The sequence below is a fragment of the Mauremys mutica genome, unplaced genomic scaffold (assembly GCF_020497125.1).
Source record: "Mauremys mutica isolate MM-2020 ecotype Southern unplaced genomic scaffold, ASM2049712v1 Super-Scaffold_100095, whole genome shotgun sequence".
Lineage (NCBI taxonomy): Eukaryota > Metazoa > Chordata > Testudines > Geoemydidae > Mauremys > Mauremys mutica.
Window position 1 is genome coordinate 759,787 of NW_025423264.1, and position 69,633 is coordinate 829,419.

Genomic DNA, 69,633 nt, shown 5'->3' on the forward strand with positions numbered 1-69,633 from the left:
TCCACAAGGCCAAATAACAGGGTGAAGCCATTTGGCTAATGAAAACCAGTGCTTCAGGTGAGGCTTGAACTCACAACCTCAGCATAGCTCCTCTCAGCACTGCCCTATAAGTACTGTGCGCTAACCAATTGCGCCACTGGAGCACCTGTTAATTGTAAGTCTCTGAGACCCCCTAGGCTGATAAAGCCAAGGAGTGACCCCAAAACATTCTCAGTGGAGCTGAGAGCAGGTGGTGACAAGTGTTGATACTTGGTGGGGTGGATTCTTCTTAAGGGTTCCAGGCACCATTTGACCCTTTTGTTCTTCCCTGTGTAATAACAGAGCTGGTTAAGACTCAATGAAGAGTCTTGCTGCAGACCAACAGATCTGAAATCACTGAGAACCAGCTCTAAGCATTAGTCCTTCTTTGGGACACCGTCTCTCATGCAACAAACTGCCCAGTCTGCGCTAGCAGTGAGGCTCCCTCACTCACAGCTGAAATCATGGAGAGCTGTGTGAAGTGCAGGGCCCCAGGGGTGCCTGAACAGGGGGGAACAACACCCCAGGACTTTAAAAAATGGGAGGGCTCTGCCTTGCCACTTTGTAATGACCGTAAGGGCGAGTGAGGGTGGGGAGGGGGTGGGGAGCAGTGAGTGGGAGGAGGGGTCTTGGGGGAAGAGGCAGCGTAGGAGTGGGGTCTTGGGGAGAAGGGGTGGTACAGGGGCGTGGCCTCGAGTGGAAGGGATGGGGCTACTGTTTGGGCTCTGGTGGCCGCCACTTTAGGCAGGGCCACCGGGGGGGGGGCAAGTGGGGCAATTTGCCCTGGGCCCCAGGCCCCGTAGAGACCCCGCGAGCCCTGGGCTAAGAATCCCTTCCCTTGCTAGAGCCGCCGTTTTAATTTTTACTCACCTGGCAGCGGGCCCTTCCCTCACTTCGGGTCTTCGGCGGCACTTCAGTGGTGAGTCCTTCAGTGCTGCTGAAGACGCAGTGTGAGTGAAGGACCTGCCGCCGCTGAAGACTCAGACGCCGCCCAGTGAGTACAAGCGCCGCAGCGGGTGGCATCTTTTTTATGTCCGCCCTCCTGCTTTGCCCCAGGCCCCCAAATCCTCTGGGCGGCCCTGCTTTTAAGGAGCCTGCCCCGCTCCTGGTGGGACCACAAGACGTCCCAGAGCAGAGAGGGTGGCCAGCAGAGCGGTGACAGGGTAGCCTGGGACTCTTCCCCCTCCTGCCTTTCCCTATGAAGCCTGGCCCTGGCCCTCCTTTCTTCAAGTGCCATGTGGACAAGAGGAAGAGTGTGGCAGCTGCAGCAACCAAAGTTGTGGACATCAGGTGAAGCAGCGAGGAATAACCATATGGTCACTCTCTTCCTGCCATATTGGGTCCACCAATAACTCATGTAGGAGAGACAGCTCCCGTCCCTCATTGTTAAAGGTCAGGCCAGCAAACCAGGGCCAGAAGCCCACAGTATCTTTTCCTACTGCAGAGCCCAAGCTCAGGGACTCACCTTGAGTGCAGGTACTGCTGTGCTCCCAGAAAATGAGCCATCACTGCACAAACAGGGATGAATGATCCACCAAAGCCTGAGGTTAAACTAGGGACCTTTGGATCTTCAGTCTAACGCTCTCCCAACTGAGCTACTTTGGCTGCTGCTTGGAAGTGTTTTGGCCTGTTGCTTCTCTGTCTGGGAGGTTTTTGCAGCATTTGCACCCAAGAAGGACGTCATTGGGAGCGGCCCATGAAGACAAGACTCGCTTTTGCCTGCCTTGCTCAGCTTGACTTGCTGCCTCACCCTGTTCCTGCCCTAGTGCCCGGGTTGACCTGGTGGTGGAAGGGGACTGGGGGCCAGTGGCGCGGGGAGGAGGTTGAGCTGGACCCTGAGCTAGACTAGACCCTGCCGGTGAGAGTCTGGCCACCACTTGCCGCCCCACCCTGTTGTCCTGGCTTCCCCCACTGGGCGTCATGTCGGGAGGGAAGTGGGCTTCTGCCTCCCCTCCCCGATTTTCACACCGCAGGGGAGTGCGAACAGGAAAACGAACGGCTGCTCCACACCCCCACCGGAGGAACCCGGGGCCCTTAGCTGTGGGGAGTAAGAAGTGGCTGTTGGCTGACAGGGCCTGTCCCCGAGGAGCTGGAACAGCAGCTGCCGCCTCCCCCTGGGCTCCAGGCTGTGGGAAATGCTCATTGCCTGGCTGCATGGGCGGATGCTGCTCCGTGCTCTGGAGAGCGTCTGTATTGCTCTGTCAACCCCCCGTCTTCACTGAGCCAGTCTGGTAAGGTCCCAAGCGCCCCCTCCGGCCTGGCAGCTGAGAGTCTGTGCAGACATCGGCCCCCCTGCCAGCCCCACAGGCAGCAGCAGCGATCAGCCCCCCAGCACCACAGGGGCACTCAATGCACTTCCTGTGGGGAAATGGCTCCTTGGCGTCCAGCTGCTAGAGTGAGAGCCAGGAGAGAGCAGTGTCTGGCTCACCGTGGGGGAGAGAAGAGACCTGGTGAGTGCGGATCTCCCTCAGCCTCCCCCGCAAGGCTGGTCACTTCTATTGTCACTGTGATAGTCGGTGCTTCCCTTCAGGGCCAGCCCAGAACAACTCCCCGTTTCCTCCCCAGGCCCTGCCCCCACTCCACCCCTTCCCCCAAGCCCCCACCCCTGTCCCATCTCTTCCTGCCCTGCACCTTCCTGCCCCATTCCTCTCCCTCCCCCACCTCTTCCTGCTCCTCCCCCTCACCCCTCCAGCCCCTCCTGCACCCCACTGAACAGCTGAAAACTTTTTTTTTCTGTTGGTTCTGCAGCCCCATAGCTCCCATGGAGTCGCTGACTTGGCTCCTTTCACACGCTAGAGAGGAGCAGAACCAGGGCTTTGGCTGATCTATGGGGCACCAGGTGAGTGGCAGAGGCTTCAGGTGCTGAGAGTTTGCCTGACCCCTCAGGGACACAGTGTGAGGGGGTGTCCCAGGGATCTCTATGAAAGGAGCAGAACAGGATTTACTTGGGGTGGGGAGAGAATTGAGAGTGTCTCAGGGGGTTGTACAGAGGTATTGCCCCGGTGAGAGACTGGCTAAAGCACAGGCCTCGCTGTGAACAGGATTCGAACCTGCGCAGGGGAACCCTATTGGATTTCGACTCCAACGCCTTAACCACTCGGCCATCACAGCTGTGAGCACAAAACTGCCCCAATGCCAGAGAAACTGGTAAAGAATCCCAATGCCCAGGCGTGAAGTCATCTGAGCTACAGGATTCCCACCGCAAACCTGACTCCCAAAGCACAGGGGGGATTGGAGGTTTGTTCTCTCTGCTTAGCCATGTGCAGTTGCACAGTAGGATGCGGCTGGTGGGACAGGGATACTGAATGCTCAAGGGTCAGACCCAGGAAGGTTGAAGCTTCATAAGCTTCTTGCCCTGCAGCCAGCCTGCTCAGAGAAAGGAAACTCCCGCAGAATCCGGACTGGCTGTGTATAGCGCACTTCCACAGCATTGCCCAGCGCCCCAGCGACAAGCCAGAGCTGTGGTCTGGGAGTGAGAGGCACAGGCAGAGCGCTGACTGGGAGCTCAGGGCTGGGACAGCAGGGGCTGCGGGCTGGGAGTCAGGGGCACCGGCAGAGCATTTAATTGAACCGATTTAAATCTCAGGTTTGATCATTCCTGGGACTGGACCTGGCTACGACTCTCGGGCATCACTGAAGTGTTCTTGAAATCAGGTTCCAGCTTTGTCCGGTCCCCTCCTTTTCTGAGCTGGGCTGCAGCCCCTGACGCAGCCACCGGCCCGCTGGGGAGAGCTGGGCCCAGCAGAGGCCCCGGCGGGGACTGGGCGGCACTTGGTCAAGGGCCCCTGGTGGGGCTGGCGGCTGGGCTCTTAGCGCCGAAGAGCCCGGGCTGGCCAAGGGAGTGCGCCAGGCCGGGCAGGCAAGCAGGGGGAGGGGCCCGACTGGAGGACCGGAACCGCGTGAGCAAGTGTGCGAGCAGAGCATTGTGGGAGAGGAAGCAGGAGTAATCCAGTGTATTTTCCTGTTGATTTTGGATCAAGGACAGAGTACCTCGGCTCTTTCAAGCACCCCGAGAGCCTCCCTCGTGTTCTCCCGCAGCAGCCGCCTGTGGGAGAAGGTGGGTGGGAAAAGGGGACCAGGAAGCACTGCAGCCTCATTCTGGGACAGGAGGCCCTCGCCACGCCCAGGCCTGCCTCTTGCCTTCAGCCCAGGCAGCCAGAGGTGCCAGGGAGCTCCCTGGCAGGCCGCCGCTTCGCCTCAGCCACCTCTTGCCTCATGGCCTAGGCTCTCGGTGCTTTGCTGGTCACCGGCTTGCTTGAAGGCCCAGAGGGAAAAGAAACAAGTGCATGCATAGCAGAGGATGGTTTTGATGCATCGACCTCTGGGTTATGGGCCCAGCACGCTCCCGCTGCACCACTCTGCTGGTTCTTCACACCCTCCCCCTGCCACCCAGCTGCTGCTATCCGGATTAGTGCCTTACGCGCTCTCGTGCTGGCAGGCAGATGCGCAGGCTGCTAGTCAGCTGCCCTGGTCACAGGATTTTACAGCTTATACAGGGTAAAAGGGATCTGTTTGGGGTTTGGACCCCATTGGGAGCTGGGTAGCTGAGTGCCGGAGATGGGAGCACTTCTTAAGCTGTTTTCAGTTAAGCCTTCAGCTTGTGGGGGATGAGGTTCAGCCTTGGATCCGTGTCTGCAGCAGGCAAGTGCCTCTGGCTCAATCGCTCCCCCCCGCTGTATTAGCAGACTGAAACCCGGAGCAAATGCACACACTTTGCAAAGGAACAGGAGCCAGGAGTCAACATTTTATTAAGATGATGTTCAAAGAAAAAAAAAGTGTACAGTACAGCATTTAGGCATAGAAGTTTCTGATGCTCAGGGAACAACGTACAGCTTACCCAAGGGGTGTGAAGTTTGGTTTAAGATCGGGTGGCATAAGGAATACATAATCTGCAATAGCCCTGACTGGGGGTAAAAGGTTAACGTACAGACACTGAGTTAGGAGGGTATGTTGTCCATGTGAGGGCTACGTTCAGGAGTGGAGTATAACGAGCGGATACGACGATGATGATGGATTGACCCGCGTTTCGTGAGTTTTAACGTTCGGTGTTTTGGAATCTTTGCCACTATCTAGTTTAAGCAGGGTCAGTATGAACTCTCCCCTCCCATCTGTTGGTGATCTGTTGTCAAGGCCTTTTGGGGCTGATGTCATTTGCATGGTTACACCCACCCCGGATTACATGATGGGAGTGCTCGTCCAAATGGTCATTTCGGCTGCTGTGGGATCCCCAGTCTCTTTGTTATTGGGGCAGAAGGACTCCAGGGTATTTTGCTGTTTATTTTGGATCAAGGACAGAGTAACTGTACCTGGCATTTGAGGGCTGAGAGTGTCACCCTCGCCTGAAAAGTACTCATCATTAAGGGGTACGGGTTCCAAAGGGCAAAACCTGGTGGAGGTAGGAATGGATGTTGGCAGGTGCTTTTTTTTTTTTTTGCTGCTGTCCTTGGTGTGTAACAACAGAGGCATTTTTGAATGTTTTAATATTGCTGTTAGTGTTGCAGTTGCTTGGCCTAAGCTTATGCAGTTAGATCTCTTTCATGTTATCTTTTGGGCCTGAGAGGTAAAAGGCTGCTCTATGTGTGGTGTGATGGAGTGAAGTAGCAAAGGTTGGTTGAAGAGGTGGTGCATGTTCTGCAAAAGTTGTGCCCCCTTCTGTTTCAGTCAGTGAGTCCAATCTGCAAAATTTCCTTGCAGTCTGAGTGGAAAAGAGCATTTTACCCACCTAAGAAATAGCTGCAGCTTACTTTGCTGCCAGGGTGTCATTCAACACTACATCTCTACAACTTTCAGTGTTTAAGTGAGATCAGAGACCCCCAGCCCAAGTATTTCTAAAACTTATATTTAAACACCAAGGGTATTATGTGTGACATAGAACAGTATTTGTAAGGAAGTCATAGATATTTCTATATTTAAACTAAAGAGAGACATAGACTTTAAAAATCTACATTTAAAGACTTCAAAAGAATCCCATAGTGCTAAATACAAATATTCATTTTCAATCTCTTTTAACTCACTCTGCTTTGGAACCCATGTCTCTTGTCTAATGAGATTTATGTAGGTTCGGGTGAGTCCTGAAATCATGAACTGATAAGTACCGTTCTACTGTCCTTGATTCATATCACCAGGATAACTACACTTTATTACTCCTGCCCTAATAAGAAAGAGATTGGGGATCCCACAGCAGCTGAAATTACCATTTGGACAAGCACCCCCATCATGCAATGTGGGGTGGGTGTGACCATGCACATCAGCAACAAAAGGCCTTTACAACACATCACCAACAGATGGCAGGGTAGAGTTCATTCTGACCCTGCTTACATCCTCCCCACAGCCAAGAATTGGTGGTCCTGATAAATCACACTCCCTATTATACCAACTCATTGGGTATTGAATGCGTGTTTTTTTCTCCTGCAACTCAAACCATTCACCCCCCCACCCCACCACTTTCTGCTCTAACCTGATTTCTCTCTTATGCCTCAATTTTTTTTTTCTTGGCCTTGTTCCAGAGCCCTCACAGCCCAATTCTTTGCCCTAACCTTGTGCTTTCTACTGCACCTTGAACCTCTCATTCTAACCCCACCCCACAGCCTGCACCCCCAAAACCAGTGCCCTTATCCTTCTGCACTCCAACTCTCTGTCCCATGTAGCCTGATTTAGGGTGTACTAATAATATTAATTTGGATAATATAATGAAAATTTAATTTATTAGATGACATTTTATTTAATTTAATTGACGTATAAAATTACAGTTGCATTACTGCTATTCAAAAGATACATATGGAATTATATGCAACAAAGTTTTGGTTAATATGCTCACACCCTTCCTTGATAACCTGGTGGTAAGAGACACAGGACCAGCCTTACAGTTCAGGTTTCTCAATTCTTGAGTGAAAGATGCAGTGCTTAGAAAAAGCTAGTGTTACTTAGGGTTTACTTGACTAAGTTAAACTTAAAATCAAAACCTAATAAACAAAAAATAAAAACTTAGGTAAACCAAGCTTGGCCTAGTTCCCTTGAAACTTAAAGTTTAAGAACAAGTACAGCCAACTGATAGTAGAGAGAGAGAGAGTGGAGGAAGTAAGTCAGAATGATAGAGCGAAGAGCTCTAGCGAGGTGGGTTACTTCTTTTATAGGGCACAAGTGCCAGAAAGCCTTCCTCCTATGCCCAAATTTCATTCCTTACCCACAAAACATTAGGGTACGCTTACTTCATAGGCTAGTATATTTGTGCGTGTTGATGACATGTACATATGCACATAAGTTCCCCTGTGGTGTACCTGGTAAGTCTGTGGGTACAACAGTGAAAAAAACCCCTATGCCATTCTCCATTGTTGATTGGTCTAGGTAAAGGTCTTAGACAAGCATGGGTACTTATCTATTTAAGTAACAAGATAAAGGTCAAGTTTCCTTTCTGAGTAAAAGGTCACACTATAGATATGCTCACTTTGCCTTAGCTTAACATACAGGATATGGCCTGTAGGTCCTCGTAAGCCATGTGCCCCAGCCCCCTAATCATTTTTATTGCCCGCCGCTGGACTGTCGCCAATTTGTCCACATCCCTTCTCATGTGGGTCCCAACCCCAAAAGTACTCACATTTCACCCCAATGGCCCCCAAATGCCAATTTTAATATGTAAATAGGGTGTTGCTATGGTCAAGTCACTCCCGAGCTCTCCAGTGCAGCCTGCTGGCAGAGAACAAGGTGAAAATTAGCTAGGACGTTGCTCAGTCCATTCCCTCTGCTCCCAGCAGGTGGTATCAGAAAGCTCCAAGATCGCTCACTTCCCTTTCTCTCATCAGCTTCAGGCCCCAGGGTTAAAAATGCACAAACCAGTTGAGATTCTCCCCTGGGCTCAGGGTGTGGGGCTGCTCTGAGGGGATGGACTTGCACACTTGGGATATTAGTGCAAAGATACAATTTCAATTTCTCATAGAGAAATCTGGGGGCAATTTATATTTGGTAAAAATCTTATTTAGTGGAAGGAAAGCTGCAGTGACAGCCTGGTTACTGGGATGCAAAACACTTTCCTCCTGGGAGAAACAAGAAGTTAGGATTAGAAATTTACATCGTTTGTTCCAATGTTGGCACAGGTTTAATTTTGCTTCTGTGTAGGTTTGTTTCAGCTGTGACTGTTTTGGTTTATTGGGTAGTTTTGTTTTTTTTAGTTGGAATGGAGCTTTTAAATGACATTTGCTGGATTCGAATGGCTGACATGCAACACCAGTTTTAACATAGTTCTGCATATTTTATACAGATTTGGCCAGTATTCAAGGATTTGATTACTTTATAGGAGGTTTTAGTGGTCAGGCTTATTTATTTTATGTTATTTTATCATCCTGCTGTAGCACACCTTTTCGATAAAATGTTGAAATTATTAATTTATGGCATCTGTTAGTTTTTATTTTTAAAAACAAAGTTTTTCTTAATGTTTGGGTTTTAAATTAAGCATTGTTGTTGGTTTCAATTTTTCATTTAGGTTTTGGTTATTCATGGGATCTTTAAGAACTTTGGATTTAATACTAAAATTTGGACAGATTTAAACTATTTAAAGTAAACCCTGTTTACTATTTTATTTTAATAAAGGTTGTATTGCTCTAAACCCTGGCCGGGGGGAGAGGAGATGAGACTGGCCTTTAACTGGGAAGGAGCAGAGGCATGGGAGGAATGGCCTCATGAAGGGTGGGGCCAGGTGTGCCCCCCAATTTATTTTGTCTAGCCCACTTCAGTCCCCAACCAAACGAGAAGAGTCTGATACCACCTGCTGGTCACTGGGTGTCACTGCTGCTCCACGGAAAACATGCGCTGTGTGTTACCCTGATTGGCCACTGGGTGTCACTGCTGTGCCAAGGAAAACACCTTCTGTGCATTACTCTGACTGCCCACTGGGTGTCACTGCTGCGCCAAGGGAGACACAAGTCAGAGTGCGGTGCCTGTGTCTTCCCAGGGCCGGCTCCCGTGAGGCGTGCATAACTTGGGAGGAAAGGGGTAGAAGAGAAAGCAAGTGAAGCTGACTTGGAGTGGTGGTGCCCCTGGGCGGAGTGGTCCTCCTGCTCCTTCCTGTCGGAGGGGTGGGCTTGGGGGGGTCTGGCTGTGGGCGGTGGGAGGATGGTGTCCAGAGAAGTCCCAAAGGTCACCCTGCGCCGGTGGAGTGTGAAGCCTCTCCCCTAGGTTGGGGTGCCGAGGATTAAGCCTTCCTCTGTGGCTTGGGCTGGGGAGCGTGATCCGGCGTCGGGTACATTTGGGTGGAGCTGGCGGTCGGCAAGAATTCGGGCCATCAGGTCAACCCTCTGTGGACAATGGGGGCGAGCCGGCAGGCCTGCGATTTTGGCTTCGCGGGCGGGCAGCTCAAGCCTGGCCTCCTATGAGCCTGGAAGGCAGCCGGCCGGGCTCACCCGTCTCCAAGTTCCTTTCAGGCAGCAGGTGGAGCGAGGAGCCCAGGGAGGGGAGCCCAAGGAGGTGTCAGGAGCTTGGTCCTGCCCCGGCGCCCGGTCCACCTGGTTTTGGCCTCTGCCACCCCTAGCAGTCAGCCAAAAGAGCAGAAGCCACCCTCTCCCTCCCAGGGTGGCCAGCATGGGGCTTGAACCCATGACCTTGGCCTTATTAGCACCACGCTCTAACCAACTGAGCTAGCCGGCCGACAGCAACCCCTCCCTTGCCTGACCCTTTTGGAAGGAGTCACTGGCTGGCGCGGGGAACGATGTGGCCTCCGTTATCGAATGGATGGATCGAGACACCACTTGTCAAGATAGGGGAATTAGCTCAAGTGGTAGAGTGCTCGCTTTGCATGCGAGAGGCAGCGGGATCGATGCCCGCATTCTCCAGCGGCAAGGCAGCCGCGGGGCCGTCTCTTGCCCTTCTTTTAGAAGCCATGGACAGTCAGCCGGCTCAGCTCCTCCAGTGGCCTCCATCCCTCTCCCCGCTTGGCCTCCCAAAAAGCCAGCCCTTGCAGAGCACAAAGCTCTTCCTCCCCGGCCCTTCTCCCCCTTGCGCTGACTGGGAGGCTGGAGACAGCTGGGGGAAGTTAGCTCAAATGGAAGAGCATGGGAGAAGTAGTCAGACCCAGACACACATTCTCCAGCCTGCTCTGCTCTGCTCTGCTCTGCTGGGCTGGGCTCTAGTGGGGGACCTGCACCTTTCTTTCTGAGCTCTCACTGGAGCACAATCCCTTTCCTCCTCCCTCCCTGCTAGTCTACGCCAAGCTCATTGGCCGGGAGGGAGAGCCAATGAGAATTATTCACATCCCAGGGGTCCATGAAGAGAATGAGGAGATGGGCGGGGTGGCACGCGATACCAGCTCAGCTGAGACCGTGAGACCTCGCAGCCTCCTGATCTCAGGCAGCATGGCAGCCGTGGAGCAGAGCAGAGCACACAGACAGCTTGGACACAGCCAAAGCGGGGAAGGGCTGCGTTGGTCTGGAAGAGGGAGTCGGTGGCTGTCTATCCTGGCGGAGGCAGGGTCGTTTTGCTGTATGCTGGGCCAGGGGCCAGGGAGCCTGCTAGAGTTGCTGAGCTGGACCTGCTTCTGGCTTTACTTGGGTTAGAGGAAAGTGGTGAAGATAAGAACGGCCCTCCTGGGTGAGACCGATGGTCCAGCTAGGCCACTATCCCGTCTTCTGACAGTAACCGATGCCAGGCGCTTCAGAGGCAATGGCCAGAGCAGGCAATCGTCAAGTGATCTATCCCTGCGTTGTCTTCTGAAGTTTGGTGCTTGTTTCAGGGGCTAACTCTCAGCCCAGACACACTCCAGGGAGGGAGCGTTGGTGTTTGTGCCGAGGAGCGTGGCTGGGACTCGGACCCCCTTCCCCAGCTCTGGGTAGTGCCCCGCCCCCATTTCAGGCTGTGTTCTGCTTAAGGCCACAGAGCCCTTGCCTTTTTTTGCCCGGTGCCTGAGAGTCAGGCCAGCTGCGGGGAATTAGATCAAGCGGCAGAGCGCTCGCTTTGCATGCGAGAGGTAGTGGGGGGCGATGCCCGCATTCTCCGAGCCTGTCGACTAAGGGCTCCTGATTAGCGTGGTGGACGGGAGAGCCGGCCATCTGTCTTTTGGCCTTGCTGCCCGTAGCGGTCAGGCCAAAAAATCAAAAGCCATCCTCCCCAGGCCCACAGCCACCCAGGGGCTCCTCTGCACCATCTTGCCTGAGCGGGTGGAGGTGGAGCCTGGAACTGAGCTGATGCGCTGAGGGTTATTTGCACTGTGCGCTTCACATGGAGGTGAAAACATGGGGCACAGATCTTTGAGCATAACCCTTGTCCTGAGGAATGGGGGAGGGGGGCTGCATAAAGAGAGACCAACTCTCCCTGGCAGGGCTGCAGCGGCTCTTCACAGGGTCAGTCCCACTGCCAATTGGTACCAGAGTTTTGAAAGCCTCCTTTTCTGGGCTGGCTCCCCTCGATTTAGGGGGAACTGGCGACCCCAAACTTCCGAGAAACCAGCATAGCGAGGCCAACCTGAGCACAGACACCTGCTCAGCACCCGGGGTGCAGCCCTGAACTCCAGCAATCAGTTACGCTCAGCTGCCCACCCAACAAGCGTTACACGCAGGAGCTTTCGTGCCCCGCGTGTTCAGGTCCCTCCCAGCACCAGCTTCAAACTCCGCTGCTCAGTTCTAAGCTTTGGCCACACGGGGGCAGCCTGGAGCTCAGACAACGCCTCCCGTTGCTGGTTGCGTTTCCCGCTCCTCGTGGCAGGTTCACACCCCGCAGGCAGATCTCTGAATCGGAGCCGAACCGTTCCCCAAATCCAGCGCTTTAGCAGCAGCTTTGCTAGGAAAGTGCTGACGTCCCCAAGTAACGTAAGAGCCAGAGCGCTGTGTCCAGGATCTTCTCTTGGGTCCCTCACCGCGGTGTCTGTCAGGCGCAAGGAGAAACCAGGGAAATGTTTTCATGGCATTTAAGGGCAGAAGGGGCCATTAGCTCAGCTAGTCTGACCCCCGAATAACACAGAATTACACCATGACACACATTGATCCCACAGACCTTAGATAGATCAAAGGGTTTCAGCCCTCAGGACGGAGGCTAAACTGGGTGCCAGAGGCAGCGAACAAGGGGCCCCCAAGACAATGGCAGGGAATTGACAAGGTGAAATATGCCCCGATGATCCCAGCAGGCGACCCACCCCCATGCTGCAGAGGTGGGAGTCCCTGTTCCTCCTGCCCTTAAGAATCTCTGGTGGTAAGTGGGTCCCCCCAATTCCCCAGATAAGAATCCTCCATGTGATTTGCCTGGCTTCACCTCCAAATAAGAACATTGTGTGGAGGGAGTGGGAGGAAGGTTGTCTGGCATATCTGTAAAGGGGGACTGTGTCTCCCTGTCTGGCCCAGGCTCCTTGGAGGAAGTGATCTCAGTGTGTCTGGCTGTCTCCATTCCTCCCACCCATAAGAACCCCTGGTGTGTGGGTGCACCCTAGACCATTAAGGATCTCTGGTGGGTGGGTGTCTCTCTCCCCCTAGTCAGGATCTCTGGGGCGTGCCTGTATAAAAAGAGACTTTGACTCACCCAGGCTGGGCTGCCATCATGGAACAGACCAGATCCTTCTGTGGAGGGTTTACGTTCCTCCAAGGCCGTGATCTCAGTGTGTGTGGGTGTCCCTGTCCCTTCAACCCTTAACAATCCCTGGTGCATGGGTGCGCTGGGCCCCATTACAATCCCCTCTGTCTTACCCATGAGGGATCCGGTGGATGTGGGTGTTCTCCACGCTACTGGGGGTGTCTGGTACCCCTGTCCCTCCTGGTTAATAGTGGAGTGTGTGGGTGTCCCCCCGCCCGTTAAGGATCCGTGTTGTGCTGATGCCCCCGTTCTTCTCATTAAGAATGGTGCAATGGAGCATATCGGTGTGTCCCCCACCCCATGACCTAGCTCCCCTGTGTGGTTCCCCTGCCCCCATCCAGGCTCTGTGGTGTGTGGGTGTCGCTGTTCCCCTTTTCAAGATCCATGTGGCAGGGGGGCGTCCCTCCCCCCAAGTCAGAATCCCCAGCCTGTGGGTGCTCCCATCCCCCCATCCAGGCTCTGCGGGGTGGCGAAAAAGAGACCGTGTCTCACTGTCTTGCCCAGGCTATGCTGCGGGGGCTATTCACAAGTGAGATCCCACTACTGATCAGCATAGGAGCTTTGACCTGCTCCATTTCTGACCTGGGCTGGTTCACCCCTCCTTAGGCAACCTGGGGACCCCAAGCTTCCCCAGGATCACCATATTGATGCTGAACTTAGCGCAAACACCCGATCGGCACAGCCCCCTGCAGCCCAGAACTCCTGAGCTCAAGCGACCTGCCGGCCTCAGCCTCCCCAGGCGCTGGGACCACAGGCACCAGCCACAGGGCCCGGCTTGTTTTGTTGCCTGGCAGCTGGAGCTTTAAACTCTGCTTGTGAGCTCTGTGCCTTGGCCAGACGGGGACAGCCTGGAAATGCTCCTGCTTCCCCCGCCCCCCTCTCATGTCGAGCTGCAGGTGCCGCTGTCCTCCCAGGTAAGATCCCGGATGTTTCGGTGCCCCCTTCCCCCGCCCAGGTGTCCGGGTACCTCTGCCCCCCATACAGAATCCTGGGTGTGTGGGTGTCCGTCCCTCTGCAGAGGATCCCAGAGTGTGGATACCCTTGTCCCCCCCTACAAGATCCTGGGTGTGTGGGTGCCACTGTCCCCCCAGGAGATCTCTGGTGGGTGGGTCCCCAGGGTGTGAGTGCTCCCATCCCCCGATACAGGCTGGGGGGGCGGGTATAACTGGCTCTCCCTGCCCTATCCAGGCGGTGCTACAGCAGCTGTTCACAGGGGCAGCAACCCCACTGTCACCCTGCAGCTTTAACCTGCTCCAGGGGTGACCTGCTTCACCCTCTTGTGGGAGCCTGGGACCCCGAACTGCCCAGAATCACCTGATTGATGCCGAGCTTAGCACAGACACCGGCTCAGCCTGGCAGGGAGCTGCCCTGAGCCCTGACAATCAGCTTCCCTCCGCCTCCTGCTGCACAGCGAGGATCCCACGCGAGAGGCTTTGGGCCCAGTTTGTTCAGGAGCGTCCCAGGCTCCAGCTGTAAACTCTGCTGGTCAGTTCTAATCTTTGGCCACACGGGGGCAGCACTAACGGTCCCATCTAAACGCTGTTTGCGTTCGACCCTTCGGATCGCAGATTGTAACCCGCGGGCAGATCTCTGAGTGCAGCCAAATCCCTCCCCAAATTGAACATTGAAGCAGCAACTCCCATTGGAAAGATCAGGATTTTTGCCTTTAAAAACAAGGGAAATGTCTACAGCGAGAGACTGAAGAAGCTCAATTGATTTCATTGACTCCATGAATGTTCCTCTGTGTCCCCCTAGGAGTCATGCCCCACATTTTGGGGACCACTGAACCCTACTCGCTAAGCAGGGGCTAGTGATGCCAAAGCCCAGGGAAAGGGAGAACAAGTGCGGGGCTCCCAGCACCGGAGCCATGTGAAGGGGCTGCAGGAGAGGGGCAATGGCTGGTGGCCCAGGGAGTTAAGGGCAAAGGGGGCACAGGAGGGGGCAGGAGCATAGGCGGCAGGTTCGTATAATTTTTGGTGGGGCCCAAAATGGTGGTGTTCCCCCCCCCCCGCTCTCACCCTGTAAGCTGATATAAAATGAAGCTACAATGCGTCAGCACTACAAGATTACAAGGGTCAATTAAAAGTGGAAAGTCAGAAGCAGCACTTGCCTGCTTTAATATACAGTATTCAATTTTGTTGCACCTGTTGTGACAAAGTGGGAATGTTCTTAATGTTTTCTCTGAATACTGTGTGGGTGCCTCAGTTTCCCCTGCAAAGTGCCAACTGACGGTGTTGGGGACAAAGAGATCAGGTGGCCTCCTTGTCCGGAAGAGACACAAAGGCCAGATGAGGGAGTGTCAGTTTGGAGCTGGCTGGGGAAATCGGGAGAGGCCCAGAACTTGGGTCTGGGCTCCCCACCCCCCAAGATGGACCTGACTGAGGGGTCCTGTTTTCTGTACCTACAAGCTCTGTTTTAGACTGTATCCCTGTCATCTAATAAACCTTCTGTTTTACTCTCTGGCTAAGAGTCACATCTGACTGCGGAGTTGGGGTGCAGGGACCTCTGGCTGCCCCAGGACCCCGCCTGGGCACACTCGCTGCGGAAAGTGCATGGTGTGGAAGGGCATGCTGAATGCTCCGAGGTCAGACCCAGGAAGGTGTAAGCTTCTTGCCCTGGAGACAGTATGCTCAGAGAGGAGGCTCCCCCAGAGTCCTGACTGGCTTTGTATGGAGTTGTTCCAAAGCATCCCAGCATCCCCTTCCACACCATGCCCTTCCCGGAAGTCCGCACAGGCACTGACACTCCCTCCTCCGGCCTTTGTCTCTCTTCCAGGCATTAGGAGGCCACCTGATCTCTTTGTTCTCCAACACCTTCAGTTGGCACCTTGCAGGGGGGTGGCCCAGGCCATCAGTTGCCTGGAGACAGGGTGTCGGCCATTCTCTGTGCAGGATGGGTTTGGGGGGGTGCCCACCTCAGAGTGGCTGGGCTTGGAGCTGGGGTACAGGGCTGGGTGGGGAGGATGGGTTTGGGGGGGTGCCCATCTCAGTGGGGCTGGGCTTGGAGCTGGGGTACAGGGCTGGGTGGGGAGGATGGGTTTGGGGGGGTGCCCATCTCAGAGTGGCTGGGCTTGGAGCTGGGGGACAGGGCTGGGTGGGGAGGACGGGTTTGGGGGGGTGCCCATCTCAGTGGGGCTGGGCTTGGAGCTGGGGGACAGGGCTGGGTGGGGAGGATGGGTTTGGGGGGGTGCCCATCTCAGTGGGGCTGGGCTTGGAGCTGGGGGACAGGGCTGGGTGGGGAGGATGGGTTTGGGGGGGTGCCCATCTCAGTGGGGCTTGGCTTGGAGCTGGGGGACAGGGCTGGGTGGGGAGGATGGGTTTGGGGGGTGCCCATCTCAGTGGGGCTTGGCTTGGAGCTGGGGGTCAGGGCTGGGCCTGGGGGGTAATGGGGTCGGGGGGTGCCTGACAACCACCTCCCTGAGACCCCCCCAATCCAACCCCCCTTCCCTGGCCCCTGACTGCCCCTCCCCCCACAGAACCTGTGCCCCCTCCCTGCCCCCTGAGTGTCCCCGGGACTCCCTGCCCCTTAGCCAACCCCCCGGCCCCGGCTGCTTACCCCCCGCTCACTGCGCGCGCCTGGAGAAGCGGCCCTGAGCTGCGCTGCAGCCGCATGGCTCCCGGAGGGGGCTGAGCTCTTCCCCGCTCAGAGCCGCGTGGTCAGGGGAGGAGCCGCTCGGCCCGGAGCTCCCAGCCCCGCCCCCTGACCACGCGGCTCTGAGCGGGGCAGAGCTTAGCCCCGCCCCCCCCAGCCAAGCTGCTGCTGCTGCGCTGTGTAGGACCTGGCGCGAACAAGCGGAGGAGGAGCGGCCCGTCCTCTGCAGCCAGGCGGGGCTGCGCTACCGGTAAGGGGCCATCCCTCTCCCCCAAGAGGAGCCGGTAGCGCGGCCCTGCCCCGGCTGCAGGGGACGGGCCGCTCCTCGGCTCGCAGCGGCAGGATGAGCTGGGGCCCCAGCTCTAGGCACCAGCTTGTTTTGCTGGTGCCTAGAGCCGCCCCTGCCGGGCGGGGAGGGGGGAAGCTCCAGCCGTGGCGGCGGCGGCGGCGGGTGCGCTCCAAGCAGGGGAGAAAACATTGGTGGGGCAGAGCCCCTGCTTGGGATTTATTCCTGGGGCTAAAGCCCCAGAGCCCCATATAAGTCGGCGCCTATGGGCAGGAGTTAGGGGTGAAGGAGGCGCAAGGGCTGGGAGTGCAGGAGCTACCGGTAAAGGGGGAGTGGGGATCGTCCAGGGGCAATGGGGAAGTGCCAAAGTACAAGCTTTGCCCAGGGCACCATTTCCCCTAATGCTGGTCTGAGCGAACCATTGGAAATGACCCTTCAGTGAGACCAGAACCAGAGTGTAGAAAAGCCCCTTTGTTAAGTGGTGGTGGCTGAGGGCTTAGGGAGATGGGTTAGAAAGCAACAGGCATCTTTCTGTGGAGGTTTGATTCTTGCTTGCTAGGCAAGGCTGGTGTGTGGTGTCTCCATGGCTGAACTTTCAGTGTCTGATCTGCCACAGGGAGCCAAGTCTAGACATATTCAGAGGCTCTATGCCAGGGTTTCTCAAACTTCCTTTCACTACAACCCCTTTTTGCAAAAAAAACAAAAAACTCACTACATGGCCCTGGAAAGAGGGACCAAGCCCCTCTACACTGAGCACAGGCAGAGCAGACAAAGCCTGAGCCCTGCCCCAGTTAGGGGAGGGCAAAACCAGAGCCTGAGGGATTCAGCCCTGGGTGGTGGGGCTCAGACTTTTGGTTTCAGCCCCAGGCACCAACAAGTCTAATGCCAGCCCTGGCGACCCCATTAAAACAGGGTCACATCCCACTTTGGGGTCCTGACTCACAGTTTGAGAACCACTGCTCTATGCTGATGGGAGAGAGTTTTCCTGTGGGTGCAGTTAATCCACTTCCCCAAGAGGTGGCAGCTATGTCAGTGGGAGAAGCTATATCGGTGGGTGTGCAAGCTGTGGTGTTTGCCACATTTAAGAAGTTTAATCAAACCCCATTTTTAAAACCACCTGTGGTCTGGGAATGGCAAAGGACCTCGATGAAGCAGGGTCTGTCCTTCAAAGTGCTGGAGATCATGATTCCATAGTCCTGTTATCATGGGGATATTGCTCAGTGTTTAAGTGCTTGACTGCAGTTTAAGTAGTCCTCAGTTCAAACCCGCGTGTTCTCTTATAACCCTCTTTCTTTTTTTTAAAAAAAAAAGGAAAACATTTTCATTTCCATTCTCCATTATGTTCAGGGGCTCCTCTATACAGGAGTGCTTGATATCAATGTAAACACTCAACATTTCGCTGTCCAAATGCATAAAAACCTAGCAAAGCTGTCCATCAGCTGAAATCAGTTCCAATCCTCTAAGTGTCTAGTTTATGTTTTCATCAATAATACAAAGGTATCATACGAGTGTACATTTGCAGATCCCTCTTCTCCAGGGCTATGTTGTGCAGAAGAACAAGAGCCACATCCAGTTGCAGTTCAGGAGTCTGATGACAAATGTTCTGAGGGCTGGAGAAAAATGCCTTCTAGTGAGCTATTGAATGAGCTCAACCTGTTTAGCTTATCAAAAGAAGATTGAAAGGTGACTTCATTGAAGCGTTGAAGGGCCTTAATGGAGACAAAAGACTGGGTATGAAAGGGCTTTTTAATCGAGCAGAGAAAGGCATAACAAGACCCAGTGGCTGGAAGGTGAAAAGAGACAAATTCATATTAGAAATAAGACACAAATATTCAACAGTGAGGATGATTCACCACAGGAACAAGCTACCAAGGAAAGTGGTGGATTTGCCATCTCCTGATGTCATCTAATGGAATGTGTTTGCCCCCAAAGTAGCTATTGTGTCAGACAGGAGGCCTGTGATATGCAGGGGGTCAGATTAGATGCTCTAATTGTCTCTTCTGGCCATAAAGTCGACTAATTTCTGAAAAACTGAGTGTAGCATTGGGAACTGTGTCTGATGTTTTCCTGTCTAGCCGGCTTGCTGTCTAGAACAAACGCTCCTTGAGTGGGGTGATCCACAGGGAGTAGCTCAAACCTCCAAAGTGCCTGGCCAGGGGCAGGACATTATCACAGCAAGGGAGGGGTGTGTCAGTGACATCACAAAGGCCTTTTGCAGGACCTCAGACTATTGGTCGAAGGTGGTGGGGAGGTGGTGACCTCACAGAGAGATGCTGACATCAGCCAGGCAGGACAGGGGCGAGGGGCCAGGGAAACCTCAGAGACCCCTGTGGCTTTGCTTCAGCAAGTCTCCTTCTCCAGGTCTCTCTTTGAGGACTGAGAGAGTATTCGGGTTCACGTATACTCGTATGAGTGCCAGGAGGAACCTCTTCCGAGTTTTCTCCTTCCCTTTTCCTGATTTTACTAGAAAACAGCCGTCCCTGTTTAGAAGGTAAGAGCCTCCTTGAGGTTTGAAACCTGTTCAGTCTGATCCATCTGGTGACAGTTGAATTCTAGGCATGGAAAACACGAGCTTAAGGAGGCTGAATTTTATTCTGCACCTGGGATTTTGTCCCTTAGAATCACTGGGGATATTAGGGTTTCTCCTTTTTGTTTCACCTTTTCCTCCATCCCTCCCTCCCTCCTTTCTCTTTGTCTCTTGCTTCTTTTGTCCTTTCTCCTGTTCCCCTCCCAGCACCAGGAGGGGTGTGTGTATGTGTCTCAGGGGAGTGCTCGGCAGCTCCCACTGTGGGAGGTCCACCCGAAAATGTGGGGCTGAAATAGTGCTCAGGCAGTGATCCCCACCGGTGACCTGGGCCATCCTTTGGGCGAGAACCCTCAGCCTCCCGTCCTCAGTCTCTACCCTGATTGGCTGAGCAGGGGGTTATTAACAGGGAGGAGACTCAGGTCCTTGTTGTTCTCTTTTAAGCCCAAGGAAATAAGTCATAACCAGTCATATGTTTGATGAATTTTGCTGCTCCTCTGCATTAATTGTCTCTGAGCAGTTCATGATTTTCTCTAACATTGCAGTTCTCCTCAAATACTTGCTGAATATTTATTGTGCACTGTTGTTGGTCTAGAGCTCATCTGAGAGCACTTTATTCAGGTCATTCAGTGTCTGAAATTCAAGATCCGATGGTTAGTTTGAAAATCAGGGCTCTTGGGTCCTATTCCCAACTCTGCCACTGGCTGGCTGTGTGACCTAAGACAAGTCAATTCTCCTTTCTCAGCCTTAGCTTCTTCCTCTTTCAAGTAGGGATAATAATGATCCGCTCCTACCTACCTCACGGTTGGTGGGGATCCATTGGAGAGTGTCACTAGGAGTAGTGCATAATATGCGGTGTCCTATCACATTTACTCAGAGCAGATTATGACATAATAGAGTAGCTGAAATAGTCTATTTTCTTTGTACTTTTTATTTTGAAATTGTTAAGAGCAGCAACGACTTAGCTCAGACTGAAGCATCTTATCTAATGTTTGAGATCTAAGTGTCTCCTCTTTGTGTGCGACGAGACAATTTAACACACTCTGACAAACAGGAGATGCTTTTGTTTTGCAACAAAATATTTTTGCATAGAACTTTCATCCCACTTGTTTTGATTTTGAGAAACAAACTGGTTTAGTCTGAAGGGGATTTTCTGACAGAAATGGTTTCAATGAAATTTCCCCACCATCTCGATTCCTGGGCTCTATCCGTTTCTCTGGGGTTTTTTTGTCCATTAGAACAGGAGTCAGGACTGTTGGCTTCTCTTTCTGGCTCTGCCACCAACTTGCTGTGTAGGCCCTTGGGAAGGTCGCTTCCCTTCTTTGTACTTCAGGCTTCTCCCCATCTGTCCAATGAGAACAGGGACAGTTCTCGAACTCTGGGCAGTCATTTTCAGCTGGGCCCCAGCAGGGATAACTAAAAATTTATATAGATATATATATATGTATATATAAAAAATACTTTCATTCCTTAGGAACCGGTTCCCTATAAAAAGTTCTGATTTAAGGGATGTGCCACAGTATGTATTTTTGTACCAATAGCGTTACCATGCGTCCGTATTTTCCCAGGAGGAATTTTTAAATTTTAAAAATTCCTCCCAGACAGTGATTTAAGAATCAAAAAGCCTGACATGTCCAGGAAAATACGGGTGTATGTTAACCCTACCTAAAGTTCTTTTTTAAAAAGATGAGCCTGAACTAGAAACGAATTCCGTTTTACATGTGTGGGTCCCTGCCACTCCCTGGGGGTGTGCTAGGGTGACCAGATGTCCTGATTTTATAGGGACAGTCCCATTTTTTGGGACTTTTTCTTATATAGGATCCTAATAACCCCCACCCCCTGTCCTGATTTTTCACACTTGCTGTCTGGTCACCCTAGGATGTGCACATGTGTGGGTCCCAGCTGCTCCCTGCCCCCCTCATTGAAGCAGGTGTGCAGGGTTACTGCCCTGGGAACTGCAGGGCACCAGTGGACATGGGGCTGGCTGGAGGCAGGGCAGGGGCTGACTGGAGGTAGGGTCTGGCTGCAGGCAGGGCAAGGGGTGCGGGGCTGGCTGGAGATGGGGTGTGCGGGACTGGCTGGCTTTAGGCAGGGGGGTGCAGCAGGGGTTGGCTGGAGACAGGGCAGGAGGTGCGGGGCCGGTGGTGTAGGGCTGGTGCGGGCAGGGGGGTGTGGGGAGCTGGCTGGCTTCAGGCAGAGCCGCAGGGGTTACGACAGGGGTTGGCTGGAGACAGGGCACGGAGCAGGGCTGGCTGCAGGGGGTGCGGGGCTGGTGCAGGCAGGGTGTGCAGCAGCGGCTGGCTGTGAGCAGGAGGTGCAGGGCTGGCTGGAGACAGGGGCTGGCTGCGGGCAGGGCAGGGGGTGCAGGGCTGGCTGGAGATGGGCTGGCTGTGGGCAGGAGGTGTGGGGCTGGCTGTGGGCAGGGGCTGGTGCAGGCAGGGCAGGGGGTGAGGGGCTGGAGGCAGGGCAGGGTGTGCAGCAGCGGCTGGCTGTGAGCAGGAGGTGCAGGGCTGACTGGAGACAGGGGCTGGCTGCGGGCAGGGCAGGGGGTGCAGGGCTGGCTGGAGATGGGCTGGCTGTGGGCAGGAGGTGTGGGGCTGGCTGTGGGCAGAGGCTGGTGTAGGCAGGGCAGGGGGTGAGGGGCTGGAGGCAGGGCAGGGGGTGCATGGCTGGCTGGAGATGGGCTGGTGCAGGCAGGGGGTGTGAGGCTGGCTGGAGATGGGCTGGTGCAGGCAGGGCAGGGGGTGAGGGTTTGGAGGCAAGGCAGGGGGTGCAGCAGGGACTGGCTGTGAGCAGGAGGTGCAGGGCTGGCTGGAGACAGGGGCTGGCTGCGGGCAGGGCAGGGGGTGCAGGGCTGGCTGGAGATGGGCTGGCTGTGGGCAGGAGGTGTGGGGCTGGCTGTGGGCAGGGGCTGGTGCAGGCAGGGCAGGGGGTGAGGGGCTGGAGGCAGGGCAGGGGGTGCATGGCTGGCTGGAGATGGGCTGGTGCAGGCAGGGGGTGTGGGGCTGGCTGGAGGCAGGGCCTGGTGCAGGCAGGGAGGGGGTGAGGGGTTGGAGGCAAGGCAGGGGGTGCAGCAGGGACTGGCTGCGAGCAAGAGATGCAGGGCTGGCTGGAGATGGGCTGGTGCAGGCAGGGGGTGTGAGGCTGGCTGGAGATGGGCTGGTGCAGGCAGGGCAGGGGGTGCAGGGCTGGCTGGAGATGGGCTGGCTGCAGGCAGGGGGTGTGGGGCTGGTTGGAGGCAGGGGCTGGTGCAGGCAGGGCAGGGGGTGAGGGGCTGGAGGCAGGGCAGGGGGTGCAGCAGGGGCTGGCTGTGAGTAGGAGGTGCAGGGCTGGCTGGAGACAGGGGCTGGCTGCGGGCAGGGCAGGGGGTGCAGGGCTGACTGGAGATGGGCTGGCTGCAGGCAGGGGGTGTGGGGCTGGCTGTGGGCAGGGGCTGGTGCAGGCAGGGCAGGGGGTGAGGGGCTGGAGGCAGGGCAGGGGGTGCAGCAGGGGCTGGCTGCAGGCAGGGGGTGCAGGTACAGAGGGTACAGCCCACCCTGTACGTTAAGTGCTCCCTCTTCCCTCCCTCAGCACCGGGGTAGCAGCAGCAGCCCGGGGCTTGGGGGCTATTTAAATGGCCCGGGGCTCCCCTGTTTCCACCGCCCCGGCCCTGTAAATAGCTGTGGGAGTCCTGGGGAAGCGGCGCGGCTCTGGGGGCTATATAAAGGGCCGGGGCGGTAGAAGCAATGGGAACCCTGGACTTTTTAAATAGCCCCCAGCGCCCCGCAGCCCTACCCCAGCCTATCCCAGCCCCTGCTGGGAGCCCCAGGCCCTTTAAATTGCCCCCTGAGGAAGCCGGGCCACCCCAGTGCGGCGAACCGGCTCTTGCTGGTACACGGTACCGGGGCTTGGGCACGGGGCCCTCTTAGGCGTGGGGCCCAATTCAGGGGAATCGGGAGAATCGGCCTAAAACTGGTCCTGTGTGAGGGTCGGGTGGGGCAGGACTTGGTCCCATTCTGGGCACCACCAAAAATTATCCAAACCTGCCGCCCCTGTCCAGCCCAACCTTCTGCTGATGCACCTCAGCCCACACCCCTGCAGGGTTTGAAGCTTCCATTACTTACATTCCAGGACACGGAGGGATTTCAGCTCCCCTTTGCCCAGAGGGAACCTTCACCCAACTCCCAGCCAGGTTCTTGTCCATGGGATCACTGTAGGGGGGCTGGGTCCCGCTGGGTCTTTTCTCTCTCTGTGACAGGCCAGGGTGCAATAACTGGGTCATCTGAGCACCCAGGACCTTCTGTGGGGCTGTCATTCCCCTGCCACTTCTGTGGTCTCGTCAGTCACTGACTCCAGCCTTTTTTCTGTCCATCGTCAGCACCATCCCAAGCAAGCTGCACTCGCCTCAAAAAGACAGTGTCCCCTGGTGGGTGTAAATCACCGACCTCTCTCCTCTCTGAGCACTGACTGCCCCTCTGTTTCCTGGCCTCTCAGTCTGTGCAGATGGGACCTTTCCCTCCAGTGCTGGAGGATTCACCCTTCTCATCTACCCTTGTCCCAAGCAGCACAGTGGGTGGGAATCTTACATGTACAGAGGTGACTTAGGAGCAGAAACCCCCCCAAGACCTTCCATGCAATTGGCACTTGCCCCTCACTGAGCAGGATTGAAACTCCTGCAGGGAGACTGCTGGGCCACATCCCCTCTGGGCATGAGCAAAGCAGCAGGGTGAAAAAGGAACCTGGAGATTGAAGTGAGGGCCTTATACATGCAAAGCATATGCTCTACCACTGAGCTACATCCCCAGATAGTTTTTGCTTGCTATGGGTTACACCAGGGGTAGGCAACCTATGGCACGTGTGCCGAAGGTGGCACACGAGCTGATTTTCAGTGGCACTCACACTGCCCAGGTCCTGGCCACCAGTCTTGGGGGCTCTGCATTTTAATTTAATTTTAAATGAAGCTTCTTATCATAGAATCATAGAATCTCAGGGTTGGAAGGGACCTCAGGAGGTCATCTAGTCCAACCCCCTGCTCAAAGCAGGACCAAACCCAACTAAATCATTTTAAACATTTTAAAAAACCTTATTTACTTTACATACAACAATAGTTAGTTATATATTATAGACTTATAGAAAGAGACCTTCTAAAAACATTAAAATGTATCACTGGCATGCGGAACCTTGAATTGGAGTGAATAAATGAAGACTCGGCACAGCACTTCTGAAAGGTTGCTGACCCCTGGGTTACACTCAGAGCCCTCTTGTTTCCAGAGCACCCAGTGGCCTAAGAGCAGCCTGGGGGACACATTCCCTGCTCTGAGGGCCAAACCTGCGGTCCTGGAGGCTGCTGGTTCTTAGGGGTCACTTTGCAGCAGGGCCAGATTATATGTGTGGGGCAGAGAGAGTGGGTGCCCTGGACTCAGGGGGCAGCGATGCACTCAGCCCTCTCCCCTGCATTGGGTGGGGGGTGCTGCCACCTCCTGCTGGAAGGGAATGGGAGGGGAGGGGCGCTGTGAGTCACTCAACATCTGACCCTGGTCGCAGAAGTGCTGTGGGAAGCTCCAGGTGTTTCTAGGATCTGCTATTGCCACCTGCCTGTGAAGTCCAGCTTTCCCCAGCACATTCACTGCGGTGCAATTGGGTCACTGTTTCCATGGTTGAGCAGCAAAGAATCACTCCCAGTTTCCCTTCTATCTGCAGCAGGATTAGCCTGTGTCAGTGATTAATGAGGTGGATCTAGTTGTAGATTGTTATTCATTCCCCACCTTGATAATTTACACAGTCCCTTTCCCATGCAGATTCCCAGCACCTTGGTGATCCTGGTAGCAGGGGTTGGGGCCTGAGATTTTCATGGTCCTTTTTCCCCTCCACCTGCAGTGAACTCAGCTTTTCCCCCATCCCAGACAATCCATGAAATAACAACAGGGGCATAAAGAAAGAGGGGAGGGAACATCTCATGGCCAGGGCTGGATGTGCCCAGGGCCCCCTGCTTGTCCATTGTTTCCATGGAATTTGGCCCCCTGCTTTGCACAAGGGACAGAGAAAGATCTTGCTGTTCTGTGTCTGTGCAAGGAAAATTGTGCTTCCCTAGGAAAGAGAGACAGGAAATGGCCCCATGATGGGACAATATCCTCAGGATTAAGACCTAAGGACTCAGGCTGAGAACTGATAGAACTCCACTCATCTGGGATTTGACAAATTGTCTTCCATGGAGCAGGGCCAGTTCCAGTGTTTTCGCCACCCCAAGCAGAAAAATAAAATGAAAAAGCTGCAATCAACTGCAGCTCTACCTCTGCCGCTGTTGGTGGCAATTCCTTCCCTCTGAGAGGGCTGAATTGCCGCTGAAGCCTCCTCTTTCCATTGGCCGCCCCAGGCACCTGCTTGCTGCGCTGGTGTCTGGAGCCAGCCCTGCCATGGAGACGCTGGGAAGATGGGGGGAATCAGGAAAAAACCTTGGATTTGTTTACATTGCAAGTGAAGAATAATTGAAGCTTTTCTGGTTTAAAGTCACTTTTCCCTGACTGGGAATTGAACCCATGCCTTGGCAGTGAGAGTGCCAAATCCTAACCACTAGACCACCAGGGAGATGATGGTGTAGCTTTTCTTCTCACTTATGCTACACTTTCTTAGGCTACTTTCTAGCCACTTTCTGAAACTGTTCCACTGTCCACTCCCTGAGGGGCTAAGAGCAGAGAACCCCTGTGCTCAGGGTCACAACCTCAGCCCAACCCAAGTCACTGAAACAAACTCAAATCATGCTTCCTCCAGCAGGATCACAGAGACACACAAAAAAACCCCATCAGGAACAATCCTCCTCTGCCTTCATTTACCCCATTGCAACCCTCTCAGCAGCCCGCTCTTGCGGGAAGGACACTGAGCTGATAGGAGCTCTGGCATAGAGACCAAGGGAGGGGTGTTGCTACCCCTTGGTGTGAACTGATCACATTCTGACTCCGTGTAACGGGGCTCTGAGCTTTGCCATCTTGTGAGTTCTGAGTGCTGAGCCCCCCGGACCCTTCTGCTGAGAGCATGGGGATTGCACAACAGCTCCAAGCCCTTTTCCCGTCTCCTTGTCCTCCTCGGCTTCCCCAGACCTTCCCCACAAATGGTTCTATCAGGCGCTGGAGGGATCTAAGGACCTGCAGGTTTCCCTCACCCACCTCTTAAGGCAAACAGTGATTCCCTTCTCTGACACTCCTGGGCCTGGGCTTCTTTTGAGTTTTTCCCCAGGGGACCTGATTCCCTGTGAAAATGTGTGTGTGGCATGTGGGGAACTCAGACTCAGACTCTCCCCCACTAGATGAGTCCAACAGCACCTCCCCTTGGTGGAAGAATCCTAAATTCCACCCTCCCACCCTGGTTACTCTGACCAGCTGATGGCGACAGCATGTTAAATCAACCCCAGCTCTCTGGTCTAGAAAGCAGCATCTAACCAGCCTTGTGACAGGTCCGGTTTGCTCGCTGGAGACATAATGGACCAGGAAAGAAGGCAAATGTCAGACAGGGAACCTCAGCTCACAAATAAACACCCTCAGGCTCCTTCTACACTGCGACTGGGCAGTTGACTGACTTTAAATCTAGCTAGCTCAGTTGGTAGAGCATGATGCTCTTAATCCCACCATCATAAACTCAAGCCCCTTGGTGGGTGGTAGTGACAGCCCTTAGGTGTCACTCTTCTGCTAATAGTCACAGTCCAAAATGAAACAAACTCTCTATGCTCTTCGGCAGGTCATGTTTCTTCCTCTTCTGCTCTCTGGTCTCATGGGAAGGACCAGGGAATGGGAAGGAGATGGAATAAACCCTCTAACAAGTACGTCTTTCAGGGTGTGAAAACCCCGAAAATCAGTATAATTAAGCTGACCTAAGCCGTGGTTAGATAGTGCTAAATGAAAGGAAAGATTGTTCTGTCAATGTAGCTATTACAGGGATGGAAAACCCCTCCAGTCACTGTAGCAGCTGTCTACTCCACAGGGCTAGAGTAGTGTCACAGCAGCATTTTAAGTGTAGCCAGCCTCACAGTGAGACCAAATCCAGCTCCAGTTTTGTTCTGTGGACACTCAGGCACTAGCAACATACTAATGCCTCCATAGTTGTCAGGATTCAAACCTGTGTGAGGAGACCCCAATGGATTTCTAGTTTATCACCTTAACCACTCAGCCACAAGTACTTAATGTGCAGTTACTTCACTACACCATGATTCTGTTCTCACAGAATTGTCACTTCAAATGGCTCAGACCAGCTCCCCCAGCACACTCACGGCTGGGCATTAGTGTAAGTGTGTCCATGGCTGAACAGCAAGAGCTCCTGCCCATTTCCCTTCCAGCTGGAGCAGGATGAGAGTGTGTTTGTGGTTAATGACATTGCTATAGGTTGTTGTCCATTCCCCACACTGACAATTCAGACAGTCCCTTTCCTATTCAAATCTCCACCCTATCATGCCAATAGCCGGGGACAGGATTTCTCTGGGGCACTGAAATGTTTCAGGGGATTGGTGCGTGAGCTCAGCCTTGCATTCCATCCCTGATGTTTCATGGACTAACAACAGCAGCAGAAAGAAAGAGCCGAGCCAATATCTCCCTGGCAGGGATGCAGGTGCCACGTCCCCTCTGTCTGACCATCGCCATTGCAGGAGAGAAGGGTTCACTGGCATCGAATGCCCTGGCTCAGACAAGAGACACAGGGAGGTTTTGCTGTTCATGGATCTGTGCAAAGGAAATTGTGTCTCTGTGTGAAATTGAGGAGGGAAATGAAACGTCCATATGGTGGCCCAATGCCCTAACAAATGTGGGTGAAGGAGTCGGGCTGGAAAATGATTTTACAGGAGTTCGTATCAATTTATTGCCCTGATTAAAATCAATGGCTAAAAGGAAGCCACTGTTGTTAGTACTTGTACCTGTGTAGGGACACCCCAGTGGGTATCAAGTCCGTTCCCTTAACCAGGGATAGTTGATTATTTTATCAAGATCTAAATTTCTTGGTCAAGATATAGTCAATGTCTAGACTCCAGAGAAAATAATACACTGATGATAATAAGAAGAATTTAGAAATAATTTGCAGTCACTATGGGCATAACTATGATGATTGTCTCGTGTTTCACTCTTTATATCTGGCACCACCGCCTTTCCCTTTAGTCTTGTAGTTTACCAAGGGTAAAACTAAACATCTCTTCAGATACAAGAGAGTGTTTGTGTTCATTCCTGGTAGCTACACAGGGGTTTGATGTAGCTGCTTTCAATCCTCCGGCTCTGCCCTGATAAGTAACATTTCAGGGTGTCACTGAACTGAAGGAGGGAGATCATTTTTTGGCAGAGTACGTTGCCTCTTAAAGGTGTTTCTCTGGCTGGCAGCCCTGGTTCCCAGGACTCTCCTGAGGGAAGAAAGTTTCTGTGCAAAATACTAAAACTTTTAACAGAGAGGAGGGAAAGGCGATGGCCACATGATGGGGCCAGTATGTACCACAACATGGTTCTTTTATGTGGGATGACTCTGAACATTGAAAACAGGAGTACTTGTGGCACCTTAAAGACTAACAAATTTATTTTAGCATTTATTTATTTTAAATTTAAATTTAAAATTTAAATTTAAAGACTAAATTTATTTTAGTCTTTAAGGTGCCACAAGTACTCCTGTTTTTTTTGCGGATACAGACTAACACGGCTGCTACTCTGAAATCTGAACATTGACTGATCTACACTCCCTTGTGTTTGAAGAGATGTTTAGATGTGCACTTAGGAACCTATAAGGCTGAAGCAATGTTATGGATGGTGACACTACGACTGAAGGGTTATTTAATGTTGTAAAAATTGTTAAAAACAACTTAGCTTAAACTGGAACTGCCTGTTATTAAAGGCTGGTTTCCCCACGTCAGTTCCATAAGCTCTGCTAGAAACACCCTGGGTTCTCTCCTGCCTCGGTGGGAACTGCAGGGAATTGTCCCCTGCTGCCCTTGGCTCCAGGCTGGTTTTTCTGGGGAGGGGACGTGGAATTGATTTGTTTGCTGTTGAGATGGGAGCCAGGCCAGTTCTCAGGGAACGAGAACTCCCAGCATCTTCCCAGCCCAGCCCAGACTGCTGCCCTGTCCCAGCCTCTGTTCCCCTGGGGGCCCTGCGCGTTTGACTCTAGAGCAGGCCGGGAGCAGCAGCTGAGGCAGAGGACAGCCTGGGCCGGGCAGATAAGAAGGAGTTTAGCAAGCAAAAAAGGTAAAATGGCAGGGGAGTATTACCTTGGACTCGACGGCATTTCTCCATTGGTCTGTCTGCTTTGGGGCAGGGACAATAACACGTCCTGCTGCATTTGTTCTTTCAAAGGGCAGTTTAGGATTTTCATTCTCACACACGGTGCACAAAGCAGGACTCAACCTTTGCTGTAAACTAAACAAGCTGCTCACAGATTCTGGCAGCCACAATGAGCATTTGGGTGAGAGCTCAGACCTGCCCCTGTCCCAGAGGGAGACAGGGGTCATCTGGGAGGGGACTGGACCACTGACCTACCCGCTCCTAACTCCCAAACGTTCAGTAACTCTGTTATCAGTGCCTGTGAGTGTAATTTAAACCATAAGAAAAACCACACTGGGCCAGACCAAAGGCCCATCTCATTGTGAATCTTGTCTTCTGACAGTAGCCAATAGCAGGTGCCCCAACAACCAGCCAACAAGGTACCACTGGGAGTTGAACCCAGGATCTCCTGTTTACAAAACAAGTGTTTTAGCCAGCTAAGCCATGGTACCTGTGGGTGGCTAAAATATACTGTCTGCCCACACCTGACTCCCTGCCATAGGGGCCTGACAAGCTTTGCTTGTGTTTGGATTCTGCAAAGCAGAGGAGCAGGTGAGGTTTTCCTTGCAAGCTGTGTGTGAGTGAATCTTTGGCCAGGTCTGCACTACAAAGTTGTTTCAGCAGAATTATATTGCTCAGGTGTGTGAAAAACACACAATGCTCCCTTGGTCGGCAGCTTGTGGCTGGTGTACACACTGCAATGCCACGTCTGGCGACAAAACTGCCCTGTTTTGCTGACATAATAAAACGACTTCAATGAGAGGTCTAGAGCTTTTTGCAGCAAACTTAAAGTGACAGAGTAGACGCTGCTGTTCATTATATCACCATAACTGGCCTCCTCCAGTATCCCACAATGCCTGCCATGAACTCGCCTGCCCTGCATTCCTGCTACAGAGCCATGGGCCCCTCCCCTTTCATCGCTCTGGGAAGTTCTGACAGCTGAGCCTGCTGCTCTGCTCCGGCAGCCAGGAGCAAATCACTGCCGTGGATGCTGCTCTCTCCCGCACTGCGAACACAGAGCAGGGTGGCGGGAACTTCCTTACATTGTGGGGGGGGGGCACCGGCATCCGAACTGTGACGCCCCCATGACACCCCTTCCATCAAGGAGGCTCTTACCTTCTAAACAGGGACGGCTGTTTTCTAGTAAAATCAGGAAAAGGGAAGGAGAAAACTCGAAAGAGGTTCCTCCTGGCACTCATATACGTGAACCCGAATACTCTCTCAGTCCTCAAAGAGAGGCCTGGAGAAGGAGACTGGCTGAAGCAAAGCCACAGGGGTCTCTGAGGTTTCCCTGGCCTCTCGCCCCTGTCCTGCTTGGCTGATGTCAGCATCTCTCTGTGAGGTCACCACCTCCCCACCACCTTTGACCAATAGTCTGAGGTCCTGCAAAAGCCTTTGTGATGTCACTGCCACACCCCTCCCTTGCTGTGCTTATGTCCTGCCCCTGCCCAGGCACTTTGGAGGTTTGAGCTACTCCCTGTGGATCACCCCACTCAAGGAGCGTTCGTTCTAGGCAGCAAGCCGGCTAGACAGGAAAACATCGGACGCTGCTCCCAATGCTACACTCAGTTTTTCAGAAATTAGTCGACTTTATGGCCAGAAGAGACCATTAGAGCATCTAATCTGACCCCCTGCAAATCACATGCCTCCTGTATGACACAATAGCTACTTTTGGGGGCAACACATTCCAGAAAGGCAGCTAGTCTTCATTAAATGACATCAAGAGATAGAGAATCCACCACTTTCCTTGGTAGCTTGTTCCTGTGGTGAATCATCCTCGCTGTTGAATATTTGTGCCTTAGTTGGAATATGAATTTGTCTTTTTTCACCTTCCAGCCATTGGGTCTTGTTATGCCTTTCTCTTTGAGATTAAAGAGCCCTTTCATACCCAATCTTTTCTCTCCATTAAGGCCCTTCAACACTTCAATGAAGTCACTTTTCATTCATGAAGGACCCCCCGCCGCCGAATTGCCGCCGAAGACCCAGAGTGGAAGAATCTCCGGAGGCCCGGACCCCACGAGAGTTTTCCAGAGCTCCCGGAGTTAGTGAAGGACCCCGCTCCAGGAGCCCCAAAAAACTCTTGTGGGGGCCCATGTGGGGACCATGGCAAATTGCCCCACTTACTCCCCCATCTGGGCAGCCCTGATGGGACCTGGAGCTACTGTTATTGCAGGACTCCTGTGAGACCCTCAGCTGGTTGGTTTGCACTCTGCTCTTGGGACTCTCTCTCCTCCTCCCTCTCTGCTGCTCTCCTCCCCTAGACATTGAACCCAGCCCTTGCTGCTGCCAACACCAACTGGCAGAAGGGCCTATAAGTCCCCTGCCTGAGGGGAGGCCAATGCATGTGGTCGGCCATAAGCAATATGATATTTTCTGTCTTATTCTCTATCCCTTTCTTAATGATTCCCAAGATTCTCTTTGCTTTTTTGCTCGTCGTTTCACACTGAGTGGATGTTTTCAGAGAACTATCCGCAGTGACTCCAAAATCCCTCACTTGAGTGGCAACAACTATTTTTGGCCTCGTCATTTTATATGTATAGTTGGGATTATGTTTTCCAATGTGCATCACTTTGCATTTATCAACAAATCTGTCATTTTGTTGCCCTTTAACCCAGTTTTGTGAGCTCTTTTAGTAACTCTTCGCAGGCTGCTTTGGACTTAACTTTCCTGAGTCGTTTTGGATCATCTGCAAATTTTACCACCTCGCTGTTTACCCCTTTTTCCAGATCATTTATGAATATGTTGAATAGCACTTGTCCCAGACCCCCTGGAGGACACCACCATTGACCTCTCTCCATTTTGAAAACTGACCATTTATTCCTACCTTGTAAGCAGTTATTTACCCATGAGAGGACCTTCCCTCTCATCCCATGTGAGTGTAATAGAGCAGAATAGGGCTTCCTTGGGTGTGGGCGTGAATTGACAATATATCAGGGGGTTGTGCACATTTACTGCCCTGGTGAAAAAGTGTGTCTGATATTCAGTCTTTGCTGCTCCTGCCGGCTGCGACTGCTGAGGACATTTTCCTTCTCTGCTCCAGGGTCTCTCTTCTGCCAGATTCTCAGCAAGTCAGGCCCCCTGCAGACTATGGCAGAGCAGTTTGGTAATAGGCTGCAGGACTCACCACATAAGAATGTAGCTGCTGTAGCACCTAGACTGTCCATGGGCCAAATCCTGCAGCCCAGGAGAACCTCCCACTGATGGTGATGGGAATTGAGCCTTTGTAACTAGCTGCTGGTACCTGTGGTCTCAGCTGTGGATTAAACTGTTGGCAAACACAGCTTCAGCCAAAGCAGTGAAGGATGTAAGTGAAAGAGCAAAGCCGGCCATCCGGGGAGCTGCTGCAGTCCCATCACCACAGCTGGAAGGGAGAAGAGTAAAAACTCCCTAAGTGCTGGGAGCAGCCCCGAGAAAAGGAAGTTTGTCAGTGAGATCAGTAGCAATAACTGTGAAATGACAGAGTGTTTTCTCCTCTGTGCTGACATGGTTGAATTGTGTTACTGTACTGTGAGAATAAGCTTTAAAATATCCTGCTCTAATTTCAGGATGGGTCTGTAACCATAATCAGTCTCTGTGGGAAGTGGCCTCTAGATAGTGATCTTTGGGCAGCGCTGGCTGAAGAGCCTTCCTACTCACCAGAAGATCCTGGCTTGGCCTGACAGTTCTTCCTTCCAGAACCTGGCTTGTCTGTCAGGCTCCTTTCTTTTATTTCTTCTAATGAAAAGAAAAGACCTCACTGCACAATCCTTGTAAGTGCTTGTTCAAGACACAGAGACCCTTCCTTGCAGCTAAGTCTTGGAGAGTGTTAAATGGTAAGTCTGGAGCTGATGGAAAGGTTACCATGACTCAGAGTTGATCTGAAGCTGCTGTGACTGAAACACAGAGCACTAATCAGTATCTGATCACAGCAGCTTGTGGGAGAAGCACATGTTAGAAGCCCTCTCTCAGCTCAGTTGTGGCTTTCTGTGCACTGAGCCAGCCTGCTCAAGGTCTGCAAGTCTTGAGGGAAATGGGGAACATTTTTACTTTGGAATCTGAAGGTGAGCTCTTGGACCATCAAATAGAATGGTTGAAAAAAAACTCTTGAGGCAGGCACCATGGCTTAGCTGGCTAAAGCGCCTGTCTTGTAAACAGGAGATCCTGGGTTCAACTCCCAGTAGTGCCTTGTTCTATAGCTTTTGTCTCCTCTGCTCACATTTTCCTGTGTCTTCCTAGGAAACAGAAGAGACCTCCCTTGACAATCCAAGTAATTGCTTGTGAAGGAAAAGGCTTCTTTCCAGCAGAGCATTGGAGAGAATCAAATCCTCAGTCTGGTGTTGATGAAAAGGCTATTGGCATTGGCAAGGAGGTTGCTCCGGCTGCAATTTGCTGTGACAGGAGAGCCTGTGTCATGCGCCCATGCGATTCGCTGGGGATATCTGTGCACAGAGCCCCTTCTAGAGGGTTCTCTGCAGGGCTTGCAGGAAATGGAGAATTACTGTCCTTTCACCTTTCATGTTATTGTTGATGAAAAATGGAGCAGTTCGGGGAGAAGTCCCAGAGCGTGGCACCATGGCAGAGCTTGCCAAGAGAGCTGCTGGATAAAGAGCAGATTCAGGATCCAGCATCCAGTGCTGCCTTGCTGAACGTGCCTCCTCTTGTCCCCTTTTGGTCAATCTTTTTTGTTAATGGAGAAGCTCGACTCTGGCTAGCCATACAAATGCTTGCAAAAGAAACAGGTCTTTTTGCTGACAACTGTCAAAAGGAGGCTTTGGATAAACATGGAAACAAGGTTAAGGTCACTGTAACTCATCTTGCATGTGCAGTTGTTGAAGTTACAAAGCAGAGCACTAAGCACAGTATTACCACGGCTGGTCACAGCAGGATCTCTGTGTGGTGGGATCCGCGGGGTACAATCCCAAACTGTGGAACTGCTCTGTCCTCTTATCTCTGCAGCCTGGGCTGTGTCTTACAATGCTGCACTAGTGACAAGCAGCAAAACCTGCTCCATGTGCTGTGATCATTCAGCCAACAATATGCAGCAATGCACCCAACTAAGTTGCATGAATGCTCTATAAGCCACTCCTCAATTATACATAGAGAGACACCAGCATATCTCCCCAGCCCTCAGCCTTGCACCTCAGAAATGTACCATCTTACACTGCTCAAAACCTCTTGAAAAGTGCAAGCTCCTTAATTAATTCACCACTTCCTCAAAAAGAAAGTGAACATGCACCAGCCTTTTTAATCTGAGCAGCTTTCCCAAGCACTTTGGACAATTTCACAAGTAAGTATAAAACATTAAAATAAGTTTATTAACTACAGAAAGATAGATTGTAAGTGATTATAAGTATTAGGCAGAGAGGTCAAAGTTGGTTACATAAATGAAAATAGAATCTCAGTGTGACATTCTATACCTTTGGGGGAGCGGCTGTAACCCCCATATTCCTCATTTTCATATAATCGTGATCTTACATATAGAACATGACTTGTAAGGTATCAGGGGAAAGGATATGATCCGCTAAAAGTCATTTCTCTACCCATCTATGTATACCATTCATGCATATGAAGTTATGAGGATTGTGCAGTATGGTTGTCACTATGCTGTAAGTTGGGGGAATCAGCCATCACCTGCATGAGGCCACACACGGGGAATTGCTCAACCTTGCTTGGAGAGACGCAGTGATGCTCACCTGACTCTGAAGAGGGCCACAAAGCCAATGGGGAAGGAAGGACATGATAAAAGGAGAGACATTCACCATGCTTTATCTCTCTCTTTCACCTCCACCTACAGACACCACCACACCAAGTGACTGAGGAGCTGATCAAAGGGGAGACCCCAGCTGAAAAGCAACCAGCCAGCCTGTGGTGAGAAGCATCTAAGTTTGTAAGGGCACTGAAAGGGTTAAGATCAGCTTAGAATGTGTTTTGTTTTATTTCACCAAAACAGTGAGGAGTCTGGTGGCACCGTAAGGACTAAGAGATTTATTTGGGCATAAGCGTTCATGGGTCAAAAACCCACTTCTTCAGATGCATGGGGTGAAAATTGCAGATACAGGCATAAATATTTATTGGAACATGACATGAAGGGACCTTACAAGGGGAGAACCAGTGTTGAAGGCCAATTCAGTCAGGGTGGATGTGGTCCACTGCCAATAATTGATGGGGAGGTGTCAATACCAAGAGAGGGAAAATTGCTTTTGTAGTGAGCCAGCCACTCCCAGTCCCTATTCAAGCTCAAATTAATGGTGTTAAGTTTGCAAATAAATTGTAACTCTGCAAATTCTCTTTGAAGTCTGTTTTTGAAGTTTTTTGAATGGCTACTTTTAAATGTTAATGAATGTGAATGTGTTAGTGAATGTGTAAATGGTTTATTGCTTGCGCAAGTCCCATATGGTCTAGTGGTCAGGGTTCCTGTATTTTTACCCAGGTGGCCTGGGTTCAATTCCCAGTGTGGGAAAAGTCCAGAGCTTTTGCTCAGAGGGGAGGCAGGAAATGAAAGGAATGGGGAGGGATCCTGCCAGCAGGGGAGTTGGACAGTGTTCAGAAGGGATCCCAGAAGTGGGGATGGGGGGCAGACGTCTGAAGGGAGATCAGGGAAGGATCCCAGCTGTATGGGAAGTTGATACTCTGGAGAGCACAGGCCTGGCATGGGGAGTGGGAAGAGTGACTCTGTCCCTCTAAACTCACCATCAGCAGACTTGCCAGGACTGGAAGAATTACGTATTTGTTGGTGAATGTCAATTTCTGTGTAAACACACGACCCAATGGCAAAATATTTCCATCAATAATAATCAAAATTGATAGATGGGCAAAGTAAGAAACATGCTGCTTGAGAACTTATCCTGTTCTAATCCTATAAGGGTCCCTTCTGCCTTAGGCACCACCATGTGGGTGTTTCATTTCCCTCCCCATTTTCACACAGAGACACAATTTCCTTTACATGGATCCATGAACAGCAAAACCTCCCTGTGTCTCAGGGAGCCCTGATGGGACCCTTCTCTCCAGTCCTTCCTCATCAAGCAGCTCAGTGGATGGGAATCTTAGAGTCCCCATGGTGCTTTACAGATGTGAACACAAAGAGAAACTTGCAGCTACGTAGAATCATAGAAGATTAGGGTTGAAAGAAACCTCAGGAGGGTGTTTCATTGCACTGGAGACGTAGCCTAATGTTATGTCTACACTGTGATTAACACACCCAGGGCACCTGTCCCAAAGCCCGGGTCAGCTGACTCAGGGTTATGGGGCTCGGGCTGCAAGACTATAAAATTACAGTGCAGGCAAACGGGCTTGAGCCCAGCCTCTGAGGCCCCATGAGGGGTGAGGGATTCTGAGCCCAGGCTTCAGTGTGAACACAAATATCTGCACCACAGTTTTTAGCCCCTCAGCTTTACGTCCAGGAGCCCAAGTCTGATGACCGAGGCCAGTCCTGCTGCCATCTTTATCCCAGGAGAGATGGACTCTAAGGGTACGTCTCCATTGCAATGTCAGCCCAGGTGTGGCACGCTGTGCTCAGAGCAGCACCTGGAAGCCCCATATTCACCACTCTCATATAATGATGACATGGTTTGTACAAAGTCTGCCTGGTGAGGTGTCATTTCAAAAGTCTTGATCTGTTGAACATTAATATCGTGTTGGATTGTGTGTGCTCGCATTGGTTGGGAAGTTATGAAGTTTGGTCTGTGTGTGTTACTGAGATATGTTATGAGGTTGGGAAATGCCCCACACCAGCCTTTCAGATATGACAATGGAGGCGCCAGACTCGCTGCTGGCCCACTGAAGATATCCACACTCCCAAGGACTATCCCAGGAACCGTGTACAATGCAGACTTCTCCGAGATAGCACAGAGACAATGGACACTGCTTGACTCACATGGTAGCAAAGGAGCTTCCTAGCAAGTTAGAAGAAACTATGAAAGAGGGGAAGAGACATCATGACTTGGCCTCTCTCCCCCACAACTCAGCAGCTGGAAACACACCTGGAGGACAAAGACTGAACTGAACTGATTCAGAAATCAGAAGAGAATAATAACAATAATACTTTCAAACCAAAGTCCCCAACCAGACTAGTATTGGTTTTTCAGCAGAAAATTTTCAGTTTGGGAAATTTTGTTTTCTCAGTCAGACCTTGCCAAGGGAAGCAGGGAGAAAACGTTTGAGTTGCCTCCTTCAGAACAGCTTGGCCTGGACACTAGCTCTGGTTCACTGCTCTGGCCTTGCATGGGTTGAGGGTATTTTAATAATTTGGGCAGGTCCCAGGGTGTTTGAGGGAGATTATGAGGATGTTCCCTTTGGAGAAAAAAACTAAGAAATACAGCACTAGAGAATTTTTTTTAAAAGAAATCTGGGATTTAGACATTTTATTTAAAGCAAGGGAGTTCTGAGTTTCTGTTTGCAAGAAGCAACATTGTTTGATCTGTCACTGTAACGAAAGGCAACATGGTTGTCTACAAAGGAGGGATGATGACTAAATGCATCCAATGAGGATGGGATTTGAACCCATGCGTGCAGAGCACAATGGATTAGCAGTCCATCACCTTAACCACTCGGCCACCTCATCTGAGCTGTCAAGTAATAGACAGGAGGAGAAATCTAAGGCCAGCAGAGCTAGGGACACTAAGGAGTTTTTAAATACTAAGCGGAAGCAGGGGCTGAATGAGCTCCCTCCTCACATCTAGTGAGGAGCTGCGGGAAAGACTTCAGGAACAGACCGTGTTTGCACAGAGACACCTACTCTGCCTAGCTATGCAGCAGGATGGGGCCACTTTCCCAAAATGACCAGTTTTGGCTGGTGGCGGGTTACAAATCACTTTAGGATTGAGTGGAATGAAATGTTATTATCCTTCCTGCATGAGTGAAGGGCAGCAGAACATACCTAGTCGGTCCTGATGGAGGGGTAGGTGGGTGAGGAATAGCTTTTATTGGACTGCATAGAAGTGATTGAGAACATCACCCTAAACCAGTGATTCCCCAAACATTTCACACTGTGCCCTCTTAGCCATGGCTGTGGCCCCTCGGAAGCCGCAGTCAAGAACCGAGGGTGGGAGTGGGGCTGTTGCTTGCTGGGGAGAGGGGTGCAGACAGGGGAAAGGGGGTCAAGGCCGAGCTAGGAGCCAGAGGCCCAGGCTGAGGGTGGGGCTGGGGAAGAGCTGGGACAGAGTGGGGCTGAGTGCTGCTCCCTCCATGGGGGCTGGCTCAGGCCCTGAGGTGCCCCCATGACTGTTCCTCTGTGTCCCCCTAGGAGTCATGCCCCACTTTTTGGGGACCACTGAACCCTACTCACTAATCAGCGGCTAGTGATGCCAAAGCCCAGGGAAAGGGAGAACAAGTGCGGGGCCCCCAGCACTGGAGCCATGTGAAGGGGCTGCAGGAGAGGGGCAATGGCTGGTGGCACAGGGAGTTAAGGGCAAAGGGGGCACAGAAGGGGCAGAAGTTAGGGGTGAAGGAGGCGCAAGGGTTGGGAGTGCAGGAGCTAGCGGTAAAGGGGGAGTGGGGATCGTCCCGGGGCAATGGGGAAGTGCCAAAGTACAAGTTGCCAAGGGCACCATTTTCCCTAATGCTGGTCTGAGCAAACAATTGGAAATGACCCTTCAGTGAGACCAGAACCATCGTGTAGAAAAGCCTTTTGGTTAAGTGGTGGTGGCTGAGTGCTTAGGAAAAGCAACTGGGTGTCTTTCTGTGGAGGTTTGATTCTTGCCTGCTAGGCAAGGCTGGTGTGTGGTGTCTCCACGGCTGTATTTTCAGTGTCTGATCACCTACAGTGCCACAGGGACCCAAGTCTAGACATATTCAGAGGCTCTATGCCAGGGTTTCTCAAACTTCCTTTCACCACAACCCCCTTCTGCCAAAAAAATACTTACTACATGGCCCTGGAAAGAGGGACCAAGCCCCTCCACACTGGGCAGAGGCAGGGTAGACAAAGCCTGAGCCCTGCCCCAGTTAGGGGAGGACAAAACCAGAGCTTGAAGGATTCAGCTCTGGCTGGTGGGGCTCAGACTTTTGGCTTCAGCCCCAGGCCCCAACAAGTCTAATGCCAGCCCTGGTGACCCCATTAAAACAGGGTTATGACCCACTTTGGGGTCCTGACTTAGAGCTTGAGAACCACTGCTCTATGCTGATGGGAGAGAGTTTTCCTGTGGGTGCAGTTAATCCACTTCCCCAAGAGGTGGCAGCTATGTCAGTGGGAGAAGCTATATCGGTGGGTGTGCAAGCTGTGGTGTTTACCACATTTAAGAAGTTTAATCAAACCCCATTTTTAAAACCACCTGTGTTCTGGGAATGGCAAAGGTGCTCGATGAAGCAGGGTCTGTCCTTCAAAGTCCTGGAGATCACAATTCCACTTTACTGATGTGATGGGGGTATAGCTCAGTGGTAGAGTACTTTGCTATTGATCAAGTGGTACTTGGTTCAAACCACAGTACTTTCTTTTAAAAAAAGGAAAATATTTTCATTTCCATTCTCCATTATGTTCAGGAGCTCCACTATATGTGGATGCTTAATATGAATTTAAACACTCAACATTTTGCTGTCCAAATGCATAAAACCCTAGCAAAGTTGTCCATCAGCTGAAATCAGTCCAATCCTCTAAGTGTCTAGTGTATGTTTTCACCAATTAAACAAAGGGATCATATGAATGTACATTTGCAGATCCCTCTTCTCCAGGGGCTGTGCTGTGCAGAAGAACAAGAACCACATCCAGCTGCAGTTCAGGAGTCTGATGACCAAAGAACCAACAAATGTTCTGAGGGCTGGAGAAAAATGCCTTCTCGTGAGCTATTGAACGAGCTCAACCTGTTTCGCTTATCAAAAGAAGATTGAAAGGTGACTTCACTGAAGTGTTGAAGGGCCTTAATGGAGAGAAAATATTGGATATGAAAGGGCTCTTTAATCTAGCAGAGAAAGGCATAACAAGACCCAATGGCTGGAAGGTGAAAAAAGACAAATTCATATTACAACTAAGGCACAAATATTCAACAGCAAGGATGATTCACCACAGGAACAAGCTACCAAGGAAAGTGATGGATTTGCCATCTCCTGATGTCATTTAATGAAGACTAGATGCCTTTCTGGAATGTATTTGCCCCAAAAGTAGCTATTGTGTCATACAGGAGGCCTGTGATATGCAGGGGGTCAGATTAGATGCTCTAATGGTCTCTTCTGGCCATAAAGTTGATTAATTTCTGAAAAACTGAGTGTAGCATTGGGAGCAGTGTCTGATGTTTTCCTGTCTAGCCGGCTCGCTTCCTAGAACGAATGCTCCTTGAGTGGGGTGATCCACAGAGAGTAGCTCAAACCTCCAAAGTTCCTGGCCAGGGGCAGGACATTAGCACAGCAAGGGAGGGGTGCGGCAGTGACATCACAAAGACTTTTTGCAGGACCTCAGACTATTGGTCAAAGGTGGTGGGGAGGTGGTGACCTCACAGAGAGATGGTGACATCAGCCAGGCAGTACAGGGGCGAGGGGCCAGGGAATCCTCAGAGACCCCTGTGGTTTTGCTTCAGCAACTCTCCTTCTCCAGGTCTCTCTTTGAGGACTGAGAGAGTATTTGGGTTCAGGTACGTGAGTGCCAGGAGGAACCTTTTTCGAGTTTTCCCCTTCCCTTTTCCTGATTTTACTAGAAAAGAACTGTCCCTGTTTAGAAGGTAAGAGCCTCCTTGAGGTTTGAAACCTGTTCAGTCTGATCCATCTGGTGACAGTTGAATTCTACGCATGGAAAACACGAGTTTAAGGGGGTCGAATTTTATTCTACACCTGGGATTTTGTCCCTTAGAATCACTGGGGATATTAGGGTTTGTCCTTTTTGTTTCATCTTTTCCTTCATCCGTCCCTCCCTCCTTTCTCTTTGTCTCTTGCTTCTTTTGTCCTTTCTCCTGTTCCGCTCCCAACAGCAGGAGCGGTGTGTGTGTGTTTTGCGGGGGAGTGCTCGGCAGTGTTGAGATGAGTTCCTGTCTGCATCCTGTAAAACTTGCCCATACCGGTATTGCCCTGGCCTCTTCTTTTGTCATTCAGTGTTTAACGCATTCTAAGACAATATGCATTTCCTCACCTTTTGGGGGCGAAGCCAGACTTTAAGGCACCTGCTCCCCTACTTGGTGTAAACTTTGCTTGTGCCAATCAGAAACGGACACAAACAGGTTTTGGGCACCGTCCCCTATGACACTTCTATGCAGGGCCGGCTCCAGAGCCCAGCGCGCCAAGCAGGCGCGTGGGGCGGCGTTGTCGGGGCAGGGCGGCATTTGACTCCGGCGGCCCTTCCGCAGTCATGCCTGTGGGAGGTCCACCGGAGCCCGGGACGAGCGGACCTGCCGCAGGCATGACTGCGGTGGGTCCCCTCTTCCCGCGGCTCCGCTTGAGCTCCCGCAGGCATGACTGCGGCGGGTGCGCTGGTCCCGCGGCTCGGAGGGAGATCCCGCAGGCATGCCTGCGGATGCTCCACCGGAGCCGCGGGACCACCACACCCGCCACAGACACTTCTGCCCCGGCCGCGGGACCAGGGAAGGGCGGCGTATTTTATAGAGCCGCCCCTGCTTCTATGATGTCATAGTTAGTACTTTAGGCCTGCCTGCCATGTGCAGGCAGGGAGAGGAGAAAGAAAAACGAATCCTGTGTACACCCGTAACCGAGCCTGGTCACCTCGACGCCTCTCTCTCAGCTCACGTGTTTCAAACAGAGCTTCTACGTTTGCCAGTCGTTATGTGTTGGTTTGTATTTGTAAGTATCAGTTATTATTAAATGCTGCACCTTTGTTTATAAATATTGTTAGTAGATATTTTAGTCATTGTGTGTTTTAAGTTTCATTAACTCTATTAGCTAATCATACGCTCCTCCCTTACCCCTTGTAATTATCCCCAATAAAACTTTAAATTGATTAATTTTAGTGTGTGTGTGTGTCTGCAGTTTGCATCGTGACCCATACTCTCCTTGCATCCCTTACCAATATAGTCTGTTGCCACGTACAGCCTGGTAAATAACAGGCCTGCATTTTCTTTCGCCCCTGCGAGTCCGTGGCAATCTACAGGCAGCTCCCACTGTGGGTGGTCCACCCAAAAATGTGGGGCTGAAATAGTGCTCGGGCAGTGATCCCCACCGGTGACCTGGGCCATCCTTTGGGCTCTTTGGTGAGAACCCTCAGCTTCCCATCCTCAGTCTCTACCCTGATTGGCTGAGCAGGGGGTTATTGACAGGGAGGGGACTCAGATCCTTGTTGTTCTCTTTTAAGACCAAGGAAATAAGTCATAACCGTCATATGTTTGACAAATTTTGCTGCTTTCTGCATTAATGGTCTCTGAGCAGTTCATGATTCTCTCTAAAATTGTAGTTCTCAAATACTTGCTGAATAATTACTGTGCACTGTTGTTGGTCTGGAGCTCATCTGAGAGCACTTTATTCAGTTCCTTCAGTGTCTGAAATTCAAGATCTGATGGTTACTTTGAAAATCAGGGCTCTTGGGTCCTATTCCCAACTCTGCCACTGACTGGCTGTGTGACCTAAGACAAGTCAATTCTCCTTTCTCAGCCTTAGCTTCTCCCTCTTTCAAGTAAGGATAATAATGATCCGCTCCTACCTACCTCACGGTGGGTGGAGGATGCAGATCCATTGGAGAGCGTCACTAGGAGTAGTGCATAATATGAGGTATCCTATCACATTTACTCAGAGCAGATTAACACATAATAGAATAGCTGAAATAGTCTATTTCATTTGTATTCTTTTATTTTGAAATTGTGAAGAGCAGCAACTACTTAGCTCAGACTGAAGCATATTATCTAATGTTTGAGATCTAGGTGTCTCTTTGTGTGTGAGGAGACAATTTAACACACTGTGACAAACAGGAGATGCTTTTGTTTTGCAACAACATATTTTTGCAAAGAACTTTCATCCCACTTGTTATGATTTTGAGAAACAAACTGGTTTAGTCTGAATGGGCTTTTCTGACAGAAACGGTTTCAATGAAATTTCCCCACCATCTCTATTCCTGGGCTCTATCCCTGCCTCGGGGTGGTGGTGGGGTGTTTGTCTGTTAGAACAGGAGTCAGGACCGGTGGCTTCTCTTTCTGGCTCTGTCACCACCTTGCTGGGTAGGTCACTTCCCTTCTCTGTACCTCAGGCTCCTCCTCGTCTGCCCAATGGGAACAGGGACAATTCTCAAACTCTGGGCAGTTTTGAGCCTGAGTGAGATAAGGGGCATTAAAGCCCTTTGTGAAGGAGAAAGGGGAGTTTCACAGAGTTTAGCACCAAGGAATTCTAAAGTTTGCTAAAATGTCTAGTCTGCAGAAACAAGAAATGGTCGGGGCCAAACCTTTTAACCACTGCCTTTTTAAAAGCCCCTTCAGGGATGTGAGTCCCTGTCTTTTAGGTAGCTGGGGTTCTTTGCCAGCAGGAGAGAAGAGGTTCCTGCCTCTGTTTTTGTGGCCTTAACAAACCAGGTGTTGTGCCCGAGTTCTCGTCTGAGATCCCTGGTAAAAAAACATCCTCCCATCCATGAACAAGACAGGACCTATCTTTAAAAGGGGAACAAAGAGACCCCTGTGACTTACAGACTAGCTAGCCTCACTTCCACAGCTGGGGAGATACTGGAATATATTCTTAAACACTCAGTTTGTCAGGAGCACCTCAGGATACTTTGGTTCTTAGGACTAGTGAGCATGGATTTGTCAAGAACAAATCATTCCAAACCAATCCTCTTGCCTTCTTTGGCAGGGTTCCGGGCCTAGTGGAGGTGGGTAAACAGTAGGTGGGATCTAGCTCGGTGTTACTAAGGCTTTTGACACAGTCCCGTAGGACATTCTCACAAGCAAAGGAGGGAAATGCAGTCTAGATGCAATCAGTGTCATGTGGACGCAGAGCTGGTTGAAAGCCCAGACTCCAAGAGCCCTTCTCCATGTCTGGCTGTCCAACGGAGAGGGTGCACCTAGTGGGTCCGGCAGGGATCAGTCCGGGGTCCGGTACTATTCAATATTTTCATGAATGATTTGGAAAATGGAGTGGAGAGCATACTTCTAAAATTGGCAACTGACACCAAGCACTTTGTTGCACAGGATTGGAATTCAAAACGCCCTTAACAAACTGGAGACTTGGTCTTCTTGAGCCAAACTCCATGGCTGGGCTCCTCTCTCTAGACTGGTCTGAAGTGAAACCCCAGAGCCAAACCCTCCCCCTCCTGGGCAGTGCGCTCCACCCTTGAATGGTCAGATGCTGCTTAGCACTGTCAGAGCAGCTTTGGCTGGGGGATTCTCCCAGCACTTTCCACTAGCAGGAAAGTATGAAATCCCCATTTGACTGCTGGGGACAGAGCCCTAGAGGGGGGAGCAACGTGCCCAAAGTCCCACAGGAAAAGGAAAACAACCAGCAGTGGAACCAATAGGAGACCCAGCAATGGAACTCAGGAGTCCTGACTCCCAATCCCCTGGCCCAGTCACTCCAGCGGAGCACACTCCCTCTCAAAGGCAGGGGGGAGCGGACATGAGGGCCTGGCTTGTAATTGCCAGCTGTGGGAGGGAGTGTGCAGCAGGGGTTAGCGAAGGGGCCTGGAAAGAAGGCCTGCTGGGTCCCATCCATCCTTCTGACACTTGGTGTGACCCTGAGCCAGTCGCTTCCCCTCCCCAGGCCTGTTTCTCATCAGCGGGGTTGGGGTCGCAGTCCCGACAGCCCAGGGGGGTTGGGAGGCTCCAGGAAGGTGTGTAAAGTGCTGGGATGTCAGGATCCTGGAGGCCCCTAGGGGGGTGTAAAGCCTGGCAGCACCAGATGATGTAGTAGGCGATAGCTAACCCAGGTGGGGCACATGACCCCACATGCCCTCTGCAAGTGTTGCCTCTGAAATTAGGAAAACTGGTGAGTTCAAGGCACAGCTGCACACCCAGAGGAAAGCCCAGCACGACACGCCCAGGGTGAAGGGGGTGCTTACCCTGGCATCAAACCAGAAACCTTCAGATCTTCACTCTAATGCACTCCCAGCTGAGCTACTTTGGAAATGACCGGGCCAACCAGGAAGGCTTAATACTCGAGCCGCAGCACATGCTGGGAAGATTTAAATCTGGATGTCACAACGCAGGAGACAAGCAGTGGACTTGGCCCCGAGGGGCAGGCTGGGGTTCCCTATATCCCAGTCACTCAAGCCAGCACCTGCCCCCTCAAGCTGTCACTGGTGCCCCCAGGTCTGGGAGACAAGAGCAGCGGTTCTCACTGGAACAACTCCACCCTCAGCTCGCAGGCGCCTCCCAAGCCTAAACCGGAAAACCATCTTGCCAGAAAGCCGCCCGCTAGGACTCACCATTGCTTCTTTTCCTTCCACCCAGAACCCCACTTCTTCTCCTGGGCTGCAAGTAGCCACCCCTGGGAAGCCAAGAGGCAGGCACAGGATTCTACCTCCCAGCAGCCAACCGCACCTCCCCAGGCTTTGCAGAACAAATGGTGGCTACTACTAACCCCACTTAGCCACACGTAGGCCAACCTCCCAGGGCAGAGGAGGCCAAGCCACAAGCATTCAAAAGGCGACTGGCCTAATTCCTCGAGCTTCCCCAGGCTGATGCCAAGGTACTTTGTCCACTGATGTCACCACCCTCCATCGTGCGGGGGTTGGGGTTAGCCCAGGGACAGGCCAGTGGCAGAAGGAGGAGCGCCTTGCTGGAGAGCAAGGGGAGCTGGGAAAAGGAAGCCAGCATGTTGCTGCCCAGTTTTGGGCTGAGGCCCTTCTGCATGTCAGGCAAACGTGAGAATCACTACACTACAGAAACTCCATCACCGTGCGCTGCCCTGCCCCGCCCCTCAAATTCCCTGCACTTTGGTGGTGCTCACCCTGGCACATACCGAGGGGCGAACCCGGAGAACATGGCCGCAGCTCTTCAATGGGTCAGCTGGAAGAGCAGAGGATTGGAGCCGGGGCTCAGGAAGTCGCCCTTACATCACCCTTGTGACTCCAGCTTGAAGGGAGAGCTTCTTTTCCTTCCCCTTGCTGGGAAAGAGCAAGAGAAGAAAGAACAGTCAGGTGGGCCAACTGGGTGCAGAAGCCAACGCTGCCTTTTCCTGCAGCTAAGCCTGAAATGAGGGACTTGCATTGGATAAAGGAACTGCTGTGTTTCCAGGAAACAGCCCACTGCTGCAGAAAGAGGGATGAAAGAGTCTGCTAGAGCCTGGGATTGAACCAGGGACCTTTAGATCTTCAGTCTAACGCTCGCCCAACTGAGCTACTTCAGCACCCGCAGAGGCCCTTTTTGGGCTGCTGCTTCTCACCTTGAAGCTTATTCTCAATAAACCATCACTCCAGTCAATAATGGCCAATGCAAGACGGACATCACTTGCTATTTTAGCACTTGGAAATGTCATTAACTAGTCTTTGGATCTCCCGAATGCTGTGCTTCAGTTCATGGGGGAAAGGCGAGAGAAGCGACCTTTGAACAAAAGGCCTGGGGTTAACATCCTAACGCTGTCTGTCTCTGACTGTAACACTATTTAATAGCGGCCCACCCTGTGCTGGTGACAGTTCCATTGCTAGGTGTTAGCACAGTTCAGTTACTGTTAAAATTAAAAGTTTCTATATGCTTAAAGGAAATGATTTTTTTATTTGCTTATATATGGCATGAATAAATACAGGTTTACACATCCTAGCATGAAAATGTATTTTATATGACAGAGAAAATCATGTATCCAAACTGTGCATCAAAATCATGCGATGAGCTACAAATGCAATAAAAAATAAGGTATTCAATGGTTTAACATATGGAGCGGGGGTGGGGGGCACCGAAGACACGTCTTGCCTGGGAGAGGCACTTGGTCTAGGGGAGGCCCTGTCAGGGAGAGCAGGAGTTAGTGTCACATGCCTATTTCCAGGCTGTTAGCTGTGGGCACCCTGCTCTGGGGAAGGGTTTGCGGCAGCCCAGACTCAGGGCTGGAACAGACCCCGGATTGAGGGGGTGGCTGCAGGGTTTGCAGCGCTCTGATGTCTCAGATAATGTGTCTCCCCAAAGCCTCGGATCTGCGTCCCCAGAAGGCTCCTGCGCTGCCTCCGCTCCTCTCACAGTCTATAGCAAGGAGCAGCAGCAAGGGTCAGGGATGAGCCATAGGCACTAGGTCGGGGGGCAGAGGCTTCAGGAGGAAACCCAGCCCCCAGAGCAGAGGGGGGTATGAGGCTTTTTCTCTCTCCTTAGCCACGTGCTATGGCCCTGAGAGCTCTGTGAAATGCCTCCCCGCTCACAGCCTGGGGAAGGGGAAGGAGTCTCAGGTTCTAGTTTGATTTGGAGGAGGATCACTGGACTCTAGAACCACTCGCTGCCCTTTCCCGGAGAAACCTGTGATGCACAGAATGGGGCTGAGATAAATGCTGAGAGGAGTCAGGAATTGCTCCCCTGGAATAGCAGCAGGATTGGGCTGCTGGAAATCTCCCCAAAGGAGCTGAAGCCTTGGTGGGTCAGACACAGATGCCCCAGGTACTGCATGGGGGGCTTAGGTTTGTTACTGGACAAGAGCAGTGAGAGTCTTATTGTCTCAACATTTCAGTAGAAAAATTCAGACCCAAACTGTGTGTGACGGGGAGGTCGATAGCGGTTTCTTTGGGTTTGATTTAGTTTGTTTTCTCTTTCTCATTGTGAAAGCCCTGGATCATTTTGATGGGAACAATGTTTGCACAAGGCCAAGGAAAAGTAAGAAAAGTTAAAAATCTACATTGGGGTGAGGGGGTCTCTGTGGGCCAGGGCAGAGGTGGAGATTTTCATGGGGAGGGGTTAAGGGATGAATGAGACGCTTTTGCTGGGACACAGGGGGATGTTTTGCAGTTTAATTTTTCCAAAGGGAAACCTCCCCACTTTCCCTGTGCTGCTGCCCAGCTCAGACCCCACTGACACCCCTGTGACGAAGTGGGAATTTTCTGAACGTTTTGCATATTGTGTGTGCCTCAGTTTCCCCTAGTTGTTGCATGATTATCTAGATCAGAGGTCCAAAGCGCAGGGTGCATCCCGCCAGGTGGAATGAAGTAACATTCAGGGGAATGGAGCTGGGGCCCAGGCCAGCCCCCAGAGTGTGTGGGGAGGGAGCACCCTCCAGCTCCGCTCCTGGCCCCAGCCCCAGCTGCTGGTCCTGGCTGCTGGCCTGGCTCCCAGGGCTCCACTCCCAGCCCTACACCTGTGGCTCTGCTGCCAGTCTCTGCCCCCACCCCCAGCTCTGGCCCCTGCCTCAGCCCCCTGACACCTGTCTGCGTCCCTTCCCCCACAGCTGTGGCCCCATTCCCAGGTGTGGCTCATGGGGGCACGGACAAGGGTAAGGGGGGGGCGTGACCCTCAAAAAGTTTTGGGACAACTGATCTCGGTGGTGGGACAAGGGTGTTTACTCTTTGCGGAGACCCCCAAAGGGCAGGTGTGGCTGCTGTCCAGCTGCCTGGGCCCAGACAATGGCCACAAATTCTGTCTCCTAGCAACTGCTGGCCGGGGCGCACCTGCTGCAAGACACCAGCTGGCTGGGACGAGTTGGAGAACAAAGAACGAGGTGGAGGCCAGGTGAGCAGGTTGCCAGGGAAACAGAACAAAGGACAGACAAGGGGCAAAGGGCCTGGCTGAGTTGGGCTGTTGGGACCAAGGAGTCTGCTGGGTTGGGGACTCGACGGGAGAGCCCAGACTCTGAGTTCGGGGTCTCCCCCAAGATGGACGTTGCTGAATCTTCCTGCTTCCTGTGCGAACACAGAACTTTCCCAGGCTGGATTCCAGACCACTAATAAACCTTCTGTTTTACAGCGCTGGCTGAGAGTCACTGGTGATTGTGGAAGTTGGGGGTGCAGGACTCCCCTTCGGGGGAGGATGTAAGGCCAGGGCCGGCTCCAGACCCCAGTGCACCAAGCACGCGCTTGGGGTGGCATTTTTCCGGGAGGGCGGCAGGCGGCTCCGGCGGACCTTCCGCAGGCACGTCTGCAATAGGTCCCGCGGAGCTGCGGGACCGGCGTGCTTGGGGTGGCCAAATTCCTAGAGCCGCCCCTGTGTAAGGCTTTCCAAGGTGTCTGATTCAGATGGACTCACGACAGGAAGGTCTTGGGATGGAACAGGGATGCTGAAAGGTCCAAGGTCGGTCTGAGGAGGTGCTGAAGCCAAGGAGGCTTGCCCCAGTGAGAGCACGTGGGAGGAAAGACTTAGACCAACCAACTTTTTGAACGTGTGAATGTGAAGTGACCAAGTGGTGAGTTAACAATGATGCTGTTGCACAGGATCTGACTGGAACTAGAAAACAAAAAGCCCTTAAAGTGGAACTCTTGGGTGACTAGAAAGATCTGATTTGTATTTGGAAGGCAATAGATTGTTACATCAGTCAGAACAGCCTGGTTTGGTTTGGTTGGTTGGTTCAGGGGTTGGCCGCTTTCCCTGGTAAATTGCAGAGGGTTCAGAGAAGAGCCACAGGAATGATTAAAGGCTTGAGCAGGAAAAGGAGTTTAAAAAAATCCTGCAGCCCTTGATAACCTCCCACTGATGGCAATGGGAATTGAGCTTTTGTAACTAGCTGCTGGTACCTGCGGTCTCAGCTATGGATTAAACTGGTGGCAAACACAGCTTCAGCCAAAGAAGTGAAGGATGTAAGTGAAAGAGCAAAACTGGAAAAAAAAAAAAAAAAGAGCTGCTGCAGTCCCATCACCACAGCTGGAAAGGAGAAAAGGAAAAACTCCCTAAAGTGCTGGGAGCAGCACCGAGAAAAGGAAGTTTGGCCATGAGATCAGTAGCAATAACTATGAAATGAAGGAGTGCTTTCTCCTCTGTGCCGACATGTTTGAATTGTGTCACTTTACTACAGGACAAAACTTTAAAATATCCTGCTCTAATTTCAGGATGGGTCTGTAAACATAATCGGGTCTCTGTGGGAAGTGGGACATTCAAAATTCCCAAGGAATTTAAGAGGTGGGGTTCACGGTTGGTCACCTGAGGGCAGTGCAGTTCAATCTGATGACCAGAGAGGAGAGAGCAGGGATTGTGGGACACCTACCTGAGGCCAGCTGCAGCGCTGTAATCGACCAGGGTGTCTACACTGGTACCGCGGCACTGTAGCCCCGGCGCAGAGAGCTGTACACCTCTCGTCAGGGTGGTTTTTTTACAGCGCTGCAACTGTGCAGTTTCTGTGCACTAAGTGGCTTAGCAGTGTGCACACCTCAGGAGTTACACCGCAGAAATCTGCTTTACTGTGCAGAAACCTGCCAGTGTAGACAAGGCCGTCGATGGCTTAACTAAGAACCCAAGACTGGTCATACTGGGTCAGACCAATGGTCCATCTAGCCCAGTGTGCTGCTGAGAGTGACCAGTGCCAGATGCGTCAGAGGGAATGAACAGAACAGGCTTGTTGACTGGCAAGATGAGGGTTTTTCACCATTGCCTTTAACTTCATTGTTGTTGATTCCTACTTATCCTATCTCACCACACCTCCCCCGAGGCCTCTGGGCAAATCAGGTGTGAACCACTCCTGTGATACAGGCCTGTCCCAATCCAGCTGAATTGAGGCAGACTTTGGGCCAATGTCCGTTTGGAAAAGGCCTGCTTAACCCAGCGGGTTTCTCAAAGTATCTGTTGCTGTGAACAGCATGTAGTGTGGACGTGTGCAGGGGCAGCAGGTTATATGGGCTCGTGGTGCCCGAGCACCAGGAATATTCAAGGCTGGGGGCTGTGCTCCACCAATATTTGGAGCTGGGTTTCTCCCCTGACCCTGCCTGGAGCGGGCCCTGCCCCCCCGCCCCGCCCCGTCCCAGAGCATCTCCTCCCCCCGCCCCCGCCTCAGAGCTTCCCTGCCTGAAAAAAACAACCGGTGCCTCCGTCCCTTGCTTGTGCTGCCGGCTGCCTGCCACTGTTTCTGCCTAAGGCTGTAGAGAGCAGCGGCTGGCAGACGGTTGGAGCCCCTCAGGAGGCGAAGGGGAAGGGGGAGAGAGGAGTGGGGAGGAGGCACACACATGCTTGGGAGCCCTCTCTCCCGTCCCCAGCACCCACCTGGAGGAGACGCCAAGGGGACTTCCGGCCAGGAGATGGACATCTGGAGTGGACCTCACTCACCGGAGCAGCTGCTGGGGCTTCTGTGAGGCTTGACCCTGTGATCCGCCCCCTCCTCCCCCCCCCCGCAGCCCCCACTCCTGCCCCACGCTGGGCAAGGGGCAGCCCCATCCCCAGTGAGGCTATGGTGAGGGGCAGCAGGCTGCAGCAGGGGAGGAAGGAAGCCACATGTGATGGCAGTACCCCCCCCAGCACCCACCCACCCACCACAGGGGAGATGGGGGAGGGGGGCTTCCTAGACCTGAGCAGCTGGGGCTTGGGTGAATTTTGTGACACCCTGTCCCCCGCCCCAGCCACCACCTTGCAGTCCCCACTCCTGCCCCACGCTGGGCAAGGGGCAGCCCCATCCCCCATCCCCAGTGAGGCTATGGTGAGAGGCAGCAGCAGAGGAGGGCACACGTGACGGCAACAACCCCCCCCCGGTACCCACTGTAGGGGAGGCGAGTGGGCTTTCTGGACCTGAGAGAGTCCCCAGGAGCATGTGCAGTGACTGTGATGCAGAGTGTGTGCGCTGCCGGGGGTCCTCTCTGGCCCTAGCCCTGGGGTAGCCTGTCTGCACCCCAAGTTCCTTATCCCCAGCCCTTCCCCAACCCTGAGCACCCTCCTGCACTGTCAACCCCTCATCCCCAGCCCCACCCCAGAGCCCTCACCTGAGGGGAAAACCGTGCAACCTAAATTTGGTGGCCAGTTTGGCGTATCATTGTGTTTAGCACAATAGTTGATTATTTTACACCCTTTAAAGTGTATAACTAGTTGTATACAGGTGTTACAAAGTGGGAATGTTCTTAATGTTTTCTCTGAATACTGTGTGGGTGCCTCAGTTTCCCCTATGCATTTCTCAAGGCTCTAGATGGTGGGATAAGGGGGTGTGATTGTTGTAGAGCCCTAGAGGGCCAGTGTGATGCCGTCTGCACAGAGAATGGCCACAACCCTGTCTCTGGGTGAGTGATGGCCTGGGCCGCTCTCCTGCAAAGGTGCCAACTGAAGGTGTTGGAGAACAAAGAGATCAGGTGGCCTCCTAATGCCTGGGAAAGAGACAAAGGCCAGAGGAGGGAGTGTCAGTGCCTGTGCGGACTTCTGAGAAGTGCATGGTGTGGAAGGGGATGCTGGGATGCTTTGGAACTACTCCATACAAAGCCAGTCAGGACTCTGGGGGAGCCTCCTCTCTCTGAGCAGACTGTCTCCAGGGCAAGAAGCTTACACCTGCCTGGGTCTGACCTCGGAGCATTCAGCCCTTCCATACCGTGCGCTTTCCGCAGCGAGTCTGCCCAGGCAGGTCCTGGGGCAACCAGAGGTCCCTGCACCCCAACTCCGCAGTCAGATGTGACTCCCAGCCAGACAGTAAAACAGACGGTTTATTAGATGACGGGAACACAGTTTAAACAGAGCTTGTTGGTACAGAAAACAGGACCCCTCTGTCAGGTCCATCTTGGGGGGTGGGGAGCCCAGAACCAAGTTCTGGGCCTCTCCCCATTCAGCTCCAAACTGACACTCCTTCCTCTGACCTTTGTGTCTCTTCCGGACAAGGAGGCCACCTGATCTCTTTGTCCCCAACACTTTCAATTGGCACCTTGCAGGGGAAACTGAGGCACCCACACAGTATTCAGAAAAAACATTAAGAACATTCCCACTTTGTCACAACAGGTGCAACAAAATATAATACTGTATATTGAAGCAGGCAAGTGCTGCTTCTGACTTTCCACTTTTAATTGACCCTTGTAATCTTGTGGCGCTGACGCGTTGTAGCTTCATTTTATATCGGCTTACAGGGCGGGAGCGGGGGGGGCACCACCAAAAGTTATACAAACCTGCTGCCTATGGCTGTGCTCCCAGAAAACAAGCCACCTCCTGCACAAAGAGGGATGAAAGGACCTGCCAAAGCCTGGGATTGAACCAGGGACCTTTAAATCTTCAGTCTAACACTCTCCTAACTGAGCTACTTTGGCAGCCGTGTAATAGCACTTTGGCCTGCTCCTTGTCTGTCTGGGATGTTTTTGTCAGCAGTTGCACACAAAAAGGACAGGAAAATGAACGGCTGCTCCACACCCCCACCGGAGGAACCCGACGCCCTTAGCTGTGGGGAGTAAGAAGTGGCTGTTGGCTGACAGGGCCTGTCCCCGAGGAGCTGGAACAGCAGCTGCCGCCTCCCCCTGGGCTCCAGGCTGTGGGAAATGCTCATTGCCTGGCTGCATGGGCGGCTGCTGCTCCCTGCTCTGGAGAGCGTCTGTATTGCTCTGTCAACCCCCCGTCTTCACTGCGCCAGTCTGGTAAGGTCCCAAGTGCCCCCTCTGGCCTGGCAGCTGAGAGTCTGTGCAGCCATCAGCCCCCCTGCCAGGCAGGCAGCAGCAGCGCCAGCCCCCCAGCACCACAGGGGCACTCAATGCACTTCCTGTGGGGAAATGGCTCCTTGGCGTCCAGCTGCTAGAGTGAGAGCCAGGAGAGAGCAGTGTCTGGCTCAGCTTGGGGGAGAGAAGAGACCTGGTGAGTGCGGATCTCCCTCAGCCTCCCCTGCAAGGCTGCTCAGTTGTATTGTCACTGTGATAGTCGGTGCTTCCCTTCAGGGCCAGCCCAGAACAACTCCCCCCGTTTCCTCCCCAGGCCCTGCCCCCACTCCACCCCTTCCCCCAAGCCCCCATCCCTGTCCCCTCCTGCCCCATTCCTCTCCCTCCCCCACCTCTTCCTCTCCCTGCTCCTCCCCCTCACCCCTCCAGCACCTCCTGCACCCCACTGAACAGCTGAGCACTGGCAGGTGGGAGGCGCTGAAGGGGAAGAGGAGGAGCTTGTCAGCAAGGCCTGTAGTGGGGACGGGGCGGGGGGGGGAAGCTGGCTGCCAGTGGGGGCTGAGCACCTATTTTTCCTCTGTTGGTTCTGCAGCCCCGTAGCTCCCATGGAGTCGCTGACTTGGCTCCTTTCACATGCTAGAGAGAGGAGCAGAACCAGGGCTATGGCTGATCTATGGGGCACCAGGTGAGTGGCAGAGGCTTCAGGTGCTGAGAGTTTGCCTGACCCCTCAGGGACACAGTGTGAGGTGGTGTCCCAGGGATCTCTATGAAAGGAGCAGAACAGGATTTACTTGGGGTGGGGAGAGAGTTGAGAGTGTCTCAAGGGGTTGTACAGAGGTGTTGCCCGGGTGAGAGACTGGCTAAAACACAGGCCTCGCTGTGAACAGGATTTGAACCTGCACAGGGGAACCCTATTGGATTTCAACTCCAACGCCTTAACCATTCAGCCATCACCACAAAACTGCCCCAACGCCAGAGAAACTGGTAAAGTATCCCAATGCCCAGGCTTGAAGTCATCTGAACTACAGAATTCCCACCGCAAACCTGGCTCCCAAAGCACATGGGGGATTTGGGGTTTGTTCTCTTTGCTTAGCCATGTGCAGTAGCTCATGCTCCAATACATCTGTTAGTCTATAAGGTGCCACAGGACTCTTTGCTGCTTTTACAGATCCAGACTAACACGGCTACCCCTCTGATACTCCTAGTGACACTCTCTAATGGATCCCCATCCTCCACCCACCGTGAGGTAGATAGGAGCGGATCATTATTATCCCTACTTGAAAGAGGGAGAAGCTAAGGCTGAGAAAGGAGAATTGACTTGTCTTAGGCCACACAGCCAGCCAGTGGCAGGCTTGAATTTCACACATGGAATGACCTGAGTAAAGTGCTCTCAGATGAGCTCCAAACCAACAACAGTGCACAGTAATTATTCAACAAGTATTTGAGGAGAACTGCAATGTTAGAGAGAATCATGAACTGCTCAGAGACCATTAATGCAGCGAAGCAGCAAAATTTGTCAAACATATCACAGGTTCTGACTTATTTACTTGGGCTTAAAAGAGAACAACAAGGACCTGAGTCTCCTCCCTGTCAATAACCCCCTGCTCAGCCAATCAGGGTAGAGACTGAGGACGGGAGGCTGAGGGTTCTCACCAGAGAGCCCAAAGGATGGCCCAGGTCACCGGTGGGGATCACTGCCTGAGCACTATTTCAGCCTCACATTTTTGGGTGGACCTCCCACAGTGGGAGCTGCAGAGCACTCCCCCGCAACACACACACATACACTGCTCCTGGTGTTGGGAGGGGAACAGGTGAAAGGACAAAAGAAGCAAGAGACAAAGAGAAAGGAGGAAGGGATGGATGGAGGAAAAGGTGAAACAAAAAGGACAAACCCTAATGACCCCAGTGGTTCTAAGGGACAAAATCCCAGGTGCAGAATAAAATTCTGCCTCTTAAGCTAGTGTTTTCCATGCCTAAAATTCAACTGTCACCAAATGGACCAGACTGAACAGGTTTCAAACCTTGAGGAGGCTCTTACCTTCTAAACAGGGACGGCTGTTTTCTAGTAAAATCAGGAAAAGGGAAGGAGAAAACTCAAAAGAGGTTCCTCCTGGCGCTCACGTACCTGAACCCGAATACTCTCTCAGTCCTCAAAGAGAGTCCTGGAGAAGGAGACTTGCTGAAGCAAAGCCACAGGGGTCTCTGAGGTTTCCCTGGCCCTTCACCCCTGTCCTGCCTGGCTGATGTCAGCATCTCTCTGTGAGGTCACCACCTCCCCACCACCTTTGACCAATAGTCTGAGGTCCTGCAAAAGGCCTTTGTGATGTCAGTGCCACATCCCTCCCTTGCTGTGCTAATGTCCTGCCCCTGCCCAGGCACTTTGGAGGTCTGAGCTACTCCCTGTGGCTCACCCCACTCAAGGAGCGTTCCTTCTAGGAAGCAAGCCGGCTAGACAGGAAAACATCAGACGCTGCTCCCAATGCTACACTCAGTTTTATAGAAATTAGTCAACTTTATGGCCAGAAGAGACCATTAGAGCATCTAATCTGACCCCCTGCATATCACAGGCCTCCTGTATGACACAATAGCTACTTTTGGGGCAAACACATTCCAGAAAGGCATCTAGTCTTCATTAAATGACATCAGGAGATGGCAAATCCACCACTTTCCTTTGTAGCTTGTTCCTGTGGTGAATCATCCACACTGTTGAATATTTGTGTCTTATTTGTAATATGAATTTGTCTTTTTTCATCTTCCAGCCACTGGGTCTTGTTATGCCTTTCTCTGCTCGATTCAAGAGCCCTTTAATAGCCAGTCTTTTCTCTCCATTAAGGCCCTTCAACACTTCAGTGAAGTTACCTTTCAATCTTCTTTTGATAAGCTAAACAGGTTGAGCTCGTTCAATAGCTCACTAGAAGGCATTTTTCTCCAGCCCTCAGAACATTTATTGGCTCTTTTGTTATCAGACTCCTGAACTGAAGCTGGATGTGGTTCTTGTTCTTCTGCACAGCACAGCTCCTGGAGAAGAGGGATCTGCAAATGTACATTCATATGATACCTTTGTTTAATTGATGAAAACATAAATTGACACTTAGAGGATTGGAACTGATTTCAGCTGATGGACAGCTTTGCTAGGTTTTTATGCATTTGGACAGTGAAATGTTGAGTGTTTACATACATATCAAGGGCCCCCGTATAGCGGAGCTCCTGAACATAATGGAGAATGGAAATGAAAATGTTTTCCTTTTTTTTAAAAAAAGAAAGAAGATTATAAGAGAACACTGGAGCTTGAATCAAGGACCACTTGATCTGCTATTAAGCAGTCTACCACTGAGCTATACCACCATGACCAAAGGAGTATGAACTCATGATCTCCAGGACTTTGAAGGACAAACCCTGCTTCATCGAGGTCCTTTGCCATTCCCAGACCACAGGTGGTTTTAAAAATGGGGTTTGATTAAACTTCTTAAATGTGGCAAACACCACAGCTTGCGCACCCACCGATATAGCTTCTCCCACTGACAGAACTGCCACCTCTTTGGGAAGTGGATTAAATACACCCACAGGAAAACTCTCTCCCATCAGCACAGAGCAGTGGTTCTCAAACTGTGAGTCAGGACCCCAAAGTGGGTCATAACCCTGTTTTAATGGGGTCACCAGGGCTGGCATTAGACTTGTTGGGGCCTGGGGCTGAAGCCAAAAGTCTGAGCCCCACCACCCAGGGTTGAATCCCTAAAGCTCTGGTTTTGCCCTCCCCCAACTGGATAAGAGGGCACAGTGTGAAATGTTTGGGGACCACTGTTTTAGGGTGACGTTCTCAATCACTTCTATGAAGTCCAATAAAAGCTATTCCTCACCCACCTACCCCTCCATCAGGACTGACTAGGTATGTTCTGCTGCCCTTCACTCATGCAGGAAGGATAATAACATTTCATTCCACTCAATCCTAAAGTGATTTGTAACCTGCCACCAGCCAAAACTGGTCATTTTGGGAAAGTAGCCCCATCATGCTGCATAGCTAGGCAGACTAGGTGTGTCTGTGCAAACACAGTCTGTTCCTGAAGTCTTTCCCCCAGCTCCTCACTAGATGTGAGGGGGGAGCTCATTCAGCCCCTGCTTCCGCTTAGTATTTAAAAATGCCTTATTGGTCCTGTCTCTGCTGACCTTAGATTTCTCCTCCTGTCTTTTTTTTTACAGTTATGATGAGCTGGCTGAGTGGTTAAGGTGATAAACTGCTACTCTCTTGTGCTCTGCACGCATGGGTTTGAATCCCATCCTCCTTGGATGCATTTAGTATTCACCCATCCTTTATAGAAAACCTACTTCCCCTTTGGTACAATGACAGATCAAACAATGGTGCTTCTTGCAAACAAAAACCTTCTCAGAAACTCAGAACTCCCTTGCTTTAAATAAAATGTCTAAAACCCAGATTTCTAAAAAAAAATAATTCTCTAGTGCTGTATTTCTTAGTTTTTATCTCAAAAGGGAACATCCTCATCTTGTCCCCCAAACACCCTGGGACCTACCCAAATTATTAAAATACCCTCAACCCAAGCAAGGCCAGAGCAGTGAACCAGAGCTAGTGTCTAGACCAAGCTGTTCTGAAGGAGGCAACTCCAACATTTTCTCCCTGCTTCCCTTGGCAAGGTCTGACTGAGAAAACAAAATTCCCCAGACTGAAAATTTTCTGCTGAAACACCCATACTAGCAGGGCCGGCTCCAGAGCCCAGCGGGGCAAGCACCCGCCTGGGGCGGCCCTTTCCCGGGGGGGCGGCAGGCTGGGCCGGCGGACCTGCCGCAGTCATGCCTGCGGGAGGTCCACCGGAGGCCCGGGAGCAGCGGACCTGCCGCAGGCATGACTGCGGACGGTTCGCTGGTCCCGCGGCTCGGCTGGACCTCCCGCAGGCATGCCTGCGGCAGCTCAACCGGAGCCGCTGGACCGGCGAACCGCCCGCAGCTGCGGGAGGTCCAGCCGAGCCGCGCGACCAGCGGACCCTCCGCAGTCATGCCCGCGGGAGGTCCGCTGCTCCCGCGGCTCGGGGGCGCCTCCCGGGCATGATTGCTTGGGGCGGCCAAATTTGTAGAGCCGCCCCTGCATACTAGTCTGTTTGGGGACTTTGATTTGAATGTATTATTATTCTCTTCTGATTTATCTCAGTTCAGTTTTTGCCGTCCAGGTGTGTTTACAGGTATTGAGTTGTGGGGGAGAGAGGCCAATTCATAATGTCTCTACCCCCCTTTCATAGTTTCTTCCAACTTGCTAGGAAGCTCCTTTGCTTCAATGTGAGTCAAGCAGTGTCCATTGTCGCTGTGCTATCTCGGAGAAGCCTGCATTGTACACGGTTCCTGGGATAGTCCTTGGGAGTGTGGATCTCTTGAATGGGCCAGCAGCGAATCTGGCTCCTCCATTGTCACACCTGAAAGGCTGGTGGGGGGCATTTCCCAACCTCATAACATATCTCAGTAACATACACAGAGCAAAACTTCATAACTTCCCAACCAATGTGAGCACACACAATCCAACATGATATTAATGTTCAACAGAGCAAGACTTTTGAAATGATACCTCACCAGGCAGACTTTGTACAAATCATGTCATCATTATATGAGAGTGGTGAATATGGGGCTTCCAGGTGCTGCTTTGAGCACAGCGTGCCACACCTGGGCTTACATTGCAATGGAGATGTAGCCTTAGAGTCCATCTCTCCTGGGATAAAGATGGCAGCAGGGCTGGCCTGGGTCATCTGACTTTGGCTCCTGGACGTAAAGCTGAGGGGCTAAAAACTGTGGTGCAGATATTTGTGTTCACGCTGAAGCCTGGGCTCAGAAACCCTCACCCCTCGTGGGGTCTCACAGGTTGGGCTCAAGCCCATATGTCTGCACTGTAATTTTATAGAGGTTGGGAGGGAGTTTAGCAAGTGGAAATGGTAAAACCGCATTGAGGGGAGTGGACCACTGACCTATCAGCTCTTAACACCCAAACTTTCAGTAACTCTATTATCGGTGCCTGCGAGTGTAATTTAAACCATAGGTCCATCTAACTCTGAATCTTGTCTTCTGACAGTAGCCAATACCAGGTGCCCCAAAAGCCACTCCCCAAAGTACCACTGGGAGTTGAACCCAGAATCTCCTGTTTACAGGACAGGTGTTTTAATTAGCTAAGCCACAATGCTTGTTGTTACTTAAAACACTGTGTTTGCCCACACCTGAATCTCTGCCAATCCCCACTGGGCCCTGACAAGCGTTGCTCGTGTTTGGATTCTGTAAAGCAGAGGAGCAGGTGAAGTTTTGCTCCCAAGGTGTGTGTGTGATTCTTTGGACAGGTCTACACTATGAAATTAGATTGGAGTAATTACATTACTTAGGCTGACAATGCAGTTCTATCAACTTAATCCCGGTGTACATAGCAACTCAGCTGTCAGAACTTTCTGGAGCTATGAAAGGGGAGGGACCCAACCTCTGTAACAGGAATGCAGGGCAGGTGAGTTCATGGCAGGCATGGTGAGATACTGGTGGAGGCCCGTTATGGTGATATAATGACCAGCAGCATTTACACTGACAATTTGTCACTTTAAGTTTGCTGAACAAAGCTCTAGGCCTCTCGTCAAGGTGGTTTTATTTTGTCACCAAAACAGGGCAGTTTTGTCACCAGATGTGGTATTGCAGTGTGTGCACCAGCTACAAGCTGCCGACCGAGGGAGCGTTGTGTGTTTTTCACACACCTCAGCAATATAATGATGCTGAAATAACTTTGTAGTGCAGACCTGGCCAAAGATTCAGTCACATACACAGACACAGCTTGCAAGGAAAATGTCACCTGTTCCTCTGCTTTGCAGAATCCAAACACAAGCAAAGCTTTTCAGGCCCCAGTGGGGATGGCAGGGAGTCAGGTGTGGGCAGACACTGTATTTTAGCCACCCACAGGCACCATGGCTTAGCTGGCTAAAGCACCTGCTTTGTAAACAGGAGATCCTGCGTTCAACTCATCGTGGTGCCTTGTTGAGTAACTATTGGGGTACCTGGTATTGGCTACTGTGGGAGAACAAAACACAGAGCTAGATATGGGCCTTTGGTTCAGCCCAGTATGGCTGTTTAAATTATACTCACAAGGCACTGATAACAGAATTACTGAAACTTTGAGAGTTAAGAGCTGATAGGTCAGTGGCCCAGCCTGTCACAGATGACCCCCCCCCCTCTGGGACAGGGGCAGGTCTGAGCTCTCACACCAAATGGCTCATTGTGGCTGCCAGAACCTGTGGACAGCTCATTTAGTTTGCGCTGAGGGTTGAGCTCTGCTTTGTGCACCGTGTGCGAGAATGAAAATCCTAGACTGCCCTTTGAAATAAAAAAAGCAGCAGGATGTGTTATTGTCCCTGCCCCAAAGCAGACAGACCAATGGAGAAATGCCACTGAGTCCAGGGTAATACTCCACTGCCGTTCTACCTTGTTTGCTTGCTAAACTCCCTCCCAACCTTGAGGGCTCCCAGAGCTTGAGCTTGAGCCGAGATGTCTACACTGCAAATTTACCACCCCACGGACGGAGCCTGCACTGGCACGGGACAGCCATGGGTGTTTCATTGCAGTGTGGACATAGCCTAGCATTATGTCTACTCTGCCATTAACACACCCAAGCCACTATTCTCAAACCCTGGGTCAGTTGATTCAGGCTTGTGGGGCTTGTGCTGCAGGGTTATAAAATTACAGTGTAGACACTTTGGCTTCAGCCCAGCCTCCAAGACCCCATGAGGGGTGAGGGTCTCCGAGCCTGGGCTCCAGTCTGAGCCCCAGGAGCCCAAATCAGATCATCCAGGCCAGCCGGGCCAGTGGGATTTTATCACAGTATAGATGCCCTCTCAGGGTATGTCTACACTGCAATGTAAGCCCAGGGTTAGCAGAAGTCATGTCAGCAGCCCCAACACATAAACATAAACCACGAGGGAAAGACCCACCCCCAAATAAGCTGGGCAGTGTCCTTCTCCCTACGGTTCGTAAGTCTGGCAACCAAAAGTCCTTTAACATGAGCCATCCCCTCTCTGCACCCCACTCACAGCTGTTGTCCTTAGTCAGTGCAAGCCCAGAGGTGCCTCTGTACAGTTCACCTGCCATCCTGGGTGGAAAAGGGGGAAAATAAGAAGGCACCGTACTCACTATGTTGTCTAGGGACTCACTCATCCCTCCACTGGCACTCTGTGTTAGGGTTGGTCTAACACCTAAATTTTAGTATTAGGACCCAGGACACAACCCCCTTGGCTTTGGAACCCCTGTCCCCTGCCTAGTAAGTGCTATTGAATTGAGGGTGAGTCCCTCCATCAGGGTGTGCCAAGCCCAGTTCTGCTGCCCTCGAGTCACACAACAAGGATAACAACCCTTTATTTTACTCCTGCCCCTGTAACATGGAGACTGGGAATCCAACACCAGCCACAAGTGATCATTTCGGCAAGCAACCCAACCTATTTCCAACATACTGTAAAATCGACATGCAGACTCATACACGAAACCTTGCAAGAAAATCTTCCTGAGGGGGTCTGAAGCACCTGTTGCTGGAGGGAAGGAGGGAGCTGTGGGCTGGGATTGAGGAGCAGCGTGAGGAGGTGGGGCCTGTGGGTTCGGATTGAGGGGCACTGGGAATAGGAGGGGCCTGTGGGTTGGGATTGAGGGGCACTGGGAATGGGGGGGCCTGTGGGTTGGGATTGAGGGGCACTGGGAATAGGAGGGGGCTGTGGGTTGGGACAGAGGAGAAGGGTGAAGAGGAGCAGGCTCTGGTTGGGAGTGAGGAGCAGTGAGCATAGGAGGGACTGAGGGTTGGGTCTGAGGGGCACTGGGAAAAGAGGGGACATGGGTTTAGGCTGAAGAGCATCCTCGTTTGGGGATCCAGCAGGACAGGGGAAGGCAGCAGGTGATTCTAATTCCTTAGGGATATTCTGTGTGTTTGTATGTATGTGTGTGTGTGTGTGTGTGCAGGGAAGGAACATGCTCTATGCCCAGAGGCCTTTATTCCTCCAGGCTGCAAGGACAGAGGGGCTGTCAGGAAGTTGCCCCTTCAAACCCACACACAAAAAGGCTCTTCTGAGGAAAGGGAAAATCCTGAAGGGAAAAAGTAACATCAAAGAGGACTCCATAAAGATAGTTTAAGAACTTGGAGAGCAGTTTATCATCTGACCAGAGACTTGAACCCTGGGCCCTCAGATTAAAAGTCTGATGCTCTGCCAACTGAGCTAGCCAGGCTCACAAACAAAGCATGGAAGTTGGTGCAGAGGAGAAACTAGTCAATAAAACAAGAGCAGGAAACAATAGGGGAAACCTGCTGCTCTCTCTGGCCTGGTCAACACTACGAGTTTATATCAAATTTAGCAGCGTTAAATCCATTAACCCTGCACCCGGCCACACAACGAAGCCCTTTATATCGATATAAAGATCTCTTAATACCGATATCTGTACTCCTCCCCGATGAGGGGAGTAGTGCTGAAATCGATATTGCCATGTTGGATTAGGGTTAGTGTGGCCGCAATTCAATGGTATTGGCCTCCAGGCGCCATCCCACAGTGCACCATTGTGACTGCTCTGGACAGCAATCTGAACTCAGATGCACTGGCCAGGTTGACAGGAAAAGCCCCGCGAGCTTTTGAATTTCATTTCCTGTTTGCCCAGCGTGGAGCGCCGATCAGCACAGGTGACCATGCAGTCCCAGAATCAAAAAAGAGCTCCAGCATGGACCGTACGGGAGATACTGAAGCTGATCTCTGTATGGGGCGATGAATCTGTTCTATCAGAACTCCGTTCCAAAAGACGAAATGCCAAAACATTTGAAAAAATCTCCAAGGCTATGATGGACAGAGGCCACAACAGGGACTCAACACAGTGCTGAAACTTAAGGAGCTGAGACAAGCGTACCAGAGAGCCAAAGAATAAAATAGACGCTCACAGAGGGAGGGGCGACGGGCGACGGAAGCTATCCCACACTTCCCGCACTCTCCGAAAACCATTTGAATTCTTGGCTGAGTTCCCAAAGCCTGAAGGGTTAAAATCATTGTTGCGGGTGGTTCAGGGTACATGTCGTCCCCCCTCCCCCCATGAAAGCAAAGGGAAAATAATCATTTCTCGACTTTTTTCAATGTCACCGTATGTCTACTGCATGCTGCTGGCACATGTGGTGCTGCAGCGCTACACAGCAGCATCCCCTTCCCTTCCCTTCCCTTGCAGACAGCAGACGGTACAGTAGGACTCGTATTTGTCATCGTCATCCCGTGAGTGCTCCTGGCTGGCCTCGGTGAGGTCGGCCGGGGGTGGCTGGGCAAAAATGGGAATGACTCCCAGGTCATTCTCTTCTTTAAGCTTTGTCTAATGGAGATTCAGTCCTGCCTGGAATATCATAGCAGCTGGAGGCTGCCCTCCCCTCCCCCCTTTGAGCTCTACTTGCAGAGGTAATAAAGTCAGTGCTGTTTCATATTCATGCATTCTTTATTACTTCGTCACACAAATAGGGGGATAACTGCCACGGTAGCCCAGGAGGGGTGGGGGAGGAGGGAAGCAACGGGTGGGGTTGTTTCAGGGGCACCCCCTAGAATGGCAGCTCATCATTTCTGCGGGATGTCTGGGGCTCTGACCCGGAGCAGCTGTTTGCCTCCCTGGTTCTTTTGTAGGCTTGCCCGATAGTCCAGACAGGACTGACTCTCCCTTTAGACAAAACTTAAAGAAGGGAATGAACTGGGGAGTCATTCCCATTTTTGTCCATGCGCCCCCGGCCGACCTCACCAAGGCCAGCCAGGAGCACCCATGACAGCAGCAAATGGTACAGTATAACTGGCAACTGTCATTGTCAACTTGCAAAGCAGCAGACGGGACGGTATGGCTGGTAACCATCTCTGCTAACTTGCAAAAGGCAAGGGGATGCTGCTGTGTAGCGCTGCAGTACCACGTCTGTCAGCACCATCCAATAAAGATACAGTGACAGTGAAAAAAGGCTGAACGGGCTCCATGGTTGCCGTGCTATGGCGTCTGCCCGGGCAATCCAGGGAAAAGGGCGTGAAATGATTGTCTGCCGTTGCTTTCACGCAGGGAGGATTGAGTGACGATATTTACCCAGTATCACCCATGACACTGTTTTTGCGCCATCAGGCATTGGGATCTCAACCCAGAATTCCAATGGGTGGGGGAGACTGCGGGAACTATGGGAAAGCTACGGGATAGCTACCCACAGTGCAACGCTCTGGAAATCGATACTAGCCTCGGTACATGGATGCACACCCCCGAATTAATGTGCTTAGTGTGGCCGCATGCACTCAACTTTATACAATCTGTTTCCAAAAAACAGTTTCTGTAAAATTAGAATAATCCCGTAGTGTAGACATACCCTGTGATTAACAACTTTGGTGGCTAATTGAAAGTCTGATGGTTCAAACCCAAGTGAAGATGGAGGTGGGTTTTTTTAGTGATGAGAATCCAGTACATTTTAACAGGCAGAAAATCTCCTCAATGCTGGTCTAGCCTCTTTGGGCAAGCATAAGTAGCACTTTTGCGAGATGCATTGGTGGTATAGTGGTGAGCATAGTTGCCTTCCAAGCAGTTGACCTGGGTTCAATTCCCAGCCAATGCAGGGATGTCATGTTTTCTCCCCTGGAAAGTGGTTTAATTCCAGTCACATTGTATTAGTTTATCAATGGAATGACAGAATCAATGTCCTGCAGGTCATTCAACACACAATGGAGGAAGAAAGAGGTGGGACTGTACAATGAGCTGTTGGAGTCATCCTGGTATTACAATGTTTGGTTTACTTTTTAAAAAAAAATTCTTTACTTCCCTCTGCCTTTTAGACTCAGAGCCTTTAAGGTCAGAAGGGACCAGTGTGATCATCTAGTCCGACCTGCTGCACCTTGCAGGCCAAAAGACCCCACCCACCCACTCCTGTAATAGACCCGGGAGGGGAGGCAGCTCTGTGCACTGCCCCTACCCCAGGCAGCACATGGAGGCCCTCTGCTCCCCTCCCCCCATGGGTGTGCAGAGATGTACCAGCAGCACTGAGGTGGCTCCCTGCCCACTCTGCCTCCGTGCCGCTTCCAGAAATGGACGGCATGTCCCAGCATCCCCGGGGCGGGGGAGTGTCTCCATTCACTGCCCCTGACCCGAGTACCAACTCCACAGCTCCCATTGGCCAGGAACTGCAGCCAATGGGAGCTCTGGGGGCAGCGCCTGCAGGCAGCAGCACACGGAGACCCCCTGGCCCCGCCCACCTAGGAGCTACTGCCTCAGGGTTGTGTGTACCAGTCACTTTGGGAGCTGCAGTGCCCGGGGTAAGCGCCACCCCTCCTGCACCCCAAACCCCTCCCCCAGCGCAGAGCCAGCAGCCTGCTCCCAAATTTCCTCCCATAGCTTTGCTTGTCTTCCTTTCACCCAGAACTGTCCTTCTTCTCCTGGGCTGCAAGTAGCCATCCCTGGGAAGCCAAGAGGCAGGCACAGGATTCTACCTCCCAGCAGCCAACCGCACCTCCCCAGGGTTTGCAGAACGACTGGTGGTGCTCTACTAACCCCACTTAGCCGCACTGAGGCGCATAGCTTCTGCCCTGCCTTCCTCAGCTCGACTTTCCTCTTTTGCCCCATTCCCGCCTCACTTCCTCCTTTGGCAAGTCACGCAGAAGAGCCGGCCGCCATAGGCCAATCTCCAAGGGCAGAGGAGACCAAGCCACAGGGCTTCAAAAGGTGACTGGCCAAGATCCTCTAGCTTTCCCCTGCTGATGCCAAGGCTTTTTCTCAGCTCATTTCACCACCCTCTGCCATGCAGGGATTGGGGTTATCGCAGGTGTTACCCGAAATTGGGCCAGCTAGTCAGCGTAGGGAGCACTAATGACCCACCGGAGTTTGGCAGAAAGCAGCACGTTTATTATATTGATAGCTAAGCTCAAAAGAAGGGGGGGGCAGGGTGACATACTCACGCTCCCAGGACAGGCACGGCACTGGAGATGTCAGGATTCTGCAAGGTAAGTGTCCCACAGCACCGTGATGGACGGTGCGATGAAGGTAAGTCTTCCTGAGGCACAATGAAATACAACGCAGAGAACCACTGGCCAGGCGGTCTGGGCGAAGGGCATTCACTGGAGGTACAAGCTTGTGAGTGCTCTCCTGAGCACATGGCCCCTCCCCCTTTTAAGGGCCTGCACCTCATGGCCTGTGACTAGAGATGACTTGGCTGCATCTGGTTGGTCACACTCCACCTTGGGCAGTGTCCATGCTCTGGGTGTGTGATCGCTGCCTAATTAGCATCCCAGACACCTTGTCTACCTGGGAGCTCTTCTGCTCTTCAACCAGCCCATTCATCCCCCGAGCATTCCAGGAGGGAGCGGGAGGGGAAAAGCCACTTCACAGGCATTCAGAGAGGGAGAGGAGACAAAAGTGGGAGCAGGGGAAGTATAACAGACCTTCTGAGCATAGAAATCACTGCTGCTTCTACATCAGCAGGGACAGGCCACTAGGAGCTGGGAAAATTAAACCCACATGTTTCTGCACCAGGCACCTTTTTCATGTTAGGCAAACGTGATAACCACTACACTACAGAAGCTCTGTCCCAGTGCTCTGCCCCTCCCTTCATAAGAACATAAGAATGGCCATATTGGGTCAGACCAAAGGTCCATCCAACCTCACATCCTATCTGCCAACAGTGGCCAATGCCAGGTGCCCCAGAGGGACTGAATCTAACAGGTAATGAGCAAGTGATCTCTCTCCTACCATCCATCTCCACCCTCTGACAAACAGAGGCTAGGGACACCATTCCTTACCCATCCTGGCTAATAGCCATTCATGGACTTAACCTCCATTAATTTATCTGCAAAAAGAACAAGGAGTTCTTGTGGCACCTTAGAAACTAACAAATTTATTTGAGCATAAGCTTTCCTGGGCTAAAACCAACTTCACTGGATGCATGCAGTGGAAAATACAGCTGGAAAATACACACACACACTCAGAGAGGACATGAAAAATTGGGTGTTGCCATACACACTATAACGAGAGTGATCAGTTAAGGTGAGCTATTATCAGCAGGAGAAAAAAACCTTTTGTAGAGGCTTTCGTGGCCTTTGAGAAAGCAAGACAGAGCCTTGGAAGACCCCGCAGGGTTTGTGGCACAGGAATTGTTCTCAGATTCCACTGAGACTTCACCTCAGATTGCAGGATTCAAAGTCCTGAGTGCTGCCCTTACACCATGGGACCAGCACAGCACCTGTTGATTACTGTAGACTTCCAGCAGGGAGGACTCTGTGGGCAGGGGCAGCTCTAGGCATTTTGCCGCCCCAAGCACGGCAGGCAGGTTGCCTTCGGCAGCTTGCCTGCGGGAGGTCCACCGAAGTCGCAGGACCAGCGGACCCTTCACAGGCAGGCCGCCGAAGGCAGCCTTCCTGCCGCCCTCGCGGTGACCGGCAGAGCGCCCCCTGTGGCTTGTTGTCCCAAGCAAGCGCTTGGCGTGCCGGGGCCTGGAGCCGCCCCTGTCTCTGGGGACAATTTTTTCTGGCAGGGAGGACTCAGTGGGAAGATGCCTCTCTGGCCAGCCCTGCATTTGCTGAAAAAGTCAGCACACAGCACTTTGCTGCAGGCCCAGAGGCCTTTCTTCCTCCAGACTGTGAGGCCAGTGGACAGCAGAGGCAGTAGCACCTTCAGTCCCAGGCATTAAAGGGCCCTTCCTGGGAAAGGCCATGTCCTGAAAAGGAAAAACTAAAGTCAAGGAGAGTCCTTCTAAAACTCTTTGGGTATGTCACAGGGGGAAAGTGTTTCTTTGCCTCACCAGAGACTTGAATCCTGGATCCTCAAATTAGAAGGCTGATGCTCTGCCAACTGAGTTAGCCAGGCTCACATTCTACAGAAAGCAAATTTCGTACAGAAGAGAAACTAGTCAAGAAAAATGAGGGCAGGAAACTATACAGAAAACCTGCTACTCTCGCTCTCTTAGCAGTCCTAGCCCCGCCTGCTCCTCCATCTGGTGCCCTGAGGCCGTATTCTTTTTTTTGTTAAATATCAAATCCAGGAGAAAACACAGTTATACAAAGCAAAATGAAATCACAAACAGAAATGTCATTGGAAATACAGAAAAAAAAAAGGAAAATGCAATTCCCATCACTTTATCATATCTGGGCCATTCCTGTATCGAGAGCACCCGCGAAGGTCCCTGTGTGCTTACGAGAAACGTGAAGGAACTCATACCACAGCCTGAACATGAAACTCAACTGCTCCCAGGTGCCACAGTAAAACCCTTTCCCTGCTGTGAAGTTGCACTCCATAGGATTTTATGAAAGTATGCTAATGAGTGTGAATATAAAGTGACTGGACTATGCTTCATGCAAAAGGTCTCTTGTAAGGTATCATTACAAAGCTTATAATCTACTGTGTGTGTTCATCCTATTGTATGAACCGATCATTCTTGGATCTGAAATTAGAAATATGAACTATAACTCTGAGGTCCTGTTGTAATGATGCAAAGTGTGGGCCATTAATAGTGGTTTGGACTCTTGATGGCTCCCATTAACCAGGACAGTTGACTGGAGATGGCTCTGTCCTGCACCATCTGTGAGTCAGGCCAGGAAGAATGAAGGCTTGGGGGGGGGGGGTGTCTCACGGGACATGTGACCATGTCACCTGGTACAGGAATCCATCTTAAACCTGGGGCTTTTCCCCAGGAGAGAGACAAAAGATTCCTGCCTTGTACCAAAGCTCCATAAGAGGGTGGAACTGAACAAACATGCTGCAGTCATGAGACATCCCCTAGCCAGGGGCGGCTCTAGGTTTTTGGCCGCCCCAAGCAGTCATGCCCGGGAGGCGCCCCCGAGCCGCGGGAGCAGCGGACCTCCTGCGGGCATGACTGCAGAGGGTCCACTGGTTGCGCGGCTCGGCTGGACCTCCCGCAGCTGCGGGCGGTTCGCAGGTCCGGCGGCTCCGGTTGAGCTGCCGCAGGCATGCCTGCTGGAGGTCCAGCCGAGCCGCGGGACCAGCGAACCGTCCGCAGTCATGCCTGCGGGAGGTCCACTGGAGCCGCCGGCCGAGCGTCCCCTCCGCAGTCATGCCTGCGGCAGGTCCGCTGCTCCCGGGGCTCCGGTGGACCTCCCGCAGGCATGACTGCGGCAGGTCCGCCGGCCCAGCCTGCCGCCCCCCCGGGAAAGGGCCGCCCCAGGCAGGTGCTTGCCCCGCT

General features: G+C 52.1%; 11 non-coding genes across 11 annotated transcripts; 3 read left to right on the top strand and 8 right to left on the bottom strand.

The window, feature by feature from the left end:
* Positions 1–49: 49 nt before the first annotated feature.
* Positions 50–143, bottom strand: TRNAI-UAU. The gene is made up of 2 exons: positions 106–143; positions 50–85 (listed from the first exon to the last, which is right to left on the bottom strand). It is a non-coding gene; the product is annotated as a tRNA-Ile (tRNA).
* Positions 144–3,047: 2,904 nt separating this feature from the next.
* On the bottom strand, positions 3,048–3,129 carry TRNAS-CGA. The gene has a single exon. It is a non-coding gene; the product is annotated as a tRNA-Ser (tRNA).
* A 6,451-nt stretch (positions 3,130–9,580) lies between these two features.
* Positions 9,581–9,654, bottom strand: TRNAI-AAU. The gene has a single exon. It is a non-coding gene; the product is annotated as a tRNA-Ile (tRNA).
* Positions 9,655–9,766: 112 nt separating this feature from the next.
* Positions 9,767–9,839, top strand: TRNAA-UGC. Its single transcript has one exon. It is a non-coding gene; the product is annotated as a tRNA-Ala (tRNA).
* A 15,615-nt stretch (positions 9,840–25,454) lies between these two features.
* TRNAE-CUC lies at positions 25,455–25,526 on the bottom strand. Its single transcript has one exon. It is a non-coding gene; the product is annotated as a tRNA-Glu (tRNA).
* Positions 25,527–33,306: 7,780 nt separating this feature from the next.
* On the top strand, positions 33,307–33,380 carry TRNAT-UGU. Its single transcript has one exon. It is a non-coding gene; the product is annotated as a tRNA-Thr (tRNA).
* A 4,292-nt stretch (positions 33,381–37,672) lies between these two features.
* On the bottom strand, positions 37,673–37,754 carry TRNAS-GCU. The gene has a single exon. It is a non-coding gene; the product is annotated as a tRNA-Ser (tRNA).
* An 8,557-nt stretch (positions 37,755–46,311) lies between these two features.
* On the bottom strand, positions 46,312–46,384 carry TRNAF-GAA. The gene has a single exon. It is a non-coding gene; the product is annotated as a tRNA-Phe (tRNA).
* A 6,678-nt stretch (positions 46,385–53,062) lies between these two features.
* TRNAF-GAA lies at positions 53,063–53,135 on the bottom strand. Its single transcript has one exon. It is a non-coding gene; the product is annotated as a tRNA-Phe (tRNA).
* A 1,211-nt stretch (positions 53,136–54,346) lies between these two features.
* TRNAS-UGA lies at positions 54,347–54,428 on the bottom strand. The gene has a single exon. It is a non-coding gene; the product is annotated as a tRNA-Ser (tRNA).
* A 10,564-nt stretch (positions 54,429–64,992) lies between these two features.
* On the top strand, positions 64,993–65,064 carry TRNAG-UCC. Its single transcript has one exon. It is a non-coding gene; the product is annotated as a tRNA-Gly (tRNA).
* Positions 65,065–69,633: the final 4,569 nt, after the last annotated feature.